Source organism: Rhinolophus sinicus, unplaced genomic scaffold, assembly GCF_057876585.1.
Source record: "Rhinolophus sinicus isolate RSI-liver-muscle unplaced genomic scaffold, RSI-T2T HiC_scaffold_19, whole genome shotgun sequence".
Lineage (NCBI taxonomy): Eukaryota > Metazoa > Chordata > Mammalia > Chiroptera > Rhinolophidae > Rhinolophus > Rhinolophus sinicus.
The window spans coordinates 3,013-70,125 of NW_028290710.1; the positions used below are offsets into that span (position 1 = coordinate 3,013).

Consider the following 67,113-nt stretch of genomic DNA (forward strand, 5'->3'; position numbering starts at 1 on the left):
CCCCGCCCCGGGTTCCTACAGTCCCACCGTTCTCCCTGTCCCCCCCTTACACCCGTCTCCCGGTCCCCTGTCCCCCCGGTCCTCCCGTCCCCCGGTCCCCCTGTCCCCCCGTTCTGTCTGTCGGTCCCTGTCCTGCGGGGACTCTAGTCCCTCTGCCCGCACAAGAACCCAGGATTTGGCGAGGCCAAGAAGGAACACCAACAGAGCCACGGATAGGGGGCTCATAGCACCATGTCTCACGGGCAGCTGGCTTGGAGACACGGCAAGCCGGAGCCGCCCGATCCCCAACCTGCCGGCCGATTCTCTGCCAACCAACAGACCCACCAAGCCGGCCCACTGCAGTCCGCGCCCCTCTGCAATTTGCAGTCCACCATCCGCGCTTCCTAGCTTGGCCACCGCAGCTCTGCCAGTGGCCAATGGCCAACTGGCAACAGCTGATGGCCAAGCGGTAACAGCTGATGTCCGTGCAGCCCCCACGCAGCACCCCTCCACGCGAGGCCCAGAGCCTGGAAAGTGCTCTCTGCAAGTCTGTCCCCACAGTCCCCGTCTGTCTCTCTCCGCCTACCTCTTGCTCCGTCTCTGGCCTTCTCTCATCCTCTCTCTCAACACCCTGGGTCAGGAGAGGTGATGTGTAGCCAGTGAAGTGACCAGTGATCGGGCGGGACGCCGGTCGCTGATGAGGGGCGAGGGCCCAGACAGAAGGCTGTGTGACGAAGGGTGGTGGCAGTCTGGAGGTGCTGCCCCCTGGTCGCGGGTGGCTCTCCCTGGCTTTGGGCCAGTGGGTGGGGCCGGCCAAGGCCAGGGTCTGGGTTGCACGTCCCTAGGGTGGAGGGGACTGAGAGGACCCTGCGACCCCCTCGGTGGCCCTGAGTGGTGGGGACAGCACAGCAGCAAGGGGGGTGTGCGGTTGTGGGGCTGGGGGGGGGGATGAGAGGGGTTGGGGTAGGGGGGCGTGGTAAAAGCCATTCCGGGCGTGGGGAGTCCCAGGATGCCAGGGCGCCCAGACATATGTCACAGTCAGGGAAGTGACAGAGGCCTGTGGAGCCACTGGGGGGCGCGAAGGGGCCTCGCTGCGGGCCAGGAGTAGCCCGTCGCCCACACCAGTGGCGACCGGAGGAGGCGGGGAGCGGGCGGGAGGCACGCGGGCAGACATGCTCGCCACCCGAGCGGCCCAGCAGCATGGCGCGTGCGCTCAGGAGGCAAGTCGGGAGCAGGCTCTTGGAGTGCCGGGAGCCGGGTCCCAGTGCCTAAGGCCATAACACCCTGAACGCAGCAGATCTCGTCTGATCTCGGAAGCGAAGCAGGGTCTGTCCTGGTTAGTACTTGGATGGGAGACCGCCTGGGAATACCTGTTGGCTTTTGCTAGCGTCTCCTTTTGCATCGCCGCTTCGGCGTGGCTCCCTCCGAACCCCTGCCGCCCCTTGCCCCTCTGCAGCCTCCCAGCCAGCCGCAGGTCCCCCTGACCAGCAGAGGGTCAGCCGCCCGGCACTACAAGCTGGCAGCCCCGGCCGCACACCAGGCCCGTGGGCCAGGGCTCCCCCCCCACGCCCTCCTCTCAGTCCTCTTCGGTCCCGCAGGCCGTCATCGCGAATCCTTCGCCGACGCGCGGTCGCCGCCACCGCCGCCTGCGCCAAAGCCACCGCCACCACCGGGCTCCCCACACCCCCCCCCCACCCCCCGCCAGCGCTGCCCTCGCCCCCGCCCCTGTCCCCGCCACCGCCGCCGCCACCGCCAAACTCCCTCAAACTCCCTCCTGTGCTCTCCCCACCTCGGCCGCCAGCACCGCGCTCCCCATCTCCGCCACCAGTGCTGCCCTCTCCCCCACCCCCGCCCCCGCCGCCGCCATATCCGTACTCCCTCAATTCCCTCCTCCGCTCTCCCCGCCTCCAGCACCGCCATCTCCCCCGCCCCCGCCCCAGACCCCCGCAGCCACCATCGCCATACTCCCTCAGTCTCCCGCCTCTGCTCTCCCGGCCTCCGCCGCCAGCACCGCCCTCACGCCCTCCCCCGCCCCCGCTGCCGCCATTGCCGCACTCCCTCAATTCCCTCCTCTGCTCTCCCCGCCTCCAGCACCGCCATCTTCCCCGCCCCCGCCCCAGCCCCCGCCGCCACCAATGCCATACTCGCTCAGTCTCCCGCCTCTGCTCTCCCGGCCTCCGCCGCCAGCACCGCCCTCACGCCCTCCCCAGCCCCCGCCGCCACCGCCGCCGCCATCGGCCCCCGTGTCCCAGCGCCCACCGTCAAAGCCCCCATTGTCGCCGCCGCCATCGCCGCCCTGGCGCCATCCACGCGGTTGCCATCGCCTACCTCGCCACCCTCCCCTGCCTCCGCCGACGGCGCCGCCGCCGCCGCCGCAGCAGCGGCCGCCGCCGCCGCCGCCGCAGCCGCCCCCGCCGCCGCCGCGGGGTCCTCCCACAACTCCCAGGCCCAGGGTTGCCTGCTGGTGCAGGCCTCCACCAGCCTTGGGGCTGCGGTTGGGGGTAAACCTGGTGGCGGTAGGGGGGCGGGTTGTATGCCGGTCTGGGTGCGGGGAGTCCCAGGATGCCAGAGTTCCACGACTTCTGGCACCATCAGGGAAGTGGCAGTGTCCCATGGAGCCCCGGGTGGCGCGAAGGGGCCTCGCTGTCGGCCAGGAGTAGCCCGCCGCCCACGCCAGGGGCATTAGGAAGAGGCGGGGAGCCGGACTGGGGGGGGACGCGGTGCTGGCAGAGCCGGCCCGCGGGTCGATGCTCGCCACCGGAGCGGCTCATCTGCATGGCGGGCGCTCACGAGACAGGCCGGGAGCAGGCTCTTGGGGCGCGGGAGCCGGGTCCCAGCGTCTACGGCCATACCACCCTGAACGCGCCCGATCTCCTCTGATCTCGGGAGCTAAGCAGGGAGGGGCCTGGTTAGTACTTGCATGGGAGACCGCCTGGGAATACCTGTAGGCTTTTGCTCGCCTCTCCTTTTGCGCCGCCGCCCCGGCGTGCCTCCCTCCGAATCCCTGCCGCCCCTTGCCCCTCTGCAACCCCTGCAGCCGCCCAGCCAGCCGAAGGTCCCCCTGGCCAGAGGAGGGACAGCCGCCCAGCACTACAAGCTCGCATCCCCGGCCGCACACCAGGCCTGTCGGCCAGGGCTCCCCCCCTCTCCCTCTTCTTAGTGCTCTTCGCCGAGGCAGGCCGTCAGCCTGCAGCAGTCAGCCGCGTCTAGGTCGCCGCCGCCGCCACCGCCATCGCAGGGCTCCCTCTCGCTCCCCGACCCTGCCGCCGCCGCAACCCCCAACGCCCAAGCCCAGGGCTGCCTGCCGGCGCAGGCTTCCACCAGGCTCTCTCCATCCCAGGACGTGCCGGTCCTTTGCACCTCGGCCCGAGCCCAGGGGACGCCCATCCCTGCGCCTGCCCCTGGGCCCCGAGACACAGGATCGGCGTGTCCTCGGGCAAACGGGACGCCCACCCGCCCCGCCCCACCGGAGTCTTCTGTCTCCGCGGGCAGGCACCTCTCCCCACACCCCCGCGCGTCCCCTCCCGTCTCCCACAAGAGCCAGGAGCCCTCCCTTCCCGCCGGCCACGGTGTCCCCGACACAAAGGGCACAAAGAGCCGGGACAAACCAGGGGACGGCGGGAGCAGCACCCCAACACACCACGCGCCATCGACTCCAGGGGAGACCGCCACAAGGGAAGAGCAGGCACGCAGGCACACAATCCTCACAACCAGGGTGCCTGGGGGCTGCCACTCTCCTCCCGCGGGCGGGTCCCTGGGCGGGGCTCAGAGCCCACTGGCCCTCCGGAGACCCTGGCGGCCCGCCCCGGGGGCTTCAATGGTGACTGCCAACGCCAGGGCAATGCCTCCTTGGCGGAGCCCAGCCCCGGGCACGACCACACTCCGGTGGAGAAGCCACCACTTCAACACAGCCTCAGTGCGTCTGTCCCAGTCCGTGTGCCCGAATGTGCGTCCCTCCCACCCTCCCCCACCCCATGTCTGTCTGGCTCTGTGACGTGCCTGTTGGGTTCTGGCTCTGGCTCAGGAGCTCTCTCCCCGCGTGCCTGCCCCCTCTTTCTCTGTCTCTGTCCATGTCTCTCTGTATGTCTAGACACATACATGTACATATACGTGTATATTTCCATCTCGCTCCCTCTTACTCCTCCTCCCGTTCTGTCTGTCTGTCCCTGTCCTGCGGGGACTCTAGTCCCTCTGCCCGCACAAGAACGCAGGATTTGGCGAGGCCAAGAAGGAACACCCACAGAGCCACGGATAGGGGGCTCATAGCACCATGTCTCACGGGCGGCTGGCTTGGAGACACGGCAAGCCGGAGCCGCCCGATCCCCCACCTGCTGGCCGATTCTCTGCCAACCAACAGACCCACCAAGCCGGCCCACTGCAGTCCGCGCCCCTCTGCAATTTGCAGTCCACCATCCGCGCTTCCTAGCTTGGCCACCGCAGCTCTGCCGGTGTCCAATGGCCAACTGGCAACAGCTGAAGGCCAAGCGGTAACAGCTGATGTCAGTGCAGCCCCACGCAGTACCCCCGTCCCCCGGTACCCCCGTCTCCCCGTCACCCCTGTCTCCGTTCCCCCGGTTCCCCGTCTTCCTGTCCCCCGTCTCCCGGGTCCCCCGTCCCCACGTTCCACCATCCCCCCTATTCCGGTCCCCCCCGTCCCCTGTTCCCCCCGTCCCCTGATCCCCCTGTTCCCCCGTACCCCCATCCACCCTCTCCCAGTCCACCCGTCCCCCGGTGCCCCCGTCCCCCCAGTGCCCCATCCCCCGTCCCCCGCTCCCCCGTCCCCAAAGTCCCCCCACGCCCCTGGTCCACCCGTCCCCCATTCCCTCGTCTCCCGGTCCCCCCCTCCTCGGGTCCCCCGACCCCCGTTCCCCCGTCTCCCGGTCCTCCGTCTCGCGGTCCACCTGTCCCCCGGTCCCCCAGTCCCAACGTCTCCCCGTCCCCCCGTCCCTCCTTCGCCTGGTCCCCCCGTCCCCCCATACCCCCGGTCTCCCGTTCCCCGGTCCCCCGTCTCCTGGTCCCCCGGTCCCCCGGTTCCCCCGGCGCCCAGGCGCCCTTCTACCGGTCCCCCCGTTCCCCGGTCGCCCCGTCTCCCGGTCCCCAGTCTCCCGGTCCCCTGTCTCCCGGTCGCCCGGTCTTCCGGTTCCCCCGGTCCTCCGTCCAGTGTTACCCCCTTTCCCCGGTCCCCCGGTCCCCCCATCTCCCTGTCCCTCTGTCTCCCGGTCCGGCCGCACACCCATCCCCCCGTCTCCCGGTCCCCCGTCTCCCGGTCGCCCGGTCCCCAGGTCCCCCGTCTCCCGGTCCCCTCATCCCCTGGACCCCCAACCCCCGGTCCCTGGTCCCCCGGTCCCCCAGTCCCCCGGTTCCCCCATCGCCCTGGCCCCCGTCTACCGATCCCCCAGTTCTCCGTTCGCCCCGTCTTCCGGTCCTCCCGTCCCACAGTCTCCCGTCTCCCGGTGTCCCATCTCCCGGTCACCCCGTCCCCGGTCCCCCGTCTCGCGGTCCCCCGTCTCCTAGTCGCCCCGTTCCCCGGTACCCGATCTCCCGGTCCCCTCATCCCCCAGTCCCCCAACCCCCGGTCCCCCGGTCCCCCCGTCCCCCGGTCCCCGGTCCCCCGGTCCCCCCATCTCCCGGTCCACTGGTACCCCCGTCCCCCCAGTCCATTCATGCCCCTGGTCACCCCGTCGCCCGGTCCCCTATCCCCCGGTCCCCCCAACCTCCGGTCCCCCGGTCCGCGGGTCCCCTGGTCCCCCCATCCGCCGTTCCCCCGGTCCCCCCCGTCTCCGTTGCCCCGGTCCCCCCGTCCCCCGGTCCCCCCGTCCCCCGGTCCCCCCGACCCTCCAGTCCCCCTGTCCCTCTGTCTCCCGGTCCCCCCGTCACCCCGTCCCCCCGGCCCCAGGTCCCCCATCTCCCGGTCCCCCCGTCTCACGGTCCCCCGTTCCCCCGTTTCCCGGTCCCCCCCTCCCCATGTCCCTCGTCCCCCAGTACCCTCGTACTCCTGTCCCTCCATCCACCGGTCTCCTGGTCCCTCCGTCCCACCGTCCGCCAGTCCCACCGTCCTCTCATTCCCCCAATCCCCCAGTCCCCCAGTCTCCCTGTCCCCCAATTCCCCGGTCTCCCTTTCCCCTGGTACCGTGTCCCCCCATCTCCCGGTCCCCCCGTCCCCTGGTCCCACTGTCTCCCAGTACCCAGTCCCCCTGTCCCCCCGGTCCCCCGGTCCCCTTGTCCCCCCATCCCCCAGTCCCCCCGTCCCCCCGGCCCTCTCGTACTCCGGTCCCCCCATCTTCCGGTCACCCCTTCCCCCCGTCCCACATGCCCCCGTCTCCCAGACCCCCCGTCCCCCGGTTCTCCCAGTTCCAACGGTCTCCCTGTCCCCCTGCCCCCCTTCCCCCATCTCCTGGTACCCCGTCCCCCGGTACCCCCGCCCCGGGTTCCTACAGTCCCACCGTTCTCCCTGTCCCCCCCTTACACCCGTCTCCCGGTCCCCTGTCCCCCGGTCCTCCCGTCCCCCGGTCCCCCTGTCCCCCCGTTCTGTCTGTCGGTCCCTGTCCTGCGGGGACTCTAGTCCCTCTGCCCGCACAAGAACCCAGGATTTGGCGAGGCCAAGAAGGAACACCAACAGAGCCACGGATAGGGGGCTCATAGCACCATGTCTCACGGGCAGCTGGCTTGGAGACACGGCAAGCCGGAGCCGCCCGATCCCCAACCTGCCGGCCGATTCTCTGCCAACCAACAGACCCACCAAGCCGGCCCACTGCAGTCCGCGCCCCTCTGCAATTTGCAGTCCACCATCCGCGCTTCCTAGCTTGGCCACCGCAGCTCTGCCAGTGGCCAATGGCCAACTGGCAACAGCTGATGGCCAAGCGGTAACAGCTGATGTCCGTGCAGCCCCCACGCAGCACCCCTCCACGCGAGGCCCAGAGCCTGGAAAGTGCTCTCTGCAAGTCTGTCCCCACAGTCCCCGTCTGTCTCTCTCCGCCTACCTCTTGCTCCGTCTCTGGCCTTCTCTCATCCTCTCTCTCAACACCCTGGGTCAGGAGAGGTGATGTGTAGCCAGTGAAGTGACCAGTGATCGGGCGGGACGCCGGTCGCTGATGAGGGGCGAGGGCCCAGACAGAAGGCTGTGTGACGAAGGGTGGTGGCAGTCTGGAGGTGCTGCCCCCTGGTCGCGGGTGGCTCTCCCTGGCTTTGGGCCAGTGGGTGGGGCCGGCCAAGGCCAGGGTCTGGGTTGCACGTCCCTAGGGTGGAGGGGACTGAGAGGACCCTGCGACCCCCTCGGTGGCCCTGAGTGGTGGGGACAGCACAGCAGCAAGGGGGGTGTGCGGTTGTGGGGCTGGGGGGGGGGATGAGAGGGGTTGGGGTAGGGGGGCGTGGTAAAAGCCATTCCGGGCGTGGGGAGTCCCAGGATGCCAGGGCGCCCAGACATATGTCACAGTCAGGGAAGTGACAGAGGCCTGTGGAGCCACTGGGGGGCGCGAAGGGGCCTCGCTGCGGGCCAGGAGTAGCCCGTCGCCCACACCAGTGGCGACCGGAGGAGGCGGGGAGCGGGCGGGAGGCACGCGGGCAGACATGCTCGCCACCCGAGCGGCCCAGCAGCATGGCGCGTGCGCTCAGGAGGCAAGTCGGGAGCAGGCTCTTGGAGTGCCGGGAGCCGGGTCCCAGTGCCTAAGGCCATAACACCCTGAACGCAGCAGATCTCGTCTGATCTCGGAAGCGAAGCAGGGTCTGTCCTGGTTAGTACTTGGATGGGAGACCGCCTGGGAATACCTGTTGGCTTTTGCTAGCGTCTCCTTTTGCATCGCCGCTTCGGCGTGGCTCCCTCCGAACCCCTGCCGCCCCTTGCCCCTCTGCAGCCTCCCAGCCAGCCGCAGGTCCCCCTGACCAGCAGAGGGTCAGCCGCCCGGCACTACAAGCTGGCAGCCCCGGCCGCACACCAGGCCCGTGGGCCAGGGCTCCCCCCCCACGCCCTCCTCTCAGTCCTCTTCGGTCCCGCAGGCCGTCATCGCGAATCCTTCGCCGACGCGCGGTCGCCGCCACCGCCGCCTGCGCCAAAGCCACCGCCACCACCGGGCTCCCCACACCCCCCCCCCACCCCCCGCCAGCGCTGCCCTCGCCCCCGCCCCTGTCCCCGCCACCGCCGCCGCCACCGCCAAACTCCCTCAAACTCCCTCCTGTGCTCTCCCCACCTCGGCCGCCAGCACCGCGCTCCCCATCTCCGCCACCAGTGCTGCCCTCTCCCCCACCCCCGCCCCCGCCGCCGCCATATCCGTACTCCCTCAATTCCCTCCTCCGCTCTCCCCGCCTCCAGCACCGCCATCTCCCCCGCCCCCGCCCCAGACCCCCGCAGCCACCATCGCCATACTCCCTCAGTCTCCCGCCTCTGCTCTCCCGGCCTCCACCGCCAGCACCGCCCTCACGCCCTCCCCCGCCCCCGCTGCCGCCATTGCCGCACTCCCTCAATTCCCTCCTCTGCTCTCCCCGCCTCCAGCACCGCCATCTTCCCCGCCCCCGCCCCAGCCCCCGCCGCCACCAATGCCATACTCGCTCAGTCTCCCGCCTCTGCTCTCCCGGCCTCCACCGCCAGCACCGCCCTCACGCCCTCCCCAGCCCCCGCCGCCACCGCCGCCGCCATCGGCCCCCGTGTCCCAGCGCCCACCGTCAAAGCCCCCATTGTCGCCGCCGCCATCGCCGCCCTGGCGCCATCCACGCGGTTGCCATCGCCTACCTCGCCACCCTCCCCTGCCTCCGCCGACGGCGCCGCCGCCGCCGCCGCAGCAGCGGCCGCCGCCGCCGCCGCCGCAGCCGCCCCCGCCGCCGCCGCGGGGTCCTCCCACAACTCCCAGGCCCAGGGTTGCCTGCTGGTGCAGGCCTCCACCAGCCTTGGGGCTGCGGTTGGGGGTAAACCTGGTGGCGGTAGGGGGGCGGGTTGTATGCCGGTCTGGGTGCGGGGAGTCCCAGGATGCCAGAGTTCCACGACTTCTGGCACCATCAGGGAAGTGGCAGTGTCCCATGGAGCCCCGGGTGGCGCGAAGGGGCCTCGCTGTCGGCCAGGAGTAGCCCGCCGCCCACGCCAGGGGCATTAGGAAGAGGCGGGGAGCCGGACTGGGGGGGGACGCGGTGCTGGCAGAGCCGGCCCGCGGGTCGATGCTCGCCACCGGAGCGGCTCATCTGCATGGCGGGCGCTCACGAGACAGGCCGGGAGCAGGCTCTTGGGGCGCGGGAGCTGGGTCCCAGCGTCTACGGCCATACCACCCTGAACGCGCCCGATCTCCTCTGATCTCGGGAGCTAAGCAGGGAGGGGCCTGGTTAGTACTTGCATGGGAGACCGCCTGGGAATACCTGTAGGCTTTTGCTCGCCTCTCCTTTTGCGCCGCCGCCCCGGCGTGCCTCCCTCCGAATCCCTGCCGCCCCTTGCCCCTCTGCAACCCCTGCAGCCGCCCAGCCAGCCGAAGGTCCCCCTGGCCAGAGGAGGGACAGCCGCCCAGCACTACAAGCTCGCATCCCCGGCCGCACACCAGGCCTGTCGGCCAGGGCTCCCCCCCTCTCCCTCTTCTTAGTGCTCTTCGCCGAGGCAGGCCGTCAGCCTGCAGCAGTCAGCCGCGTCTAGGTCGCCGCCGCCGCCACCGCCATCGCAGGGCTCCCTCTCGCTCCCCGACCCTGCCGCCGCCGCAACCCCCAATGCCCAAGCCCAGGGCTGCCTGCCGGCGCAGGCTTCCACCAGGCTCTCTCCATCCCAGGACGTGCCGGTCCTTTGCACCTCGGCCCGAGCCCAGGGGACGCCCATCCCTGCGCCTGCCCCTGGGCCCCGAGACACAGGATCGGCGTGTCCTCGGGCAAACGGGACGCCCACCCGCCCCGCCCCACCGGAGTCTTCTGTCTCCGCGGGCAGGCACCTCTCCCCACACCCCCGCGCGTCCCCTCCCGTCTCCCACAAGAGCCAGGAGCCCTCCCTTCCCGCCGGCCACGGTGTCCCCGACACAAAGGGCACAAAGAGCCGGGACAAACCAGGGGACGGCGGGAGCAGCACCCCAACACACCACGCGCCATCGACTCCAGGGGAGACCGCCACAAGGGAAGAGCAGGCACGCAGGCACACAATCCTCACAACCAGGGTGCCTGGGGGCTGCCACTCTCCTCCCGCGGGCGGGTCCCTGGGCGGGGCTCAGAGCCCACTGGCCCTCCGGAGACCCTGGCGGCCCGCCCCGGGGGCTTCAATGGTGACTGCCAACGCCAGGGCAATGCCTCCTTGGCGGAGCCCAGCCCCGGGCACGACCACACTCCGGTGGAGAAGCCACCACTTCAACACAGCCTCAGTGCGTCTGTCCCAGTCCGTGTGCCCGAATGTGCGTCCCTCCCACCCTCCCCCACCCCATGTCTGTCTGGCTCTGTGACGTGCCTGTTGGGTTCTGGCTCTGGCTCAGGAGCTCTCTCCCCGCGTGCCTGCCCCCTCTTTCTCTGTCTCTGTCCATGTCTCTCTGTATGTCTAGACACATACATGTACATATACGTGTATATTTCCATCTCGCTCCCTCTTACTCCTCCTCCCGTTCTGTCTGTCTGTCCCTGTCCTGCGGGGACTCTAGTCCCTCTGCCCGCACAAGAACGCAGGATTTGGCGAGGCCAAGAAGGAACACCCACAGAGCCACGGATAGGGGGCTCATAGCACCATGTCTCACGGGCGGCTGGCTTGGAGACACGGCAAGCCGGAGCCGCCCGATCCCCCACCTGCTGGCCGATTCTCTGCCAACCAACAGACCCACCAAGCCGGCCCACTGCAGTCCGCGCCCCTCTGCAATTTGCAGTCCACCATCCGCGCTTCCTAGCTTGGCCACCGCAGCTCTGCCGGTGTCCAATGGCCAACTGGCAACAGCTGAAGGCCAAGCGGTAACAGCTGATGTCAGTGCAGCCCCACGCAGTACCCCCGTCCCCCGGTACCCCCGTCTCCCCGTCACCCCTGTCTCCGTTCCCCCGGTTCCCCGTCTTCCTGTCCCCCGTCTCCCGGGTCCCCCGTCCCCACGTTCCACCATCCCCCCTATTCCGGTCCCTCCCGTCCCCTGTTCCCCCCGTCCCCTGATCCCCCTGTTCCCCCGTACCCCCATCCACCCTCTCCCAGTCCACCCGTCCCCCGGTGCCCCCGTCCCCCCAGTGCCCCATCCCCCGTCCCCCGCTCCCCCGTCCCCAAAGTCCCCCCACGCCCCTGGTCCACCCGTCCCCCATTCCCTCGTCTCCCGGTCCCCCCCTCCTCGGGTCCCCCGACCCCCGTTCCCCCGTCTCCCGGTCCTCCGTCTCGCGGTCCACCTGTCCCCCGGTCCCCCAGTCCCAACGTCTCCCCGTCCCCCCGTCCCTCCTTCGCCTGGTCCCCCCGTCCCCCCATACCCCCGGTCTCCCGTTCCCCGGTCCCCCGTCTCCTGGTCCCCCGGTCCCCCGGTTCCCCCGGCGCCCAGGCGCCCTTCTACCGGTCCCCCCGTTCCCCGGTCGCCCCGTCTCCCGGTCCCCAGTCTCCCGGTCCCCTGTCTCCCGGTCGCCCGGTCTTCCGGTTCCCCCGGTCCTCCGTCCAGTGTTACCCCCTTTCCCCGGTCCCCCGGTCCCCCCATCTCCCTGTCCCTCTGTCTCCCGGTCCGGCCGCACACCCATCCCCCCGTCTCCCGGTCCCCCGTCTCCCGGTCGCCCGGTCCCCAGGTCCCCCGTCTCCCGGTCCCCTCATCCCCTGGACCCCCAACCCCCGGTCCCTGGTCCCCCGGTCCCCCAGTCCCCCGGTTCCCCCATCGCCCTGGCCCCCGTCTACCGATCCCCCAGTTCTCCGTTCGCCCCGTCTTCCGGTCCTCCCGTCCCACAGTCTCCCGTCTCCCGGTGTCCCATCTCCCGGTCACCCCGTCCCCGGTCCCCCGTCTCGCGGTCCCCCGTCTCCTAGTCGCCCCGTTCCCCGGTACCCGATCTCCCGGTCCCCTCATCCCCCAGTCCCCCAACCCCCGGTCCCCCGGTCCCCCCGTCCCCCGGTCCCCGGTCCCCCGGTCCCCCCATCTCCCGGTCCACTGGTACCCCCGTCCCCCCAGTCCATTCATGCCCCTGGTCACCCCGTCGCCCGGTCCCCTATCCCCCGGTCCCCCCAACCTCCGGTCCCCCGGTCCGCGGGTCCCCTGGTCCCCCCATCCGCCGTTCCCCCGGTCCCCCCCGTCTCCGTTGCCCCGGTCCCCCCGTCCCCCGGTCCCCCCGTCCCCCGGTCCCCCCGACCCTCCAGTCCCCCTGTCCCTCTGTCTCCCGGTCCCCCCGTCACCCCGTCCCCCCGGCCCCAGGTCCCCCATCTCCCGGTCCCCCCGTCTCACGGTCCCCCGTTCCCCCGTTTCCCGGTCCCCCCCTCCCCATGTCCCTCGTCCCCCAGTACCCTCGTACTCCTGTCCCTCCATCCACCGGTCTCCTGGTCCCTCCGTCCCACCGTCCGCCAGTCCCACCGTCCTCTCATTCCCCCAATCCCCCAGTCCCCCAGTCTCCCTGTCCCCCAATTCCCCGGTCTCCCTTTCCCCTGGTACCGTGTCCCCCCATCTCCCGGTCCCCCCGTCCCCTGGTCCCACTGTCTCCCAGTACCCAGTCCCCCTGTCCCCCCGGTCCCCCGGTCCCCTTGTCCCCCCATCCCCCAGTCCCCCCGTCCCCCCGGCCCTCTCGTACTCCGGTCCCCCCATCTTCCGGTCACCCCTTCCCCCCGTCCCACATGCCCCCGTCTCCCAGACCCCCCGTCCCCCGGTTCTCCCAGTTCCAACGGTCTCCCTGTCCCCCTGCCCCCCTTCCCCCATCTCCTGGTACCCCGTCCCCCGGTACCCCCGCCCCGGGTTCCTACAGTCCCACCGTTCTCCCTGTCCCCCCCTTACACCCGTCTCCCGGTCCCCTGTCCCCCGGTCCTCCCGTCCCCCGGTCCCCCTGTCCCCCCGTTCTGTCTGTCGGTCCCTGTCCTGCGGGGACTCTAGTCCCTCTGCCCGCACAAGAACCCAGGATTTGGCGAGGCCAAGAAGGAACACCAACAGAGCCACGGATAGGGGGCTCATAGCACCATGTCTCACGGGCAGCTGGCTTGGAGACACGGCAAGCCGGAGCCGCCCGATCCCCAACCTGCCGGCCGATTCTCTGCCAACCAACAGACCCACCAAGCCGGCCCACTGCAGTCCGCGCCCCTCTGCAATTTGCAGTCCACCATCCGCGCTTCCTAGCTTGGCCACCGCAGCTCTGCCAGTGGCCAATGGCCAACTGGCAACAGCTGATGGCCAAGCGGTAACAGCTGATGTCCGTGCAGCCCCCACGCAGCACCCCTCCACGCGAGGCCCAGAGCCTGGAAAGTGCTCTCTGCAAGTCTGTCCCCACAGTCCCCGTCTGTCTCTCTCCGCCTACCTCTTGCTCCGTCTCTGGCCTTCTCTCATCCTCTCTCTCAACACCCTGGGTCAGGAGAGGTGATGTGTAGCCAGTGAAGTGACCAGTGATCGGGCGGGACGCCGGTCGCTGATGAGGGGCGAGGGCCCAGACAGAAGGCTGTGTGACGAAGGGTGGTGGCAGTCTGGAGGTGCTGCCCCCTGGTCGCGGGTGGCTCTCCCTGGCTTTGGGCCAGTGGGTGGGGCCGGCCAAGGCCAGGGTCTGGGTTGCACGTCCCTAGGGTGGAGGGGACTGAGAGGACCCTGCGACCCCCTCGGTGGCCCTGAGTGGTGGGGACAGCACAGCAGCAAGGGGGGTGTGCGGTTGTGGGGCTGGGGGGGGGGATGAGAGGGGTTGGGGTAGGGGGGCGTGGTAAAAGCCATTCCGGGCGTGGGGAGTCCCAGGATGCCAGGGCGCCCAGACATATGTCACAGTCAGGGAAGTGACAGAGGCCTGTGGAGCCACTGGGGGGCGCGAAGGGGCCTCGCTGCGGGCCAGGAGTAGCCCGTCGCCCACACCAGTGGCGACCGGAGGAGGCGGGGAGCGGGCGGGAGGCACGCGGGCAGACATGCTCGCCACCCGAGCGGCCCAGCAGCATGGCGCGTGCGCTCAGGAGGCAAGTCGGGAGCAGGCTCTTGGAGTGCCGGGAGCCGGGTCCCAGTGCCTAAGGCCATAACACCCTGAACGCAGCAGATCTCGTCTGATCTCGGAAGCGAAGCAGGGTCTGTCCTGGTTAGTACTTGGATGGGAGACCGCCTGGGAATACCTGTTGGCTTTTGCTAGCGTCTCCTTTTGCATCGCCGCTTCGGCGTGGCTCCCTCCGAACCCCTGCCGCCCCTTGCCCCTCTGCAGCCTCCCAGCCAGCCGCAGGTCCCCCTGACCAGCAGAGGGTCAGCCGCCCGGCACTACAAGCTGGCAGCCCCGGCCGCACACCAGGCCCGTGGGCCAGGGCTCCCCCCCCACGCCCTCCTCTCAGTCCTCTTCGGTCCCGCAGGCCGTCATCGCGAATCCTTCGCCGACGCGCGGTCGCCGCCACCGCCGCCTGCGCCAAAGCCACCGCCACCACCGGGCTCCCCACACCCCCCCCCCACCCCCCGCCAGCGCTGCCCTCGCCCCCGCCCCTGTCCCCGCCACCGCCGCCGCCACCGCCAAACTCCCTCAAACTCCCTCCTGTGCTCTCCCCACCTCGGCCGCCAGCACCGCGCTCCCCATCTCCGCCACCAGTGCTGCCCTCTCCCCCACCCCCGCCCCCGCCGCCGCCATATCCGTACTCCCTCAATTCCCTCCTCCGCTCTCCCCGCCTCCAGCACCGCCATCTCCCCCGCCCCCGCCCCAGACCCCCGCAGCCACCATCGCCATACTCCCTCAGTCTCCCGCCTCTGCTCTCCCGGCCTCCGCCGCCAGCACCGCCCTCACGCCCTCCCCCGCCCCCGCTGCCGCCATTGCCGCACTCCCTCAATTCCCTCCTCTGCTCTCCCCGCCTCCAGCACCGCCATCTTCCCCGCCCCCGCCCCAGCCCCCGCCGCCACCAATGCCATACTCGCTCAGTCTCCCGCCTCTGCTCTCCCGGCCTCCGCCGCCAGCACCGCCCTCACGCCCTCCCCAGCCCCCGCCGCCACCGCCGCCGCCATCGGCCCCCGTGTCCCAGCGCCCACCGTCAAAGCCCCCATTGTCGCCGCCGCCATCGCCGCCCTGGCGCCATCCACGCGGTTGCCATCGCCTACCTCGCCACCCTCCCCTGCCTCCGCCGACGGCGCCGCCGCCGCCGCCGCAGCAGCGGCCGCCGCCGCCGCCGCCGCAGCCGCCCCCGCCGCCGCCGCGGGGTCCTCCCACAACTCCCAGGCCCAGGGTTGCCTGCTGGTGCAGGCCTCCACCAGCCTTGGGGCTGCGGTTGGGGGTAAACCTGGTGGCGGTAGGGGGGCGGGTTGTATGCCGGTCTGGGTGCGGGGAGTCCCAGGATGCCAGAGTTCCACGACTTCTGGCACCATCAGGGAAGTGGCAGTGTCCCATGGAGCCCCGGGTGGCGCGAAGGGGCCTCGCTGTCGGCCAGGAGTAGCCCGCCGCCCACGCCAGGGGCATTAGGAAGAGGCGGGGAGCCGGACTGGGGGGGGACGCGGTGCTGGCAGAGCCGGCCCGCGGGTCGATGCTCGCCACCGGAGCGGCTCATCTGCATGGCGGGCGCTCACGAGACAGGCCGGGAGCAGGCTCTTGGGGCGCGGGAGCTGGGTCCCAGCGTCTACGGCCATACCACCCTGAACGCGCCCGATCTCCTCTGATCTCGGGAGCTAAGCAGGGAGGGGCCTGGTTAGTACTTGCATGGGAGACCGCCTGGGAATACCTGTAGGCTTTTGCTCGCCTCTCCTTTTGCGCCGCCGCCCCGGCGTGCCTCCCTCCGAATCCCTGCCGCCCCTTGCCCCTCTGCAACCCCTGCAGCCGCCCAGCCAGCCGAAGGTCCCCCTGGCCAGAGGAGGGACAGCCGCCCAGCACTACAAGCTCGCATCCCCGGCCGCACACCAGGCCTGTCGGCCAGGGCTCCCCCCCTCTCCCTCTTCTTAGTGCTCTTCGCCGAGGCAGGCCGTCAGCCTGCAGCAGTCAGCCGCGTCTAGGTCGCCGCCGCCGCCACCGCCATCGCAGGGCTCCCTCTCGCTCCCCGACCCTGCCGCCGCCGCAACCCCCAATGCCCAAGCCCAGGGCTGCCTGCCGGCGCAGGCTTCCACCAGGCTCTCTCCATCCCAGGACGTGCCGGTCCTTTGCACCTCGGCCCGAGCCCAGGGGACGCCCATCCCTGCGCCTGCCCCTGGGCCCCGAGACACAGGATCGGCGTGTCCTCGGGCAAACGGGACGCCCACCCGCCCCGCCCCACCGGAGTCTTCTGTCTCCGCGGGCAGGCACCTCTCCCCACACCCCCGCGCGTCCCCTCCCGTCTCCCACAAGAGCCAGGAGCCCTCCCTTCCCGCCGGCCACGGTGTCCCTGACACAAAGGGCACAAAGAGCCGGGACAAACCAGGGGACGGCGGGAGCAGCACCCCAACACACCACGCGCCATCGACTCCAGGGGAGACCGCCACAAGGGAAGAGCAGGCACGCAGGCACACAATCCTCACAACCAGGGTGCCTGGGGGCTGCCACTCTCCTCCCGCGGGCGGGTCCCTGGGCGGGGCTCAGAGCCCACTGGCCCTCCGGAGACCCTGGCGGCCCGCCCCGGGGGCTTCAATGGTGACTGCCAACGCCAGGGCAATGCCTCTTTGGCGGAGCCCAGCCCCGGGCACGACCACACTCCGGTGGAGAAGCCACCACTTCAACACAGCCTCAGTGCGTCTGTCCCAGTCCGTGTGCCCGAATGTGCGTCCCTCCCACCCTCCCCCACCCCATGTCTGTCTGGCTCTGTGACGTGCCTGTTGGGTTCTGGCTCTGGCTCAGGAGCTCTCTCCCCGCGTGCCTGCCCCCTCTTTCTCTGTCTCTGTCCATGTCTCTCTGTATGTCTAGACACATACATGTACATATACGTGTATATTTCCATCTCGCTCCCTCTTACTCCTCCTCCCGTTCTGTCTGTCTGTCCCTGTCCTGCGGGGACTCTAGTCCCTCTGCCCGCACAAGAACGCAGGATTTGGCGAGGCCAAGAAGGAACACCCACAGAGCCACGGATAGGGGGCTCATAGCACCATGTCTCACGGGCGGCTGGCTTGGAGACACGGCAAGCCGGAGCCGCCCGATCCCCCACCTGCTGGCCGATTCTCTGCCAACCAACAGACCCACCAAGCCGGCCCACTGCAGTCCGCGCCCCTCTGCAATTTGCAGTCCACCATCCGCGCTTCCTAGCTTGGCCACCGCAGCTCTGCCGGTGTCCAATGGCCAACTGGCAACAGCTGAAGGCCAAGCGGTAACAGCTGATGTCAGTGCAGCCCCACGCAGTACCCCCGTCCCCCGGTACCCCCGTCTCCCCGTCACCCCTGTCTCCGTTCCCCCGGTTCCCCGTCTTCCTGTCCCCCGTCTCCCGGGTCCCCCGTCCCCACGTTCCACCATCCCCCCTATTCCGGTCCCCCCCGTCCCCTGTTCCCCCCGTCCCCTGATCCCCCTGTTCCCCCGTACCCCCATCCACCCTCTCCCAGTCCACCCGTCCCCCGGTGCCCCCGTCCCCCCAGTGCCCCATCCCCCGTCCCCCGCTCCCCCGTCCCCCCAGTCCCCCCACGCCCCTGGTCCACCCGTCCCCCATTCCCTCGTCTCCCGGTCCCCCCCTCCCCGGGTCCCCCGACCCCCGTTCCCCCGTCTCCCGGTCCTCCGTCTCGCGGTCCACCTGTCCCCCGGTCCCCCAGTCCCAACGTCTCCCCGTCCCCCCGTCCCTCCTTCGCCTGGTCCCCCCGTCCCCCCATACCCCCGGTCTCCCGTTCCCCGGTCCCCCGTCTCCTGGTCCCCCGGTCCCCCGGTTCCCCCGGCGCCCAGGCGCCCTTCTACCGTTCCCCCCGTTCCCCGGTCGCCCCGTCTCCCGGTCCCCAGTCTCCCGGTCCCCTGTCTCCCGGTCGCCCGGTCTTCCGGTCCCCCGGTCCTCCGTCCAGTGTTACCCCCTTCCCCCGGTCCCCCGGTCCCCCCATCTCCCTGTCCCTCTGTCTCCCGGTCCGGCCGCACACCCATCCCCCCGTCTCCCGGTCCCCCGTCTCCCGGTCGCCCGGTCCCCAGGTCCCCCGTCTCCCGGTCCCCTCATCCCCTGGACCCCCAACCCCCGGTCCCTGGTCCCCCGGTCCCCCAGTCCCCCGGTTCCCCCATCGCCCTGGCCCCCGTCTACCGATCCCCCAGTTCTCCGTTCGCCCCGTCTTCCGGTCCTCCCGTCCCACAGTCTCCCGTCTCCCGGTGTCCCATCTCCCGGTCACCCCGTCCCCGGTTCCCCGTCTCGCGGTCCCCCGTCTCCTAGTCGCCCCGTTCCCCGGTACCCGATCTCCCGGTCCCCTCATCCCCCAGTCCCCCAACCCCCGGTCCCCCGGTCCCCCCATCTCCCGGTCCACTGGTACCCCCGTCCCCCCAGTCCATTCATGCCCCTGGTCACCCCGTCGCCCGGTCCCCTATCCCCCGGTCCCCCCAACCTCCGGTCCCCCGGTCCGCGGGTCCCCTGGTCCCCCCATCCGCCGTTCCCCCGGTCCCCCCCGTCTCCGTTGCCCCGGTCCCCCCGTCCCCCGGTCCCCCCGTCCCCCGGTCCCCCCGACCCTCCAGTCCCCCTGTCCCTCTGTCTCCCGGTCCCCCCGTCACCCCGTCCCCCCGGCCCCAGGTCCCCCATCTCCCGGTCCCCCCGTCTCACGGTCCCCCGTTCCCCCGTTTCCCGGTCCCCCCCTCCCCATGTCCCTCGTCCCCCAGTACCCTCGTACTCCTGTCCCTCCATCCACCGGTCTCCTGGTCCCTCCGTCCCACCGTCCGCCAGTCCCACCGTCCTCTCATTCCCCCAATCCCCCAGTCCCCCAGTCCCCCAATTCCCCGGTCTCCCTTTCCCCTGGTACCGTGTCCCCCCATCTCCCGGTCCCCCCGTCCCCTGGTCCCACTGTCTCCCAGTACCCAGTCCCCCTGTCCCCCCGGTCCCCCGGTCCCCTTGTCCCCCCATCCCCCAGTCCCCCCGTCCCCCCGGCCCTCTCGTACTCCCGTCCCCCCATCTTCCGGTCACCCCTTCCCCCCGTCCCACATGCCCCCGTCTCCCAGACCCCCCGTCCCCCGGTTCTCCCAGTTCCAACGGTCTCCCTGTCCCCCTGCCCCCCTTCCCCCATCTCCTGGTACCCCGTCCCCCGGTACCCCCGCCCCGGGTTCCTACAGTCCCACCGTTCTCCCTGTCCCCCCCCTTACACCCGTCTCCCGGTCCCCTGTCCCCCGGTCCTCCCGTCCCCCGGTCCCCCTGTCCCCCCGTTCTGTCTGTCGGTCCCTGTCCTGCGGGGACTCTAGTCCCTCTGCCCGCACAAGAACCCAGGATTTGGCGAGGCCAAGAAGGAACACCAACAGAGCCACGGATAGGGGGCTCATAGCACCATGTCTCACGGGCAGCTGGCTTGGAGACACGGCAAGCCGGAGCCGCCCGATCCCCAACCTGCCGGCCGAATCTCTGCCAACCAACAGACCCACCAAGCCGGCCCACTGCAGTCCGCGCCCCTCTGCAATTTGCAGTCCACCATCCGCGCTTCCTAGCTTGGCCACCGCAGCTCTGCCAGTGGCCAATGGCCAACTGGCAACAGCTGATGGCCAAGCGGTAACAGCTGATGTCCGTGCAGCCCCCACGCAGCACCCCTCCACGCGAGGCCCAGAGCCTGGAAAGTGCTCTCTGCAAGTCTGTCCCCACAGTCCCCGTCTGTCTCTCTCCGCCTACCTCTTGCTCCGTCTCTGGCCTTCTCTCATCCTCTCTCTCAACACCCTGGGTCAGGAGAGGTGATGTGTAGCCAGTGAAGTGACCAGTGATCGGGCGGGACGCCGGTCGCTGATGAGGGGCGAGGGCCCAGACAGAAGGCTGTGTGACGAAGGGTGGCGGCAGTCTGGAGGTGCTGCCCCCTGGTCGCGGGTGGCTCTCCCTGGCTTTGGGCCAGTGGGTGGGGCCGGCCAAGGCCAGGGTCTGGGTTGCACGTCCCTAGGGTGGAGGGGACTGAGAGGACCCTGCGACCCCCTCGGTGGCCCTGAGTGGTGGGGACAGCACAGCAGCAAGGGGGGTGTGCGGTTGTGGGGCTGGGGGGGGGGATGAGAGGGGTTGGGGTAGGGGGGCGTGGTAAAAGCCATTCCGGGCGTGGGGAGTCCCAGGATGCCAGGGCGCCCAGACATATGTCACAGTCAGGGAAGTGACAGAGGCCTGTGGAGCCACTGGGGGGCGCGAAGGGGCCTCGCTGCGGGCCAGGAGTAGCCCGTCGCCCACACCAGCGGCGACCGGAGGAGGCGGGGAGCGGGCGGGAGGCACTCGGGCAGACATGCTCGCCACCCGAGCGGCCCAGCAGCATGGCGCGTGCGCTCAGGAGGCAAGTCGGGAGCAGGCTCTTGGAGTGCCGGGAGCCGGGTCCCAGTGCCTAAGGCCATACCACCCTGAACGCAGCAGATCTCGTCTGATCTCGGAAGCGAAGCAGGGTCTGTCCTGGTTAGTACTTGGATGGGAGACCGCCTGGGAATACCTGTTGGCTTTTGCTAGCGTCTCCTTTTGCATCGCCGCTCCGGCGTGGCTCCCTCCGAACCCCTGCCGCCCCTTGCCCCTCTGCAGCCTCCCAGCCAGCCGCAGGTCCCCCTGACCAGCAGAGGGTCAGCCGCCCGGCACTACAAGCTGGCAGCCCCGGCCGCACACCAGGCCCGTGGGCCAGGGCTCCCCCCACACGCCCTCCTCTCAGTCCTCTTCGGTCTCGCAGGCCGTCATCGCGAATCCTTCGCCGAGGCGCGGTCGCCGCCACCGCCGCCTGCGCCAAAGCCACCGCCACCACCGGGCTCCCCACACCCCCCCCCACCCCCCGCCAGCGCTGCCCTCGCCCCCGCCCCTGTCCCCGCCACCGCCGCCGCCACCGCCAAACTCCCTCAAACTCCCTCCTGTGCTCTCCCCACCTCGGCCGCCAGCACCGCGCTCCCCATCTCCGCCACCAGTGCTGCCCTCTCCCCCACCCCCGCCCCCGCCGCCGCCATATCCGTACTCCCTCAATTCCCTCCTCCGCTCTCCCCGCCTCCAGCACCGCCATCTCCCCCGCCCCCGCCCCAGACCCCGCCGCCACCAATGCCATACTCGCTCAGTCTCCCGCCTCTGCTCTCCCGGCCTCCGCCGCCAGCACCGCCCTCACGCCCTCCCCAGCCCCCGCCGCCACCGCCGCCGCCATCGGCCCCCGTGTCCCAGCGCCCACCGTCAAAGCCCCCATTGTCGCCGCCGCCATCGCCGCCCTGGCGCCATCCACGCGGTTGCCATCGCCTACCTCGCCACCCTCCCCTGCCTCCGCCGCCGGCGCCGCCGCCGCCGCCGCCGCAGCCGCCGCCGCCGCCGCCGCCGCCGCAGCCGCCCCCGCCGCCGCCGCGGGGTCCTCCCACAACTCCCAGGCCCAGGGTTGCCTGCTGGTGCAGGCCTCCACCAGCCTTGGGGCTGCGGTTGGGGGTAAACCTGGTGGCGGTAGGGGGGCGGGTTGTATGCCGGTCTGGGTGCGGGGAGTCCCAGGATGCCAGAGTTCCACGACTTCTGGCACCATCAGGGAAGTGGCAGTGTCCCATGGAGCCCCGGGTGGCGCGAAGGGGCCTCGCTGTCGGCCAGGAGTATCCCGCCGCCCACGCCAGGGGCATTAGGAAGAGGCGGGGAGCCGGACTGGGGGGGGACGCGGTGCTGGCAGAGCCGGCCCGCGGGTCGATGCTCGCCACCGGAGCGGCTCATCTGCATGGCGGGCGCTCACGAGACAGGCCGGGAGCAGGCTCTTGGGGCGCGGGAGCCGGGTCCCAGCGTCTACGGCCATACCACCCTGAACGCGCCCGATCTCCTCTGATCTCGGGAGCTAAGCAGGGAGGGGCCTGGTTAGTACTTGCATGGGAGACCGCCTGGGAATACCTGTAGGCTTTTGCTCGCCTCTCCTTTTGCGCCGCCGCCCCGGCGTGCCTCCCTCCGAATCCCTGCCGCCCCTTGCCCCTCTGCAACCCCTGCAGCCGCCCAGCCAGCCGAAGGTCCCCCTGGCCAGAGGAGGGACAGCCGCCCAGCACTACAAGCTCGCATCCCCGGCCGCACACCAGGCCTGTCGGCCAGGGCTCCCCCCCTCTCCCTCTTCTTAGTGCTCTTCGCCGAGGCAGGCCGTCAGCCTGCAGCAGTCAGCCGCGTCTAGGTCGCCGCCGCCGCCACCGCCATCGCAGGGCTCCCTCTCGCTCCCCGACCCTGCCGCCGCCGCAACCCCCAACGCCCAAGCCCAGGGCTGCCTGCCGGCGCAGGCTTCCACCAGGCTCTCTCCATCCCAGGACGTGCCGGTCCTTTGCACCTCGGCCCGAGCCCAGGGGACGCCCATCCCTGCGCCTGTCCCTGGGCCCCGAGACACAGGATCGGCGTGTCCTCGGGCAAATGGGACGCCCACCCGCCCCGCCCCACCGGAGTCTTCTGTCTCCGCGGGCAGGCACCTCTCCCCACACCCCCGCGCGTCCCCTCCCGTCTCCCACAAGAGCCAGGAGCCCTCCCTTCCCGCCGGCCACGCTGTCCCCGACACAAAGGGCACAAAGAGCCGGGACAAACCAGGGGACGGCGGGAGCAGCACCCCAACACACCACGCGCCATCGACTCCAGGGGAGACCGCCACAAGGGAAGAGCAGGCACGCAGGCACACAATCCTCACAACCAGGGTGCCTGGGGGCTGCCACTCTCCTCCCGCGGGCGGGTCCCTGGGCGGGGCTCAGAGCCCACTGGCCCTCCGGAGACCCTGGCGGCCCGCCCCGGGGGCTTCAATGGTGACTGCCAACGCCAGGGCAATGCCTCCTTGGCGGAGCCCAGCCCCGGGCACGACCACACTCCGGTGGAGAAGCCACCACTTCAACACAGCCTCAGTGCGTCTGTCCCAGTCCGTGTGCCCGAATGTGCGTCCCTCCCACCCTCCCCCACCCCATGTCTGTCTGGCTCTGTGACGTGCCTGTTGGGTTCTGGCTCTGGCTCAGGAGCTCTCTCCCCGCGTGCCTGCCCCCTCTTTCTCTGTCTCTGTCCATGTCTCTCTGTATGTCTAGACACATACATGTACATATACGTGTATATTTCCATCTTGCTCCCTCTTACTCCTCCTCCCGTTCTGTCTGTCTGTCCCTGTCCTGCGGGGACTCTAGTCCCTCTGCCCGCACAAGAACGCAGGATTTGGCGAGGCCAAGAAGGAACACCCACAGAGCCACGGATAGGGGGCTCATAGCACCATGTCTCACGGGCGGCTGGCTTGGAGACACGGCAAGCCGGAGCCGCCCGATCCCCCACCTGCTGGCCGATTCTCTGCCAACCAACAGACCCACCAAGCCGGCCCACTGCAGTCCGCGCCCCTCTGCAATTTGCAGTCCACCATCCGCGCTTCCTAGCTTGGCCACCGCAGCTCTGCCGGTGTCCAATGGCCAACTGGCAACAGCTGAAGGCCAAGCGGTAACAGCTGATGTCAGTGCAGCCCCACGCAGTACCCCCGTCCCCCGGTACCCCCGTCTCCCCGTCACCCCTGTCTCCGTTCCCCCGGTTCCCCGTCTTCCTGTCCCCCGTCTCCCGGGTCCCCCGTCCCCACGTTCCACCATCCCCCCTATTCCGGTCCCCCCCGTCCCCTGTTCCCCCCGTCCCCTGATCCCCCTGTTCCCCCGTACCCCCATCCACCCTCTCCCAGTCCACCCGTCCCCCGGTGCCCCCGTCCCCCCAGTGCCCCATCCCCCGTCCCCCGCTCCCCCGTCCCCCCAGTCCCCCCACGCCCCTGGTCCACCCGTCCCCCATTCCCTCGTCTCCCGGTCCCCCCCTCCTCGGGTCCCCCGACCCCCGTTCCCCCGTCTCCCGGTCCTCCGTCTCGCGGTCCACCTGTCCCCCGGTCCCCCAGTCCCAACGTCTCCCCGTCCCCCCGTCCCTCCTTCGCCTGGTCCCCCCGTCCCCCCATACCCCCGGTCTCCCGTTCCCCGGTCCCCCGTCTCCTGGTCCCCCGGTCCCCCGGTTCCCCCGGCGCCCAGGCGCCCTTCTACCGGTCCCCCCGTTCCCCGGTCGCCCCGTCTCCCGGTCCCCAGTCTCCCGGTCCCCTGTCTCCCGGTCGCCCGGTCTTCCGGTTCCCCCGGTCCTCCGTCCAGTGTTACCCCCTTTCCCCGGTCCCCCGGTCCCCCCATCTCCCTGTCCCTCTGTCTCCCGGTCCGGCCGCACACCCATCCCCCCGTCTCCCGGTCCCCCGTCTCCCGGTCGCCCGGTCCCCAGGTCCCCCGTCTCCCGGTCCCCTCATCCCCTGGACCCCCAACCCCCGGTCCCTGGTCCCCCGGTCCCCCAGTCCCCCGGTTCCCCCATCACCCTGGCCCCCGTCTACCGATCCCCCAGTTCTCCGTTCGCCCCGTCTTCCGGTCCTCCCGTCCCACAGTCTCCCGTCTCCCGGTGTCCCATCTCCCGGTCACCCCGTCCCCGGTCCCCCGTCTCGCGGTCCCCCGTCTCCTAGTCGCCCCGTTCCCCGGTACCCGATCTCCCGGTCCCCTCATCCCCCAGTCCCCCAACCCCCGGTCCCCCGGTCCCCCCGTCCCCCGGTCCCCGGTCCCCCGGTCCCCCCATCTCCCGGTCCACTGGTACCCCCGTCCCCCCAGTCCATTCATGCCCCTGGTCACCCCGTCGCCCGGTCCCCTATCCCCCGGTCCCCCCAACCTCCGGTCCCCCGGTCCGCGGGTCCCCTGGTCCCCCCATCCGCCGTTCCCCCGGTCCCCCCCGTCTCCGTTGCCCCGGTCCCCCCGTCCCCCGGTCCCCCCGTCCCCCGGTCCCCCCGACCCTCCAGTCCCCCTGTCCCTCTGTCTCCCGGTCCCCCCGTCACCCCGTCCCCCCGGCCCCAGGTCCCCCATCTCCCGGTCCCCCCGTCTCACGGTCCCCCGTTCCCCCGTTTCCCGGTCCCCCCCTCCCCATGTCCCTCGTCCCCCAGTACCCTCGTACTCCTGTCCCTCCATCCACCGGTCTCCTGGTCCCTCCGTCCCACCGTCCGCCAGTCCCACCGTCCTCTCATTCCCCCAATCCCCCAGTCCCCCAGTCTCCCTGTCCCCCAATTCCCCGGTCTCCCTTTCCCCTGGTACCGTGTCCCCCCATCTCCCGGTCCCCCCGTCCCCTGGTCCCACTGTCTCCCAGTACCCAGTCCCCCTGTCCCCCCGGTCCCCCGGTCCCCTTGTCCCCCCATCCCCCAGTCCCCCCGTCCCCCCGGCCCTCTCGTACTCCCGTCCCCCCATCTTCCGGTCACCCCTTCCCCCCGTCCCACATGCCCCCGTCTCCCAGACCCCCCGTCCCCCGGTTCTCCCAGTTCCAACGGTCTCCCTGTCCCCCTGCCCCCCTTCCCCCATCTCCTGGTACCCCGTCCCCCGGTACCCCCGCCCCGGGTTCCTACAGTCCCACCGTTCTCCCTGTCCCCCCCTTACACCCGTCTCCCGGTCCCCTGTCCCCCGGTCCTCCCGTCCCCCGGTCCCCCTGTCCCCCCGTTCTGTCTGTCGGTCCCTGTCCTGCGGGGACTCTAGTCCCTCTGCCCGCACAAGAACCCAGGATTTGGCGAGGCCAAGAAGGAACACCAACAGAGCCACGGATAGGGGGCTCATAGCACCATGTCTCACGGGCAGCTGGCTTGGAGACACGGCAAGCCGGAGCCGCCCGATCCCCAACCTGCCGGCCGATTCTCTGCCAACCAACAGACCCACCAAGCCGGCCCACTGCAGTCCGCGCCCCTCTGCAATTTGCAGTCCACCATCCGCGCTTCCTAGCTTGGCCACCGCAGCTCTGCCAGTGGCCAATGGCCAACTGGCAACAGCTGATGGCCAAGCGGTAACAGCTGATGTCCGTGCAGCCCCCACGCAGCACCCCTCCACGCGAGGCCCAGAGCCTGGAAAGTGCTCTCTGCAAGTCTGTCCCCACAGTCCCCGTCTGTCTCTCTCCGCCTACCTCTTGCTCCGTCTCTGGCCTTCTCTCATCCTCTCTCTCAACACCCTGGGTCAGGAGAGGTGATGTGTAGCCAGTGAAGTGACCAGTGATCGGGCGGGACGCCGGTCGCTGATGAGGGGCGAGGGCCCAGACAGAAGGCTGTGTGACGAAGGGTGGCCGCAGTCTGGAGGTGCTGCCCCCTGGTCGCGGGTGGCTCTCCCTGGCTTTGGGCCAGTGGGTGGGGCCGGCCAAGGCCAGGGTCTGGGTTGCACGTCCCTAGGGTGGAGGGGACTGAGAGGACCCTGCGACCCCCTCGGTGGCCCTGAGTGGTGGGGACAGCACAGCAGCAAGGGGGGTGTGCGGTTGTGGGGCTGGGGGGGGGGATGAGAGGGGTTGGGGTAGGGGGGCGTGGTAAAAGCCATTCCGGGCGTGGGGAGTCCCAGGATGCCAGGGCGCCCAGACATATGTCACAGTCAGGGAAGTGACAGAGGCCTGTGGAGCCACTGGGGGGCGCGAAGGGGCCTCGCTGCGGGCCAGGAGTAGCCCGTCGCCCACACCAGCGGCGACCGGAGGAGGCGGGGAGCGGGCGGGAGGCACTCGGGCAGACATGCTCGCCACCCGAGCGGCCCAGCAGCATGGCGCGTGCGCTCAGGAGGCAAGTCGGGAGCAGGCTCTTGGAGTGCCGGGAGCCGGGTCCCAGTGCCTAAGGCCATACCACCCTGAACGCAGCAGATCTCGTCTGATCTCGGAAGCGAAGCAGGGTCTGTCCTGGTTAGTACTTGGATGGGAGACCGCCTGGGAATACCTGTTGGCTTTTGCTAGCGTCTCCTTTTGCATCGCCGCTCCGGCGTGGCTCCCTCCGAACCCCTGCCGCCCCTTGCCCCTCTGCAGCCTCCCAGCCAGCCGCAGGTCCCCCTGACCAGCAGAGGGTCAGCCGCCCGGCACTACAAGCTGGCAGCCCCGGCCGCACACCAGGCCCGTGGGCCAGGGCTCCCCCGCCCCACACCCTCCTCTCAGTACTCTTCGGTCCCGCAGGCCGTCATCGCGAATCCTTCGCCGACGCGCGGTCGCCGCCACCGCCGCCTGCGCCAAAGCCACCGCCACCACCGGGCTCCCCACACCCCCCCCACCACCCCCCACCCTCCCCCGCCAGCGCTGCCCTCGCCCCCGCCCCTGTCCCCGCCCCCGCCGCCGCCACCGCCAAACTCCCTCAAACTCCCTCCTGTGCTCTCCCCACCTCGGCCGCCAGCACCGCGCTCCCCATCTCCGCCACCAGTGCTGCCCTCTCCCCCACCCCGGCCCCCGCCGCCGCCATATCCGTACTCCCTCAATTCCCTCCTCCGCTCTCCCCGCCTCCAGCACCGCCATCTCCCCCGCCCCCGCCCCAGACCCCCGCAGCCACCATCGCCATACTCCCTCAGTCTCCCGCCTCTGCTCTCCCGGCCTCCGCCGCCAGCACCGCCCTCACGCCCTCCCCCGCCCCCGCTGCCGCCATTGCCGCACTCCCTCAATTCCCTCCTCCGCTCTCCCCGCCTCCAGCACCGCCATCTTCCCCGCCCCCGCCCCAGCCCCCGCCGCCACCAATGCCATACTCGCTCAGTCTCCCGCCTCTGCTCTCCCGGCCTCCGCCGCCAGCACCGCCCTCACGCCCTCCCCAGCCCCCGCCGCCGCCATCGGCCCCCGTGTCCCAGCGCCCACCGTCAAAGCCCCCATTGTCGCCGCCGCCATCGCCGCCCTGGCGCCATCCACGCGGTTGCCATCGCCTACCTCGCCACCCTCCCCTGCCTCCGCCGCCGCCGCCGCCGCCGCCGCCGCCGCAGCCGCCCCCGCCGCCGCCGCGGGGTCCTCCCACAACTCCCAGGCCCAGGGTTGCCTGCTGGTGCAGGCCTCCACCAGCCTTGGGGCTGCGGTTGGGGGTAAACCTGGTGGCGGTAGGGGGGCGGGTTGTATGCCGGTCTGGGTGCGGGGAGTCCCAGGATGCCAGAGTTCCACGACTTCTGGCACCATCAGGGAAGTGGCAGTGTCCCATGGAGCCCCGGGTGGCGCGAAGGGGCCTCGCTGTCGGCCAGGAGTATCCCGCCGCCCACGCCAGGGGCATTAGGAAGAGGCGGGGAGCCGGACTGGGGGGGGACGCGGTGCTGGCAGAGCCGGCCCGCGGGTCGATGCTCGCCACCGGAGCGGCTCATCTGCATGGCGGGCGCTCACGAGACAGGCCGGGAGCAGGCTCTTGGGGCGCGGGAGCCGGGTCCCAGCGTCTACGGCCATACCACCCTGAACGCGCCCGATCTCCTCTGATCTCGGGAGCTAAGCAGGGAGGGGCCTGGTTAGTACTTGCATGGGAGACCGCCTGGGAATACCTGTAGGCTTTTGCTCGCCTCTCCTTTTGCGCCGCCGCCCCGGCGTGCCTCCCTCCGAATCCCTGCCGCCCCTTGCCCCTCTGCAAACCCTGCAGCCGCCCAGCCAGCCGAAGGTCCCCCTGGCCAGAGGAGGGACAGCCGCCCAGCACTACAAGCTCGCATCCCCGGCCGCACACCAGGCCTGTCGGCCAGGGCTCCCCCCCTCTCCCTCTTCTTAGTGCTCTTCGCCGAGGCAGGCCGTCAGCCTGCAGCAGTCAGCCGCGTCTAGGTCGCCGCCGCCGCCACCGCCATCGCAGGGCTCCCTCTCGCTCCCCGACCCTGCCACCGCCGCAACCCCCAACGCCCAAGCCCAGGGCTGCCTGCCGGCGCAGGCTTCCACCAGGCTCTCTCCATCCCAGGACGTGCCGGTCCTTTGCACCTCGGCCCGAGCCCAGGGGACGCCCATCCCTGCGCCTGCCCCTGGGCCCCGAGACACAGGATCGGCGTGTCCTCGGGCAAACGGGACGCCCACCCGCCCCGCCCCACCGGAGTCTTCTGTCTCCGCGGGCAGGCACCTCTCCCCACACCCCCGCGCGTCCCCTCCCGTCTCCCACAAGAGCCAGGAGCCCTCCCTTCCCGCCGGCCACGCTGTCCCCGACACAAAGGGCACAAAGAGCCGGGACAAACCAGGGGACGGCGGGAGCAGCACCCCAACACACCACGCGCCATCGACTCCAGGGGAGACCGCCACAAGGGAAGAGCAGGCACGCAGGCACACAATCCTCACAACCAGGGTGCCTGGGGGCTGCCACTCTCCTCCCGCGGGCGGGTCCCTGGGCGGGGCTCAGAGCCCACTGGCCCTCCGGAGACCCTGGCGGCCCGCCCCGGGGGCTTCAATGGTGACTGCCAACGCCAGGGCAATGCCTCCTTGGCGGAGCCCAGCCCGGGGCACGACCACACTCCGGTGGAGAAGCCACCACTTCAACACAGCCTCAGTGCGTCTGTCCCAGTCCGTGTGCCCGAATGTGCGTCCCTCCCACCCTCCCCCACCCCATGTCTGTCTGGCTCTGTGACGTGCCTGTTGGGTTCTGGCTCTGGCTCAGGAGCTCTCTCCCCGCGCGCCTGCCCCCTCTTTCTCTGTCTCTGTCCATGTCTCTCTGTATGTCTAGACACATACATGTACATATACGTGTGTATTTCCATCTCGCTCCCTCTTACTCCTCCTCCCGTTCTGTCTGTCTGTCCCTGTCCTGCGGGGACTCTAGTCCCTCTGCCCGCACAAGAACGCAGGATTTGGCGAGGCCAAGAAGGAACACCCACAGAGCCACGGATAGGGGGCTCATAGCACCATGTCTCACGGGCGGCTGGCTTGGAGACACGGCAAGCCGGAGCCGCCCGATCCCCCACCTGCTGGCCGATTCTCTGCCAACCAACAGACCCACCAAGCCGGCCCACTGCAGTCCGCGCCCCTCTGCAATTTGCAGTCCACCATCCGCGCTTCCTAGCTTGGCCACCGCAGCTCTGCCGGTGTCCAATGGCCAACTGGCAACAGCTGAAGGCCAAGCGGTAACAGCTGATGTCAGTGCAGCCCCACGCAGTACCCCCGTCCCCCGGTACCCCCGTCTCCCCGTCACCCCTGTCTCCGTTCCCCCGGTTCCCCGTCTTCCTGTCCCCCGTCTCCCGGGTCCCCCGTCCCCACGTTCCACCATCCCCCCTATTCCGGTCCCCCCCGTCCCCTGTTCCCCCCGTCCCCTGATCCCCCTGTTCCCCCGTACCCCCATCCACCCTCTCCCAGTCCACCCGTCCCCCGGTGCCCCCGTCCCCCCAGTGCCCCATCCCCCGTCCCCCGCTCCCCCGTCCCCCCAGTCCCCCCACGCCCCTGGTCCACCCGTCCCCCATTCCCTCGTTTCCCGGTCCCCCCCTCCCCGGGTCCCCCGACCCCCGTTCCCCCGTCTCCCGGTCCTCCGTCTCGCGGTCCACCTGTCCCCCGGTCCCCCAGTCCCAACGTCTCCCCGTCCCCCCGTCCCTCCTTCGCCTGGTCCCCCCGTCCCCCCATACCCCCGGTCTCCCGTTCCCCGGTTCCCCGTCTCCTGGTCCCCCGGTCGCCCGGTCCCCCGGTTCCCCCGGTGCCCAGGCGCCCTTCTACCGGTCCCCCCGTTCCCCGGTCGCCCCGTCTCCCGGTCCCCAGTCTCCCGGTCCCCTGTCTCCCGGTCGCCCGGTCTTCCGGTCCCCCGGTCCTCCGTCCAGTGTTACCCCCTTCCCCCGGTCCCACGGTCCCCCCATCTCCCTGTCCCTCTGTCTCCCGGTCCGGCCGCACACCCATCCCCCCGTCTCCCGGTCCCCCGTCTCCCGGTCGCCCGGTCCCCAGGTCCCCCGTCTCCCGGTCCCCTCATCCCCTGGACCCCCAACCCCCGGTCCCTGGTCCCCCGGTCCCCCAGTCCCCCGGTTCCCCCATCGCCCTGGCCCCCGTCTACCGATCCCCCAGTTCTCCGTTCGCCCCGTCTTCCGGTCCTCCCGTCCCACAGTCTCCCGTCTCCCGGTGTCCCATCTCCCGGTCACCCCGTCCCCGGTCCCCCGTCTCGCGGTCCCCCGTCTCCTAGTCGTCCCGTTCCCCGGTACCCGATCTCCCGGTCCCCTCATCCCCCAGTCCCCCAACCCCCGGTCCCCCGGTCCCCCCATCTCCCGGTCCACTGGTACCCCCGTCCCCCCAGTCCATTCATGCCCCTGGTCACCCCGTCGCCCGGTCCCCTATCCCCCGGTCCCCCCAACCTCCGGTCCCCCGGTCCGCGGGTCCCCTGGTCCCCCCATCCGCCGTTCCCCCGGTCCCCCCCGTCTCCTTTGCCCCGGTCCCCCCGTCCCCCGGTCCCCCCGTCCCCCGGTCCCCCCGACCCTCCTGTCCCCCTGTCCCTCTGTCTCCCGGTCCCCCCGTCACCCCGTCCCCCCGGCCCCAGGTCCCCCATCTCCCGGTCCCCCCGTCTCACGGTCCCCCGTTCCCCCGTTTCCCGGTCCCCCCATCCCCATGTCCCTCGTCCCCCAGTACCCTCGTACTCCTGTCCCTCCATCCACCGGTCTCCTGGTCCCTCCATCCCACCGTCCGCCAGTCCCACCGTCCTCTCATTCCCCCAATCCCCCAGTCCCCCAGTCTCCCTGTCCCCCAATTCCCCGGTCTACCTTTCCCCTGGTACCGTGTCCCCCCATCTCCCGGTCCCCCCGTCCCCTGGTCCCACTGTCTCCCAGTACCCAGTCCCCCTGTCCCCCCGGTCCCCCGGTCCCCTTGTCCCCCCATCCCCCTGTCCCCCCGTCCCCCCGTCCCCCCGGCCCTCTCGTACTCCCGTCCCCCCATCTTCCGGTCACCCCTTCCCCCCGTCCCACATGCCCCCGTCTCCCAGACCCCCCGTCCCCCGGTTCTCCCAGTTCCAACGGTCTCCCTGTCCCCCTGCCCCCCTTCCCCCTTCTCCTGGTACCCCGTCACCCGGTACCCCCGCCCCGGGTTCCTACAGTCCCACCGTTCTCCCTGTCCCCCCCCTTACACCCGTCTCCCGGTCCCCTGTCCCCCGGTCCTCCCGTCCCCCGGTCCCCCTGTCCCCCCGTTCTGTCTGTCGGTCCCTGTCCTGCGGGGACTCTAGTCCCTCTGCCCGCACAAGAACCCAGGATTTGGTGAGGCCAAGAAGGAACACCAACAGAGCCACGGATAGGGGGCTCATAGCACCATGTCTCACGGGCAGCTGGCTTGGAGACACGGCAAGCCGGAGCCGCCCGATCCCCAACCTGCCGGCCGATTCTCTGCCAACCAACAGACCCACCAAGCCGGCCCACTGCAGTCCGCGCCCCTCTGCAATTTGCAGTCCACCATCCGCGCTTCCTAGCTTGGCCACCGCAGCTCTGCCAGTGGCCAATGGCCAACTGGCAACAGCTGATGGCCAAGCGGTAACAGCTGATGTCCGTGCAGCCCCCACGCAGCACCCCTCCACGCGAGGCCCAGAGCCTGGAAAGTGCTCTCTGCAAGTCTGTCCCCACAGTCCCCGTCTGTCTCTCTCCGCCTACCTCTTGCTCCGTCTCTGGCCTTCTCTCATCCTCTCTCTCAACACCCTGGGTCAGGAGAGGTGATGTGTAGCCAGTGAAGTGACCAGTGATCGGGCGGGACGCCGGTCGCTGATGAGGGGCGAGGGCCCAGACAGAAGGCTGTGTGACGAAGGGTGGCGGCAGTCTGGAGGTGCTGCCCCCTGGTCGCGGGTGGCTCTCCCTGGCTTTGGGCCAGTGGGTGGGGCCGGCCAGGGCCAGGGTCTGGGTTGCACGTCCCTAGGGTGGAGGGGACTGAGAGGACCCTGCGACCCCCTCGGTGGCCCTGAGTGGTGGGGACAGCACAGCAGCAAGGGGGGTGTGCGGTTGTGGGGCTGGGGGGGGGGATGAGAGGGGTTGGGGTAGGGGGGCGTGGTAAAAGCCATTCCGGGCGTGGGGAGTCCCAGGATGCCAGGGCGCCCAGACATATGTCACAGTCAGGGAAGTGACAGAGGCCTGTGGAGCCACTGGGGGGCGCGAAGGGGCCTCGCTGCGGGCCAGGAGTAGCCCGTCGCCCACACCAGCGGCGACCGGAGGAGGCGGGGAGCGGGCGGGAGGCACTCGGGCAGACATGCTCGCCACCCGAGCGGCCCAGCAGCATGGCGCGTGCGCTCAGGAGGCAAGTCGGGAGCAGGCTCTTGGAGTGCCGGGAGCCGGGTCCCAGTGCCTAAGGCCATACCACCCTGAACGCAGCAGATCTCGTCTGATCTCGGAAGCGAAGCAGGGTCTGTCCTGGTTAGTACTTGGATGGGAGACCGCCTGGGAATACCTGTTGGCTTTTGCTAGCGTCTCCTTTTGCATCGCCGCTCCGGCGTGGCTCCCTCCGAACCCCTGCCGCCCCTTGCCCCTCTGCAGCCTCCCAGCCAGCCGCAGGTCCCCCTGACCAGCAGAGGGTCAGCCGCCCGGCACTACAAGCTGGCAGCCCCGGCCGCACACCAGGCCCGTGGGCCAGGGCTCCCCCCACACGCCCTCCTCTCAGTCCTCTTCGGTCCCGCAGGCCGTCATCGCGAATCCTTCGCCGACGCGCGGTCGCCGCCACCGCCGCCTGCGCCAAAGCCACCGCCACCACCGGGCTCCCCACACCCCCCCCCACCCCCCCGCCAGCGCTGCCCTCGCCCCCGCCCCTGTCCCCGCCCCCGCCGCCGCCACCGCCAAACTCCCTCAAACTCCCTCCTGTGCTCTCCCCACCTCGGCCGCCAACACCGCGCTCCCCATCTCCGCCACCAGTGCTGCCCTCTCCCCCACCCCCGCCCCCGCCGCCGCCATATCCGTACTCCCTCAATTCCCTCCTCCGCTCTCCCCGCCTCCAGCACCGCCATCTCCCCCGCCCCCGCCCCAGACCCCCGCAGCCACCATCGCCATACTCCCTCAGTCTCCCGCCTCTGCTCTCCCGGCCTCCGCCGCCAGCACCGCCCTCACGCCCTCCCCCGCCCCCGCTGCCGCCATTGCCGCACTCCCTCAATTCCCTCCTCTGCTCTCCCCGCCTCCAGCACCGCCATCTTCCCCGCCCCCGCCCCAGCCCCCGCCGCCACCAATGCCATACTCGCTCAGTCTCCCACCTCTGCTCTCCCGGCCTCCGCCGCCAGCACCGCCCTCACGCCCTCCCCAGCCCCCGCCGCCACCGCCGCCGCCATCGGCCCCCGTGTCCCAGCGCCCACCGTCAAAGCCCCCATTGTCGCCGCCGCCATCGCCGCCCTGGCGCCATCCACGCGGTTGCCATCGCCTACCTCGCCACCCTCCCCTGCCTCCGCCGCCGCCGCCGCCGCCGCCGCCGCGGGGTCCTCCCACAACTCCCAGGCCCAGGGTTGCCTGCTGGTGCAGGCCTCCACCAGCCTTGGGGCTGCGGTTGGGGGTAAACCTGGTGGCGGTAGGGGGGCGGGTTGTATGCCGGTCTGGGTGCGGGGAGTCCCAGGATGCCAGAGTTCCACGACTTCTGGCACCATCAGGGAAGTGGCAGTGTCCCATGGAGCCCCGGGTGGCGCGAAGGGGCCTCGCTGTCGGCCAGGAGTATCCCGCCGCCCACGCCAGGGGCATTAGGAAGAGGCGGGGAGACGGACTGGGGGGGGACGCGGTGCTGGCAGAGCCGGCCCGCGGGTCGATGCTCGCCACCGGAGCGGCTCATCTGCATGGCGGGCGCTCACGAGACAGGCCGGGAGCAGGCTCTTGGGGCGCGGGAGCCGGGTCCCAGCGTCTACGGCCATACCACCCTGAACGCGCCCGATCTCCTCTGATCTCGGGAGCTAAGCAGGGAGGGGCCTGGTTAGTACTTGCATGGGAGACCGCCTGGGAATACCTGTAGGCTTTTGCTCGCCTCTCCTTTTGCGCCGCCGCCCCGGCGTGCCTCCCTCCGAATCCCTGCCGCCCCTTGCCCCTCTGCAACCCCTGCAGCCGCCCAGCCAGCCGAAGGTCCCCCTGGCCAGAGGAGGGACAGCCGCCCAGCACTACAAGCTCGCATCCCCGGCCGCACACCAGGCCTGTCGGCCAGGGCTCCCCCCCTCTCCCTCTTCTTAGTGCTCTTCGCCGAGGCAGGCCGTCAGCCTGCAGCAGTCAGCCGCGTCTAGGTCGCCGCCGCCGCCACCGCCATCGCAGGGCTCCCTCTCGCTCCCCGACCCTGCCGCCGCCGCAACCCCCAACGCCCAAGCCCAGGGCTGCCTGCCGGCGCAGGCTTCCACCAGGCTCTCTCCATCCCAGGACGTGCCGGTCCTTTGCACCTCGGCCCGAGCCCAGGGGACGCCCATCCCTGCGCCTGCCCCTGGGCCCCGAGACACAGGATCGGCGTGTCCTCGGGCAAACGGGACGCCCACCCGCCCCGCCCCACCGGAGTCTTCTGTCTCCGCGGGCAGGCACCTCTCCCCACACCCCCGCGCGTCCCCTCCCGTCTCCCACAAGAGCCAGGAGCCCTCCCTTCCCGCCGGCCACGCTGTCCCCGACACAAAGGGCACAAAGAGCCGGGACAAACCAGGGGACGGCGGGAGCAGCACCCCAACACACCACGCGCCATCGACTCCAGGGGAGACCGCCACAAGGGAAGAGCAGGCACGCAGGCACACAATCCTCACAACCAGGGTGCCTGGGGGCTGCCACTCTCCTCCCGCGGGCGGGTCCCTGGGCGGGGCTCAGAGCCCACTGGCCCTCCGGAGACCCTGGCGGCCCGCCCCGGGGGCTTCAATGGTGACTGCCAACGCCAGGGCAATGCCTCCTTGGCGGAGCCCAGCCCCGGGCACGACCACACTCCGGTGGAGAAGCCACCACTTCAACACAGCCTCAGTGCGTCTGTCCCAGTCCGTGTGCCCGAATGTGCGTCCCTCCCACCCTCCCCCACCCCATGTCTGTCTGGCTCTGTGACGTGCCTGTTGGGTTCTGGCTCTGGCTCAGGAGCTCTCTCCCCGCGCGCCTGCCCCCTCTTTCTCTGTCTCTGTCCATGTCTCTCTGTATGTCTAGACACATACATGTACATATACGTGTGTATTTCCATCTCGCTCCCTCTTACTCCTCCTCCCGTTCTGTCTGTCTGTCCCTGTCCTGCGGGGACTCTAGTCCCTCTGCCCGCACAAGAACGCAGGATTTGGCGAGGCCAAGAAGGAACACCCACAGAGCCACGGATAGGGGGCTCATAGCACCATGTCTCACGGGCGGCTGGCTTGGAGACACGGCAAGCCGGAGCCGCCCGATCCCCCACCTGCTGGCCGATTCTCTGCCAACCAACAGACCCACCAAGCCGGCCCACTGCAGTCCGCGCCCCTCTGCAATTTGCAGTCCACCATCCGCGCTTCCTAGCTTGGCCACCGCAGCTCTGCCGGTGTCCAATGGCCAACTGGCAACAGCTGAAGGCCAAGCGGTAACAGCTGATGTCAGTGCAGCCCCACGCAGTACCCCCGTCCCCCGGTACCCCCGTCTCCCCGTCACCCCTGTCTCCGTTCCCCCGGTTCCCCGTCTTCCTGTCCCCCGTCTCCCGGGTCCCCCGTCCCCACGTTCCACCATCCCCCCTATTCCGGTCCCCCCCGTCCCCTGTTCCCCCCGTCCCCTGATCCCCCTGTTCCCCCGTACCCCCATCCACCCTCTCCCAGTCCACCCGTCCCCCGGTGCCCCCGTCCCCCCAGTGCCCCATCCCCCGTCCCCCGCTCCCCCGTCCCCCCAGTCCCCCCACGCCCCTGGTCCACCCGTCCCCCATTCCCTCGTCTCCCGGTCCCCCCCTCCCCGGGTCCCCCGACCCCCGTTCCCCCGTCTCCCGGTCCTCCGTCTCGCGGTCCACCTGTCCCCCGGTCCCCCAGTCCCAACGTCTCCCCGTCCCCCCGTCCCTCCTTCGCCTGGTCCCCCCGTCCCCCCATACCCCCGGTCTCCCGTTCCCCGGTCCCCCGTCTCCTGGTCCCCCGGTCCCCCGGTCCCCCGGTTCCCCCGGTGCCCAGGCGCCCTTCTACCGGTCCCCCCGTTCCCCGGTCGCCCCGTCTCCCGGTCCCCAGTCTCCCGGTCCCCTGTCTCCCGGTCGCCCGGTCTTCCGGTCCCCCGGTCCTCCGTCCAGTGTTACCCCCTTCCCCCGGTCCCCCGGTCCCCCCATCTCCCTGTCCCTCTGTCTCCCGGTCCGGCCGCACACCCATCCCCCCATCTCCCGGTCCCCCGTCTCCCGGTCGCCCGGTCCCCAGGTCCCCCGTCTCCCGGTCCCCTCATCCCCTGGACCCCCAACGCCCGGTCCCTGGTCCCCCGGTCCCCCAGTCCCCCGGTTCCCCCATCGCCCTGGCCCCCGTCTACCGATCCCACAGTTCTCCGTTCGCCCCGTCTTCCGGTCCTCCCGTCCCACAGTCTCCCGTCTCCCGGTGTCCCATCTCCCGGTCACCCCGTCCCCGGTCCCCCGTCTCGCGGTCCCCCGTCTCCTAGTCGTCCCGTTCCCCGGTACCCGATCTCCCGGACCCCTCATCCCCCAGTCCCCCAACCCCCGGTCCCCCGGTCCCCCCATCTCCCGGTCCACTGGTACCCCCGTCCCCCCAGTCCATTCATGCCCCTGGTCACCCCGTCGCCCGGTCCCCTATCCCCCGGTCCCCCCAACCTCCGGTCCCCCGGTCCGCGGGTCCCCTGGTCCCCCCATCCGCCGTTCCCCCGGTCCCCCCCGTCTCCGTTGCCCCGGTCCCCCCGTCCCCCGGTCCCCCCGTCCCCCGGTCCCCCCGACCCTCCAGTCCCCCTGTCCCTCTGTCTCCCGGTCCCCCCGTCACCCCGTCCCCCCGGCCCCAGGTCCCCCATCTCCCGGTCCCCCCGTCTCACGGTCCCCCGTTCCCCCGTTTCCCGGTCCCCCCATCCCCATGTCCCTCGTCCCCCAGTACCCTCGTACTCCTGTCCCTCCATCCACCGGTCTCCTGGTCCCTCCATCCCACCGTCCGCCAGTCCCACCGTCCTCTCATTCCCCCAATCCCCCAGTCCCCCAGTCTCCCTGTCCCCCAATTCCCCGGTCTACCTTTCCCCTGGTACCGTGTCCCCCCATCTCCCGGTCCCCCCGTCCCCTGGTCCCACTGTCTCCCAGTACCCAGTCCCCCTGTCCCCCCGGTCCCCCGGTCCCCTTGTCCCCCCATCCCCCTGTCCCCCCGTCCCCCCGTCCCCCCGGCCCTCTCGTACTCCCGTCCCCCCATCTTCCGGTCACCCCTTCCCCCCGTCCCACATGCCCCCGTCTCCCAGACCCCCCGTCCCCCGGTTCTCCCAGTTCCAACGGTCTCCCTGTCCCCCTGCCCCCCTTCCCCCTTCTCCTGGTACCCCGTCCCCCGGAACCCCCCCCCGGGTTCCTACAGTCCCACCGTTCTCCCTGTCCCCCCCCTTACACCCGTCTCCCGGTCCCCTGTCCCCCGGTCCTCCCGTCCCCCGGTCCCCCTGTCCCCCCGTTCTGTCTGTCGGTCCCTGTCCTGCGGGGACTCTAGTCCCTCTGCCCGCACAAGAACCCAGGATTTGGTGAGGCCAAGAAGGAACACCAACAGAGCCACGGATAGGGGGCTCATAGCACCATGTCTCACGGGCAGCTGGCTTGGAGACACGGCAAGCCGGAGCCGCCCGATCCCCAACCTGCCGGCCGATTCTCTGCCAACCAACAGACCCACCAAGCCGGCCCACTGCAGTCCGCGCCCCTCTGCAATTTGCAGTCCACCATCCGCGCTTCCTAGCTTGGCCACCGCAGCTCTGCCAGTGGCCAATGGCCAACTGGCAACAGCTGATGGCCAAGCGGTAACAGCTGATGTCCGTGCAGCCCCCACGCAGCACCCCTCCACGCGAGGCCCAGAGCCTGGAAAGTGCTCTCTGCAAGTCTGTCCCCACAGTCCCCGTCTGTCTCTCTCCGCCTACCTCTTGCTCCGTCTCTGGCCTTCTCTCATCCTCTCTCTCAACACCCTGGGTCAGGAGAGGTGATGTGTAGCCAGTGAAGTGACCAGTGATCGGGCGGGACGCCGGTCGCTGATGAGGGGCGAGGGCCCAGACAGAAGGCTGTGTGACGAAGGGTGGCGGCAGTCTGGAGGTGCTGCCCCCTGGTCGCGGGTGGCTCTCCCTGGCTTTGGGCCAGTGGGTGGGGCCGGCCAGGGCCAGGGTCTGGGTTGCACGTCCCTAGGGTGGAGGGGACTGAGAGGACCCTGCGACCCCCTCGGTGGCCCTGAGTGGTGGGGACAGCACAGCAGCAAGGGGGGTGTGCGGTTGTGGGGCTGGGGGGGGGGATGAGAGGGGTTGGGGTAGGGGGGCGTGGTAAAAGCCATTCCGGGCGTGGGGAGTCCCAGGATGCCAGGGCGCCCAGACATATGTCACAGTCAGGGAAGTGACAGAGGCCTGTGGAGCCACTGGGGGGCGCGAAGGGGCCTCGCTGCGGGCCAGGAGTAGCCCGTCGCCCACACCAGCGGCGACCGGAGGAGGCGGGGAGCGGGCGGGAGGCACTCGGGCAGACATGCTCGCCACCCGAGCGGCCCAGCAGCATGGCGCGTGCGCTCAGGAGGCAAGTCGGGAGCAGGCTCTTGGAGTGCCGGGAGCCGGGTCCCAGTGCCTAAGGCCATACCACCCTGAACGCAGCAGATCTCGTCTGATCTCGGAAGCGAAGCAGGGTCTGTCCTGGTTAGTACTTGGATGGGAGACCGCCTGGGAATACCTGTTGGCTTTTGCTAGCGTCTCCTTTTGCATCGCCGCTCCGGCGTGGCTCCCTCCGAACCCCTGCCGCCCCTTGCCCCTCTGCAGCCTCCCAGCCAGCCGCAGGTCCCCCTGACCAGCAGAGGGTCAGCCGCCCGGCACTACAAGCTGGCAGCCCCGGCCGCACACCAGGCCCGTGGGCCAGGGCTCCCCCCCCACGCCCTCCTCTCAGTCCTCTTCGGTCCCGCAGGCCGTCATCGCGAATCCTTCGCCGACGCGCGGTCGCCGCCACCGCCGCCTGCGCCAAAGCCACCGCCACCACCGGGCTCCCCCCCCCCCCCCCCCCCGCCAGCGCTGCCCTCGCCCCCGCCCCTGTCCCCGCCCCCGCCGCCGCCACCGCCAAACTCCCTCAAACTCCCTCCTGTGCTCTCCCCACCTCGGCCGCCAGCACCGCGCTCCCCATCTCCGCCACCAGTGCTGCCCTCTCCCCCACCCCCGCCCCCGCCGCCGCCATATCCGTACTCCCTCAATTCCCTCCTCCGCTCTCCCCGCCTCCAGCACCGCCATCTCCCCCGCCCCCGCCCCAGACCCCCGCAGCCACCATCGCCATACTCCCTCAGTCTCCCGCCTCTGCTCTCCCGGCCTCCGCCGCCAGCACCGCCCTCACGCCCTCCCCCGCCCCCGCTGCCGCCATTGCCGCACTCCCTCAATTCCCTCCTCCGCTCTCCCCGCCTCCAGCACCGCCATCTTCCCCGCCCCCGCCCCAGCCCCCGCCGCCACCAATGCCATACTCGCTCAGTCTCCCGCCTCTGCTCTCCCGGCCTCCACCGCCAGCACCGCCCTCACGCCCTCCCCAGCCCCCGCCGCCACCGCCGCCGCCATCGGCCCCCGTGTCCCAGCGCCCACCGTCAAAGCCCCCATTGTCGCCGCCGCCATCGCCGCCCTGGCGCCATCCACGCGGTTGCCATCGCCTACCTCGCCACCCTCCCCTGCCTCCGCCGCCGCCGCCGCCGCCGCCGCCGCCGCAGCCGCCCCCGCCGCCGCCGCGGGGTCCTCCCACAACTCCCAGGCCCAGGGTTGCCTGCTGGTGCAGGCCTCCACCAGCCTTGGGGCTGCGGTTGGGGGTAAACCTGGTGGCGGTAGGGGGGCGGGTTGTATGCCGGTCTGGGTGCGGGGAGTCCCAGGATGCCAGAGTTCCACGACTTCTGGCACCATCAGGGAAGTGGCAGTGTCCCATGGAGCCCCGGGTGGCGCGAAGGGGCCTCGCTGTCGGCCAGGAGTAGCCCGCCGCCCACGCCAGGGGCATTAGGAAGAGGCGGGGAGCCGGACTGGTGGGGGACGCGGTGCTCGCAGAGCCGGCCCGCGGGTCGATGCTCGCCACCGGAGCGGCTCATCTGCATGGCGGGCGCTCACGAGACAGGCCGGGAGCAGGCTCTTGGGGCGCGGGAGCCGGGTCCCAGCGTCTACGGCCATACCACCCTGAACGCGCCCGATCTCCTCTGATCTCGGGAGCTAAGCAGGGAGGGGCCTGGTTAGTACTTGCATGGGAGACCGCCTGGGAATACCTGTAGGCTTTTGCTCGCCTCTCCTTTTGCGCCGCCGCCCCGGCGTGCCTCCCTCCGAATCCCTGCCGCCCCTTGCCCCTCTGCAACCCCTGCAGCCGCCCAGCCAGCCGAAGGTCCCCCTGGCCAGAGGAGGGACAGCCGCCCAGCACTACAAGCTCGCATCCCCGGCCGCACACCAGGCCTGTCGGCCAGGGCTCCCCCCCTCTCCCTCTTCTTAGTGCTCTTCGCCGAGGCAGGCCGTCAGCCTGCAGCAGTCAGCCGCGTCTAGGTCGCCGCCGCCGCCGCCGCCACCGCCATCGCAGGGCTCCCTCTCGCTCCCCGACCCTGCCGCCGCCGCAACCCCCAACGCCCAAGCCCAGGGCTGCCTGCCGGCGCAGGCTTCCACCAGGCTCTCTCCATCCCAGGACGTGCCGGTCCTTTGCACCTCGGCCCGAGCCCAGGGGACGCCCATCCCTGCGCCTGCCCCTGGGCCCCGAGACACAGGATCGGCGTGTCCTCGGGCAAACGGGACGCCCACCCGCCCCGCCCCACCGGAGTCTTCTGTCTCCGCGGGCAGGCACCTCTCCCCACACCCCCGCGCGTCCCCTCCCGTCTCCCACAAGAGCCAGGAGCCCTCCCTTCCCGCCGGCCACGCTGTCCCCGACACAAAGGGCACAAAGAGCCGGGACAAACCAGGGGACGGCGGGAGCAGCACCCCAACACACCACGCGCCATCGACTCCAGGGGAGACCGCCACAAGGGAAGAGCAGGCACGCAGGCACACAATCCTCACAACCAGGGTGCCTGGGGGCTGCCACTCTCCTCCCGCGGGCGGGTCCCTGGGCGGGGCTCAGAGCCCACTGGCCCTCCGGAGACCCTGGCGGCCCGCCCCGGGGGCTTCAATGGTGACTGCCAACGCCAGGGCAATGCCTCCTTGGCGGAGCCCAGCCCCGGGCACGACCACACTCCGGTGGAGAAGCCACCACTTCAACACAGCCTCAGTGCGTCTGTCCCAGTCCGTGTGCCCGAATGTGCGTCCCTCCCACCCTCCCCCACCCCATGTCTGTCTGGCTCTGTGACGTGCCTGTTGGGTTCTGGCTCTGGCTCAGGAGCTCTCTCCCCGCGCGCCTGCCCCCTCTTTCTCTGTCTCTGTCCATGTCTCTCTGTATGTCTAGACACATACATGTACATATACGTGTATATTTCCATCTCGCTCCCTCTTACTCCTCCTCCCGTTCTGTCTGTCTGTCCCTGTCCTGCGGGGACTCTAGTCCCTCTGCCCGCACAAGAACGCAGGATTTGGCGAGGCCAAGAAGGAACACCCACAGAGCCACGGATAGGGGGCTCATAGCACCATGTCTCACGGGCGGCTGGCTTGGAGACACGGCAAGCCGGAGCCGCCCGATCCCCAAACTGCCGGCCGATTCTCTGCCAACCAACAGACCCACCAAGCCGGCCCACTGCAGTCCGCGCCCCTCTGCAATTTACAGTCCAACATCCGCGCTTCCTAGCTTGGCCACCGCAGCTCTGCCGGTGTCCAATGGCCAACTGGCAACAGCTGAAGGCCAAGCGGTAACAGCTGATGTCAGTGCAGCCCCACGCAGTACCCCCGTCCCCCGGTACCCCCGTCTCCCCGTCACCCCTGTCTCCGTTCCCCCGGTTCCCCGTCTTCCTGTCCCCCGTCTCCCGGGTCCCCCGTCCCCACGTTCCACCATCCCCCCTATTCCGGTCCCCCCCGTCCCCTGTTCCCCCCGTCCCCTGATCCCCCTGTTCCCCCGTACCCCCATCCACCCTCTCCCAGTCCACCCGTCCCCCGGTGCCCCCGTCCCCCCAGTGCCCCATCCCCCGTCCCCCGCTCCCCCGTCCCCCCAGTCCCCCCACGCCCCTGGTCCACCCGTCCCCCATTCCCTCGTCTCCCGGTCCCCCCCTCCCCGGGTCCCCCGACCCCCGTTCCCCCGTCTCCCGGTCCTCCGTCTCGCGGTCCACCTGTCCCCCGGTCCCCCAGGCCCAACGTCTCCCCGTCCCCCCGTCCCTCCTTCGCCTGGTCCCCCCGTCCCCCCATACCCCCGGTCTCCCGTTCCCCGGTCCCCCGTCTCCTGGTCCCCCGGTCCCCCGGTTCCCCCGGCGCCCAGGCGCCCTTCTACCGGTCCCCCCGTTCCCCGGTCGCCCCGTCTCCCGGTCCCCAGTCTCCCGGTCGCCTGTCTCCCGGTCGCCCGGTCTTCCGGTCCCCCGGTCCTCCGTCCAGTGTTACCCCCTTCCCCCGGTCCCCCGGTCCCCCCATCTCCCTGTCCCTCTGTCTCCCGGTCCGGCCGCACACCCATCCCCCCGTCTCCCGGTCCCCCGTCTCCCGGTCGCCCGGTCCCCAGGTCCCCCGTCTCCCGGTCCCCGCATCCCCTGGACCCCCAACCCCCGGTCCCTGGTCCCCCGGTCCCCCAGTCCCCCGGTTCCCCCATCGCCCTGGCCCCCGTCTACCGATCCCCCAGTTCTCCGTTCGCCCCGTCTTCCGGTCCTCCCGTCCCACAGTCTCCCGTCTCCCGGTGTCCCATCTCCCGGTCACCCCGTCCCCGGTCCCCCGTCTCGCGGTCCCCCGTCTCCTAGTCGCCCCGTTCCCCGGTACCCGATCTCCCGGTCCCCTCATCCCCCAGTCCCCCAACCCCCGGTCCCCCGGTCCCCCCGTCCCCCGGTCCCCGGTCCCCCGGTCCCCCCATCTCCCGGTCCACTGGTACCCCCGTCCCCCCAGTCCATTCATGCCCCTGGTCACCCCGTCGCCCGGTCCCCTATCCCCCGGTCCCCCCAACCTCCGGTCCCCCGGTCCGCGGGTCCCCTGGTCCCCCCATCCGCCGTTCCCCAGGTCCCCCCCCCCGTCTCCGTTGCCCCGGTCCCCCCGTCCCCCGGTCCCCCCGTCCCCCGGTCCCCCCGACCCTCCAGTCCCCCTGTCCCTCTGTCTCCCGGTCCCCCCGTCACCCCGTCCCCCCGGCCCCAGGTCCCCCATCTCCCGGTCCCCCCGTCTCACGGTCCCCCGTTCCCCCGTTTCCCGGTCCCCCCCTCCCCATGTCCCTCGTCCCCCAGTACCCTCGTACTCCTGTCCCTCCATCCACCGGTCTCCTGGTCCCTCCGTCCCACCGTCCGCCAGTCCCACCGTCCTCTCATTCCCCCAATCCCCCAGTCCCCCAGTCTCCCTGTCCCCCAATTCCCCGGTCTCCCTTTCCCCTGGTACCGTGTCCCCCCATCTCCCGGTCCCCCCGTCCCCTGGTCCCACTGTCTCCCAGTACCCAGTCCCCCTGTCCCCCCGGTCCCCCGGTCCCCTTGTCCCCCCATCCCCCAGTCCCCCCGTCCCCCCGGCCCTCTCGTACTCCCGTCCCCCCATCTTCTGGTCACCTCTTCCCCCCGTCCCACATGCCCCCGTCTCCCAGACCCCCCGTCCCCCGGTTCTCCCAGTTCCAACGGTCTCCCTGTCCCCCTGCCCCCCTTCCCCCATCTCCTGGTAACCCGTCCCCCGGTACCCCCGCCCCGGGTTCCTACAGTCCCACCGTTCTCCCTGTCCCCCCCCTTACACCCGTCTCCCGGTCCCCTGTCCCCCGGTCCTCCCGTCCCCCGGTCCGCCTGTCCCCCCGTTCTGTCTGTCGGTCCCTGTCCTGCGGGGACTCTAGTCCCTCTGTCCGCACAAGAACCCAGGATTTGGCGAGGCCAAGAAGGAACACCAACAGAGCCACGGATAGGGGGCTCATAGCACCATGTCTCACGGGCGGCTGGCTTGGAGACACGGCAAGCCGGAGCCGCCCGATCCCCAACCTGCCGGCCGATTCTCTGCCAACCAACAGACCCACCAAGCCGGCCCACTGCAGTCCGCGCCCCTCTGCAATTTGCAGTCCACCATCCGCGCTTCCTAGCTTGGCCACCGCAGCTCTGCCAGTGGCCAATGGCCAACTGGCAACAGCTGATGGCCAAGCGGTAACAGCTGATGTCCGTGCAGCCCCCACGCAGCACCCCTCCACGCGAGGCCCAGAGCCTGGAAAGTGCTCTCTGCAAGTCTGTCCCCACAGTCCCCGTCTGTCTCTCTCCGCCTACCTCTTGCTCCGTCTCTGGCCTTCTCTCATCCTCTCTCTCAACACCCTGGGTCAGGAGAGGTGATGTGTAGCCAGTGAAGTGACCAGTGATCGGGCGGGACGCCGGTCGCTGATGAGGGGCGAGGGCCCAGACAGAAGGCTGTGTGACGAAGGGTGGCGGCAGTCTGGAGGTGCTGCCCCCTGGTCGCGGGTGGCTCTCCCTGGCTTTGGGCCAGTGGGTGGGGCCGGCCAGGGCCAGGGCCTGGGTTGCACGTCCCTAGGGTGGAGGGGACTGAGAGGACCCTGCGACCCCCTCGGTGGCCCTGAGTGGTGGGGACAGCACAGCAGCAAGGGGGGTGTGTGTGGGGAGCCATGGTTGCAGTTAACTTTAAAGCCTTAATGGCTCGGTTTATACTTAACCTATTTCCTCCCACTGAGGCAATTGTCTCTGCCTGCGTCTGAAGAGAGCTTGCATGCTGCTCAGGAATGTGGTGGGAGTGGCCAGTTCCCAGAACAGAAGGCTGATGCCTATCAGGGCTATTGATAGGATAATTACATTTGGGAGTTTCAGTAAATTTTGTGTCTCCTGTGTTAAAGTTAAAGATTCACTGTTAACTAGATAATGCATTTTTGTACTTGCTAAACTGCACGTCCACAGAAGGTATAAATTCTGGGGACAAAATAAACTCAGCGTCTCCAGGAACACTGGGGTCCGCGATCGCCATCATCAAAGTGTGAGTGCCTTCTTTCATTCCCACTCCCCTTGTCAGGAACCGTTCGACTCGTGGCGGCTGGCCCGCTGCAAGTGGCGCCCGAACAGGTACTGGATATAGGGGTAATAGTGAGGAACACCGTGTGGCAAGGGCCCAGCTCATTGGAGCTAATCAGTGGATGCACGGTGAGCAAGGCACTGTCCCCTCGGTCGAATGAGTGTGTGAGTGAGTGATAGCTCCACGACTTCGTGTTACGGAGCTTGATTGGGTCCTAACCTGCGGTTCCGGTTCTGTCATATGGCATAACGGCGACTGGGCTTTACAACCCACCAGGCCGGGGATTTATACCGGCGCGCCTCTAGCTAAGACGGATTTGGCCCCGCAAGGGACACGGCCAGACGGACACCTGAGTGTTTTTCTTTGTTTGAAAGAAGGGCCGAGTTAGGGAAAAAGGATGGGTCACGCCAGCAGCAAGGACCTGTATGTTAGAGGACTTAAGAAGTTGCTTACCGCCCGTGGCAGTCGGGTGAGCAGAGAACAGTTAGACAAGTTTTATAAAAATTGCAAAAGAATGGTGGAAAAACAGTTACAAGATTATTATGCTGCCCATGGACTTAAACAAAAGGGCTGCAAGCTAGAGAAAGTGAAACAAGCTGAGAATGAGAAAATCCTCCCAGCTGCCGCTTCTCCGGCAGAGAGAGAGAAGGAGGGAGGGGGCGCAAAGTTGTTAGAGGGAGTTCTTAAGGTTAACAAAGAGCCTGTTTGTCAGGAAGCTCCGGTCGAGCACCGGGAAGATTTAAACCCTCAGGACCAGGAAGAATTAGAGGATGAAGTAGTTAAATATGATAGGGACAAAAACTCTCCTTTAGTGGCTATGGCTCAAGGAGACGAGCAGCCTGCAGGCTCTGCACTCTCTTTTGCAGATCAGCTAAAAAAGATTCAGGGACAGCTGATTGAGCTTAAAGTTGCTGTGGACGGAGGAAATTGTCCTCGGAGTCCCCAGATTCCTTTTAGAGATCAATGGAATCCTCGGGGTAAAGATCCCCCCATAGTTAATCCCTCTGCACCTCCTCCTGAGGAGCCCCGTAGGTGGGGACCTCCGCTGCAGTCTTTGGTTTGGGAAATGCCTGCTGAGCCTTCGCCAGGTTATGTTAAGCCAGGATTGGACTCTGTTGTACGATCCCCTCTTCAAATGGCTTGTGAAGAAGCTCACAAGCAAGGGGAGTCCACAGAGCATTTTGGAATATATCCTATCTTTAAAAGGCTCGGCAGACTGGGTCTTTATTAAAATCTCAATCAAAATAAAAGCCTAGATTACAACTAAATTCTCCTCCAAGTGTAGTTGCAGGGCTGGATCCACAGCCTGAGGCTCCTGTTTTAGCACCTGTGACAATCAGGCAATTATCAGGCGTAAAAGATCAAAGGTCCCCCCTACAAAAGATTTTACAAGCTGCTAGTACAGGAGCAACTTTAAAAGGGACACATTGCTTCCTCTAATTCCACTGAAATTCTCCCATTTTTGTTATTAAGAAAAAATCTGGTAAGTAGAGATTATTATAAGATTTACAAAAAGTTACTAAAACCATAAAATTAATGGGAGCTTTGCAGCCAGGCTTGCCCTGTCCTACAGCCATACCAAAAAACACATATAAAATTGTTTTGGACTTGAAAGATTGTTTTTATACTATACCTTTAAATCCTGATGACTGCCCTAGATTTGCTTTCAGTGTTCCTTCTGTTAATTTACAAAAACCTTTTAAGAGATATCATTGGCTAGTGCTACCTCAGGGTATGGCTAGTAGCCCTACATGATGTCAAAAATTTGTATCAGCTGCAATAAAACCTACCTAAAGGGCATTTTCAGATATTTACATCATCCACTACATGGATGACATACTTCATGCCCACTCTTGTGAACCAAAGTTGCTTGCTGCTTTTGCTCATTTACAAAAAAAGCTCCACAATTATGGGCTAGTTATAGCCTCAGAAAAAATTCAGCAAGTGCCTCCTTACTCTTATCTGGGATATTGTTTAATGCCTCAAGCCATTGTGCCTCAAAAAATACAAATCCGGCGAGATTGTTTAAAAACATTAAATTATTTCCAAAAGCTACTGGAAGACATTAACTAGATTAGACCTCAGTTGCAGTTGACAACTGGTAAATTACAACCTTTGTTTAAAATATTACGTAAAAAAGCTGATCCTACTTCTCTCTGCGAGATAACACGGGAAAGAGGCTTTGCTTGTATTTCTCCAGGTCTGGAAAAAAAACCTTTGCAAATTCCTGGTCGGTGTTAAACCATACCATGAGCGACAGCCCACAAAAGAGAAGACATCTATAGATACCCATCCACGCCCCTAGGGTGTGAAAAAGCTCTCACTTTCCACAGCTGCAGAAGAACTTTCCACTTCAGACCCTGTTAAATGGATAAAAACTTTGGGTAGAGGGTTTGCTGGGGATATTGCTATTCTGTTTATTGTTCTGTTTGTTTTACATAGTCCTCAGATGTGGACAAATAGCCCTCCGACAGGCTGTAAATAAAATAACTACATGTTCTGTGTTTCTCATGCTTCAAAAAAAAAAACAAAAAAGGGGAGATGTAGTCACACAACAGCCTAGCCGACTGTCCCCCCCATGTCTTTCCTTAAGGAAAGAAGAGCCTGTAAGACTGTGCCTTTTTAGAAACTTTGCTTATCTTTATGTTTTACACCTCATGTCTCTCTGTCTGGTCCCCAAAAGATGGTTTGCAGCCAAAGACGGGTAAGATATCTCAAGGGAGATACAACCTAAGCCAGGCAAAACCGAGTGGGGACCCCCAATGAGCTGCCTTAAAAAAATATGGGAAGAGGCCTTGCCTCCCCTTCCCCCTGCCTGGGAAAAGCCACTGCTGTCTCTGGCTTTCCTCAAAGGAGATCGGTAGCCAATGACGGGTAATGATCAGTAAGCGTTTTTACAACCTAAGACAGGAGTCGATCGCTTTGATGATTGATATCCAATGACGGGTAAGTAAAAATGTCTGTACTGACCACCTAAGCCAGACACGATCTCAAAAATATAAAATAAAAAAGGGGGAGATGTGGGGAGCCATGGTTGCAGTTAACTTTAAAGCCTTAATGGCTCGGTTTATACTTAACCTATTTCCTCCCACTGAGGCAATTGTCTCTGCCTGCATCTGAAGAGAGCTTGCATGCTGCTCAGGAATGTGGTGGGAGTGGCCAGTTCCCAGAACAGAAGGCTGATGCCTATCAGGGCTATTGATAGGATAATTACATTTGGGAGTTTCAGTAAATTTTGTGTCTCCTGTGTTAAAGTTAAAGATTCACTGTTAACTAGATAATGCATTTTTGTACTTGCTAAACTGCACGTCCACAGAAGGTATAAATTCTGGGGACAAAATAAACTCAGCGTCTCCAGGAACACTGGGGTCCGCGATCGCCATCATCAAAGTGTGAGTGCCTTCTTTCATTCCCACTCCCCTTGTCAGGAACCGTTCGACTCGTGGCGGCTGGCCCGCTGCAAGTGGCGCCCGAACAGGTACTGGATATAGGGGTAATAGTGAGGAACACCGTGTGGCAAGGGCCCAGCTCATTGGAGCTAATCAGTGGATGCACGGTGAGCAAGGCACTGTCCCCTCGGTCGAATGAGTGTGTGAGTGAGTGATAGCTCCACGACTTCGTGTTACGGAGCTTGATTGGGTCCTAACCTGCGGTTCCGGTTCTGTCATATGGCATAACGGCGACTGGGCTTTACAACCCACCAGGCCGGGGATTTATACCGGCGCGCCTCTAGCTAAGACGGATTTGGCCCCGCAAGGGACACGGCCAGACGGACACCTGAGTGTTTTTCTTTGTTTGAAAGAAGGGCCGAGTTAGGGAAAAAGGATGGGTCACGCCAGCAGCAAGGACCTGTATGTTAGAGGACTTAAGAAGTTGCTTACCGCCCGTGGCAGTCGGGTGAGCAGAGAACAGTTAGACAAGTTTTATAAAAATTGCAAAAGAATGGTGGAAAAACAGTTACAAGATTATTATGCTGCCCATGGACTTAAACAAAAGGGCTGCAAGCTAGAGAAAGTGAAACAAGCTGAGAATGAGAAAATCCTCCCAGCTGCCGCTTCTCCGGCAGAGAGAGAGAAGGAGGGAGGGGGCGCAAAGTTGTTAGAGGGAGTTCTTAAGGTTAACAAAGAGCCTGTTTGTCAGGAAGCTCCGGTCGAGCACCGGGAAGATTTAAACCCTCAGGACCAGGAAGAATTAGAGGATGAAGTAGTTAAATATGATAGGGACAAAAACTCTCCTTTAGTGGCTATGGCTCAAGGAGACGAGCAGCCTGCAGGCTCTGCACTCTCTTTTGCAGATCAGCTAAAAAAGATTCAGGGACAGCTGATTGAGCTTAAAGTTGCTGTGGACGGAGGAAATTGTCCTCGGAGTCCCCAGATTCCTTTTAGAGATCAATGGAATCCTCGGGGTAAAGATCCCCCCATAGTTAATCCCTCTGCACCTCCTCCTGAGGAGCCCCGTAGGTGGGGACCTCCGCTGCAGTCTTTGGTTTGGGAAATGCCTGCTGAGCCTTCGCCAGGTTATGTTAAGCCAGGATTGGACTCTGTTGTACGATCCCCTCTTCAAATGGCTTGTGAAGAAGCTCACAAGCAAGGGGAGTCCACAGAGCATTTTGGAATATATCCTATCTTTAAAAGGCTCGGCAGACTGGGTCTTTATTAAAATCTCAATCAAAATAAAAGCCTAGATTACAACTAAATTCTCCTCCAAGTGTAGTTGCAGGGCTGGATCCACAGCCTGAGGCTCCTGTTTTAGCACCTGTGACAATCAGGCAATTATCAGGCGTAAAAGATCAAAGGTCCCCCCTACAAAAGATTTTACAAGCTGCTAGTACAGGAGCAACTTTAAAAGGGACACATTGCTTCCTCTAATTCCACTGAAATTCTCCCATTTTTGTTATTAAGAAAAAATCTGGTAAGTAGAGATTATTATAAGATTTACAAAAAGTTACTAAAACCATAAAATTAATGGGAGCTTTGCAGCCAGGCTTGCCCTGTCCTACAGCCATACCAAAAAACACATATAAAATTGTTTTGGACTTGAAAGATTGTTTTTATACTATACCTTTAAATCCTGATGACTGCCCTAGATTTGCTTTCAGTGTTCCTTCTGTTAATTTACAAAAACCTTTTAAGAGATATCATTGGCTAGTGCTACCTCAGGGTATGGCTAGTAGCCCTACATGATGTCAAAAATTTGTATCAGCTGCAATAAAACCTACCTAAAGGGCATTTTCAGATATTTACATCATCCACTACATGGATGACATACTTCATGCCCACTCTTGTGAACCAAAGTTGCTTGCTGCTTTTGCTCATTTACAAAAAAAGCTCCACAATTATGGGCTAGTTATAGCCTCAGAAAAAATTCAGCAAGTGCCTCCTTACTCTTATCTGGGATATTGTTTAATGCCTCAAGCCATTGTGCCTCAAAAAATACAAATCCGGCGAGATTGTTTAAAAACATTAAATTATTTCCAAAAGCTACTGGAAGACATTAACTAGATTAGACCTCAGTTGCAGTTGACAACTGGTAAATTACAACCTTTGTTTAAAATATTACGTAAAAAAGCTGATCCTACTTCTCTCTGCGAGATAACACGGGAAAGAGGCTTTGCTTGTATTTCTCCAGGTCTGGAAAAAAAACCTTTGCAAATTCCTGGTCGGTGTTAAACCATACCATGAGCGACAGCCCACAAAAGAGAAGACATCTATAGATACCCATCCACGCCCCTAGGGTGTGAAAAAGCTCTCACTTTCCACAGCTGCAGAAGAACTTTCCACTTCAGACCCTGTTAAATGGATAAAAACTTTGGGTAGAGGGTTTGCTGGGGATATTGCTATTCTGTTTATTGTTCTGTTTGTTTTACATAGTCCTCAGATGTGGACAAATAGCCCTCCGACAGGCTGTAAATAAAATAACTACATGTTCTGTGTTTCTCATGCTTCAAAAAAAAAAACAAAAAAGGGGAGATGTAGTCACACAACAGCCTAGCCGACTGTCCCCCCCATGTCTTTCCTTAAGGAAAGAAGAGCCTGTAAGACTGTGCCTTTTTAGAAACTTTGCTTATCTTTATGTTTTACACCTCATGTCTCTCTGTCTGGTCCCCAAAAGATGGTTTGCAGCCAAAGACGGGTAAGATATCTCAAGGGAGATACAACCTAAGCCAGGCAAAACCGAGTGGGGACCCCCAATGAGCTGCCTTAAAAAAATATGGGAAGAGGCCTTGCCTCCCCTTCCCCCTGCCTGGGAAAAGCCACTGCTGTCTCTGGCTTTCCTCAAAGGAGATCGGTAGCCAATGACGGGTAATGATCAGTAAGCGTTTTTACAACCTAAGACAGGAGTCGATCGCTTTGATGATTGATATCCAATGACGGGTAAGTAAAAATGTCTGTACTGACCACCTAAGCCAGACACGATCTCAAAAATATAAAATAAAAAAGGGGGAGATGTGGGGAGCCATGGTTGCAGTTAACTTTAAAGCCTTAATGGCTCGGTTTATACTTAACCTATTTCCTCCCACTGAGGCAATTGTCTCTGCCTGCATCTGAAGAGAGCTTGCATGCTGCTCAGGAATGTGGTGGGAGTGGCCAGTTCCCAGAACAGAAGGCTGATGCCTATCAGGGCTATTGATAGGATAATTACATTTGGGAGTTTCAGTAAATTTTGTGTCTCCTGTGTTAAAGTTAAAGATTCACTGTTAACTAGATAATGCATTTTTGTACTTGCTAAACTGCACGTCCACAGAAGGTATAAATTCTGGGGACAAAATAAACTCAGCGTCTCCAGGAACACTGGGGTCCGCGATCGCCATCATCAAAGTGTGAGTGCCTTCTTTCATTCCCACTCCCCTTGTCAGGAACCGTTCGACTCGTGGCCGCTGGCCCGCTGCAGGTGTGCGGTTGTGGGGCTGGGGGGGGGGATGAGAGGGGTTGGGGTAGGGGGGCGTGGTAAAAGCCATTCCGGGCATGGGGAGTCCCAGGATGCCAGGGCGCCCAGACATATGTCACAGTCAGGGAAGTGACAGAGGCCTGTGGAGCCACTGGGGGGCGCGAAGGGGCCTCGCTGCGGGCCAGGAGTAGCCCGTCGCCCACACCAGCGGCGACCGGAGGAGGCGGGGAGCGGGCGGGAGGCACTCGGGCAGACATGCTCGCCACCCGAGCGGCCCAGCAGCATGGCGCGTGCGCTCAGGAGGCAAGTCGGGAGCAGGCTCTTGGAGTGCCGGTAGCCGGGTCCCAGTGCCTAAGGCCATACCACCCTGAACGCAGCAGATCTCGTCTGATCTCGGAAGCGAAGCAGGGTCTGTCCTGGTTAGTACTTGGATGGGAGACCGCCTGGGAATACCTGTTAGCTTTTGCTAGCGTCTCCTTTTGCATCGCCGCTCCGGCGTGGCTCCCTCCGAACCCCTGCCGCCCCTTGCCCCTCTGCAGCCTCCCAGCCAGCCGCAGGTCCCCCTGACCAGCAGAGGGTCAGCCGCCCGGCACTACAAGCTGGCAGCCCCGGCCGCACACCAGGCCCGTGGGCCAGGGCTCCCCCCCCACACCCTCCTCTCAGTCCTCTTCGGTCCCGCAGGCCGTCATCGCGAATCCTTCGCCGACGCGCGGTCGCCGCCACCGCCGCCTGCGCCAAAGCCACCGCCACCACCGGGCTCCCCACACCCCCCCACACCCCCCCCCCCGCCAGCGCTGTCCTCGCCCCCGCCCCTGTCCCCGCCCCCGCCGCCGCCACCGCCAAACTCCCTCAAACTCCCTCCTGTGCTCTCCCCACCTCGGCCGCCAGCACCGCGCTCCCCATCTCCGCCACCAGTGCTGCCCTCTCCCCCACCCCCGCCCCCGCCGCCGCCATATCCGTACTCCCTCAATTCCCTCCTCCGCTCTCCCCGCCTCCAGCACCGCCATCTCCCCCGCCCCCGCCCCAGACCCCCGCAGCCACCATCGCCATACTCCCTCAGTCTCCCGCCTCTGCTCTCCCGGCCTCCGCCGCCAGCACCGCCCTCACGCCCTCCCCCGCCCCCGCTGCCGCCATTGCCGCACTCCCTCAATTCCCTCCTCTGCTCTCCCCGCCTCCAGCACCGCCATCTTCCCCGCCCCCGCCCCAGCCCCCGCCGCCACCAATGCCATACTCGCTCAGTCTCCCGCCTCTGCTCTCCCGGCCTCCGCCGCCAGCACCGCCCTCACGCCCTCCCCAGCCCCCGCCGCCACCGCCGCCGCCATCGGCCCCCGTGTCCCAGCGCCCACCGTCAAAGCCCCCATTGTCGCCGCCGCCATCGCCGCCCTGGCGCCATCCACGCGGTTGCCATCGCCTACCTCGCCACCCTCCCCTGCCTCCGCCGCCGCCGCCGCCGCAGCCGCCGCCGCCGCCGCAGCCGCCCCCGCCGCCGCCGCGGGGTCCTCCCACAACTCCCAGGCCCAGGGTTGCCTGCTGGTGCAGGCCTCCACCAGCCTTGGGGCTGCGGTTGGGGGTAAACCTGGTGGCGGTAGGGGGGCGGGTTGTATGCCGGTCTGGGTGCGGGGAGTCCCAGGATGCCAGAGTTCCACGACTTCTGGCACCATCAGGGAAGTGGCAGTGTCCCATGGAGCCCCTGGTGGCGCGAAGGGGCCTCGCTGTCGGCCAGGAGTAGCCCGCCGCCCACGCCAGGGGCATTAGGAAGAGGCGGGGAGCCGGACTGTGGGGGGACGCGGTGCTGGCAGAGCCGGCCCGCGGGTCGATGCTCGCCACCGGAGCGGCTCATCTGCATGGCGGGCGCTCACGAGACAGGCCGGGAGCAGGCTCTTGGGGCGCGGGAGCCGGGTCCCAGCGTCTACGGCCATACCACCCTGAACGCGCCCGATCTCCTCTGATCTCGGGAGCTAAGCAGGGAGGGGCCTGGTTAGTACTTGCATGGGAGACCGCCTGGGAATACCTGTAGGCTTTTGCTCGCCTCTCCTTTTGCGCCGCCGCCCCGGCGTGCCTCCCTCCGAATCCCTGCCGCCCCTTGCCCCTCTGCAACCCCTGCAGCCGCCCAGCCAGCCGAAGGTCCCCCTGGCCAGAGGAGGGACAGCCGCCCAGCACTACAAGCTCGCATCCCCGGCCGCACACCAGGCCTGTCGGCCAGGGCTCCCCCCCTCTCCCTCTTCTTAGTGCTCTTCGCCGAGGCAGGCCGTCAGCCTGCAGCAGTCAGCCGCGTCTAGGTCGCCGCCGCCGCCACCGCCATCGCAGGGCTCCCTCTCGCTCCCCGACCCTGCCGCCGCCGCAACCCCCAACGCCCAAGCCCAGGGCTGCCTGCCGGCGCAGGCTTCCACCAGGCTCTCTCCATCCCAGGACGTGCCGGTCCTTTGCACCTCGGCCCGAGCCCAGGGGACGCCCATCCCTGCGCCTGCCCCTGGGCCCCGAGACACAGGATAGGCGTGTCCTCGGGCAAACGGGACGCCCACCCGCCCCGCCCCACCGGAGTCTTCTGTCTCCGCGGGCAGGCGCCTCTCCCCACAGCCCCGCGCGTCCCCTCCCGTCTCCCACAAGAGCCAGGAGCCCTCCCTTCCCGCCGGCCACGGTGTCCCCGACACAAAGGGCACAAAGAGCCGGGACAAACCAGGGGACGGCGGGAGCAGCACCCCAACACACCACGCGCCATCGACTCCAGGGGAGACCGCCACAAGGGAAGAGCAGGCACGCAGGCACACAATCCTCACAACCAGGGTGCCTGGGGGCTGCCACTCTCCTCCCGCGGGCGGGTCCCTGGGCGGGGCTCAGAGCCCACTGGCCCTCCGGAGACCCTGGCGGCCCGCCCCGGGGGCTTCAATGGTGACTGCCAACGCCAGGGCAATGCCTCCTTGGCGGAGCCCAGCCCCGGGCACGACCACACTCCGGTGGAGAAGCCACCACTTCAACACAGCCTCAGTGCGTCTGTCCCAGTCCGTGTGCCCGAATGTGCGTCCCTCCCACCCTCCCCCACCCCATGTCTGTCTGGCTCTGTGACGTGCCTGTTGGGTTCTGGCTCTGGCTCAGGAGCTCTCTCCCCGCGTGCCTGCCCCCTCTTTCTCTGTCTCTGTCCATGTCTCTCTGTATGTCTAGACACATACATGTACATATACGTGTATATTTCCATCTCGCTCCCTCTTACTCCTCCTCCCGTTCTGTCTGTCTGTCCCTGTCCTGCGGGGACTCTAGTCCCTCTGCCCGCACAAGAACGCAGGATTTGGCGAGGCCAAGAAGGAACACCCACAGAGCCACGGATAGGGGGCTCATAGCACCATGTCTCACGGGCGGCTGGCTTGGAGACACGGCAAGCCGGAGCCGCCCGATCCCCCACCTGCTGGCCGATTCTCTGCCAACCAACAGACCCACCAAGCCGGCCCACTGCAGTCCGCGCCCCTCTGCAATTTGCAGTCCACCATCCGCGCTTCCTAGCTTGGCCACCGCAGCTCTGCCGGTGTCCAATGGCCAACTGGCAACAGCTGAAGGCCAAGCGGTAACAGCTGATGTCAGTGCAGCCCCACGCAGTACCCCCGTCCCCCGGTACCCCCGTCTCCCCGTCACCCCTGTCTCCGTTCCCCCGGTTCCCCGTCTTCCTGTCCCCCGTCTCCCGGGTCCCCCGTCCCCACGTTCCACCATCCCCCCTATTCCGGTCTCCCCCGTCCCCTGTTCCCCCCATCCCCTGATCCCCCTGTTCCCCCGTACCCCCATCCACCCTCTCCCAGTCCACCCGTCCCCCGGTGCCCCCGTCCCCCCAGTGCCCCATCCCCCGTCCCCCGCTCCCCCGTCCCCCCAGTCCCCCCACGCCCCTGGTCCACCCGTCCCCCATTCCCTCGTCTCCCGGTCCCCCCCTCCCCGGGTCCCCCGACCCCCGTTCCCCTGTCTCCCGGTCCTCCGTCTCGCGGTCCACCTGTCCCCCGGTCCCCCAGTCCCAACGTCTCCCCGTCCCCCCGTCCCTCCTTCGCCTGGTCCCCCCGTCCCCCCATACCCCCGGTCTCCCGTTCCCCGGTCCCCCGTCTCCTGGTCCCCCGGTCCCCCGGTTCCCCCGGCGCCCAGGCGCCCTTCTACCGGTCCCCCCGTTCCCCGGTCGCCCCGTCTCCCGTTCCCCAGTCTCCCGGTCCCCTGTCTCCCGGTCGCCCGGTCTTCCGGTCCCCGGTCCTCCGTCCAGTGTTACCCCCTTCCCCCGGTCCCCCGGTCCCCCCATCTCCCTGTCCCTCTGTCTCCCGGTCCGGCCGCACACCCATCCCTCCGTCTCCCGGTCCCCCGTCTCCCGGTCGCCCGGTCCCCAGGTCCCCCGTCTCCCGGTCCCCTCATCCCCTGGACCCCCAACCCCCGGTCCCTGGTCCCCCGGTCCCCCAGTCCCCCGGTTCCCCCATCGCCCTGGCCCCCGTCCACCGATCCCCCAGTTCTCCGTTCGCCCCGTCTTCCGGTCCTCCCGTCCCACAGTCTCCCGTCTCCCGGTGTCCCATCTCCCGGTCACCCCGTCCCCGGTCCCCCGTCTCGCGGTCCCCCGTCTCCTAGTCGCCCCGTTCCCCGGTACCCGATCTCCCGGTCCCCTCATCCCCCAGTCCCCCAACCCCCGGTCCCCCGGTCCCCCCGTCCCCCGGTCCCCGGTCCCCCGGTCCCCCCATCTCCCGGTCCACTGGTACCCCCGTCCCCCCAGTCCATTCATGCCCCTGGTCACCCCGTCGCCCGGTCCCCTATCCCCCGGTCCCCCCAACCTCCGGTCCCCCGGTCCGCGGGTCCCCTGGTCCCCCCATCCGCCGTTCCCCCGGTCCCCCCCGTCTCCGTTGCCCCGGTCCCCCCGTCCCCCGGTCCCCCGGTCCCCCGGTCCCCCCGACCCTCCAGTCCCCCTGTCCCTCTGTCTCCCGGTCCCCCCGTCACCCCGTCCCCCCGGCCCCAGGTCCCCCATCTCCCGGTCCCCCCGTCTCACGGTCCCCCGTTCCCCCGTTTCCCGGTCCCCCCCTCCCCATGTCCCTCGTCCCCCAGTACCCTCGTACTCCTGTCCCTCCATCCACCGGTCTCCTGGTCCCTCCGTCCCACCGTCCGCCAGTCCCACCGTCCTCTCATTCCCCCAATCCCCCAGTCTCCCTGTCCCCCAATTCCCCGGTCTCCCTTTCCCCTGGTACCGTGTCCCCCCATCTTCCGGTCCCCCCGTCCCCTGGTCCCACTGTCTCCCAGTACCCAGTCCCCCTGTCCCCCCGGTCCCCCGGTCCCCTTGTCCCCCCATCCCCCAGTCCCCCCGTCCCCCCGGCCCTCTCGTACTCCCGTCCCCCCATCTTCCGGTCACCCCTTCCCCCCGTCCCACATGCCCCCATCTCCCAGACCCCCCGTCCCCCGGTTCTCCCAGTTCCAACGGTCTCCCTGTCCCCCTGCCCCCCTTCCCCCATCTCCTGGTACCCCGTCCCCCGGTACCCCCGCCCCGGGTTCCTACAGTCCCACCGTTCTCCCTGTCCCCCCCCTTACACCCGTCTCCCGGTCCCCTGTCCCCCGGTCCTCCCGTCCCCCGGTCCCCCTGTCCCCCCGTTCTGTCTGTCGGTCCCTGTCCTGCGGGGACTCTAGTCCCTCTGCCCGCACAAGAACCCAGGATTTGGCGAGGCCAAGAAGGAACACCAACAGAGCCACGGATAGGGGGCTCATAGCACCATGTCTCACGGGCAGCTGGCTTGGAGACACGGCAAGCCGGAGCCGCCCGATCCCCAACCTGCCGGCCGATTCTCTGCCAACCAACAGACCCACCAAGCCGGCCCACTGCAGTCCGCGCCCCTCTGCAATTTGCAGTCCACCATCCGCGCTTCCTAGCTTGGCCACCGCAGCTCTGCCAGTGGCCAATGGCCAACTGGCAACAGCTGATGGCCAAGCGGTAACAGCTGATGTCCGTGCAGCCCCCACGCAGCACCCCTCCACGCGAGGCCCAGAGCCTGGAAAGTGCTCTCTGCAAGTCTGTCCCCACAGTCCCCGTCTGTCTCTCTCCGCCTACCTCTTGCTCCGTCTCTGGCCTTCTCTCATCCTCTCTCTCAACACCCTGGGTCAGGAGAGGTGATGTGTAGCCAGTGCAGTGACCAGTGATCGGGCGGGACGCCGGTCGCTGATGAGGGGCGAGGGCCCAGACAGAAGGCTGTGTGACGAAGGGTGGCGGTAGTCTGGAGGTGCTGCCCCCTGGTCGCGGGTGGCTCTCCCTGGCTTTGGGCCAGTGGGTGGGGCCGGCCAGGGCCAGGGCCTGGGTTGCACGTCCCTAGGGTGGAGGGGACTGAGAGGACCCTGCGACCCCCTCGGTGGCCCTGAGTGGTGGGGACAGCACAGCAGCAAGGGGGGTGTGCGGTTGTGGGGCTGGGGGGGGGATGAGAGGGGTTGGGGTAGGGGGGCGTGGTAAAAGCCATTCCGGGCGTGGGGAGTCCCAGGATGCCAGGGCGCCCAGACATATGTCACAGTCAGGGAAGTGACAGAGGCCTGTGGAGCCACTGGGGGGCGCGAAGGGGCCTCGCTGCGGGCCAGGAGTAGCCCGTCGCCCACACCAGCGGCGACCGGAGGAGGCGGGGAGCGGGCGGGAGGCACTCGGGCAGACATGCTCGCCACCCGAGCGGCCCAGCAGCATGGCGCGTGCGCTCAGGAGGCAAGTCGGGAGCAGGCTCTTGGAGTGCCGGTAGCCGGGTCCCAGTGCCTAAGGCCATACCACCCTGAACGCAGCAGATCTCGTCTGATCTCGGAAGCGAAGCAGGGTCTGTCCTGGTTAGTACTTGGATGGTAGACCGCCTGGGAATACCTGTTAGCTTTTGCTAGCGTCTCCTTTTGCATCGCCGCTCCGGCGTGGCTCCCTCCGAACCCCTGCCGCCCCTTGCCCCTCTGCAGCCTCCCAGCCAGCCGCAGGTCCCCCTGACCAGCAGAGGGTCAGCCGCCCGGCACTACAAGCTGGCAGCCCCGGCCGCACACCAGGCCCGTGGGCCAGGGCTCCCCCCCCACACCCTCCTCTCAGTCCTCTTCGGTCCCGCAGGCCGTCATCGCGAATCCTTCGCCGACGCGCGGTCGCCGCCACCGCCGCCTGCGCCAAAGCCACCGCCACCACCGGGCTCCCCACCCCACCCCACACACCCCCCTCCCCCCCGCCAGCGCTGCCCTCGCCCCCGCCCCTGTCCCCGCCCCCGCCGCCGCCACCGCCAAACTCCCTCAAACTCCCTCCTGTGCTCTCCCCACCTCGGCCGCCAGCACCGCGCTCCCCATCTCCGCCACCAGTGCTGCCCTCTCCCCCACCCCCGCCCCCGCTGCCGCCAAATCCATACTCTCTCAATTCCCTCCTCCGCTCTCCCCGCCTCCAGCACCGCCATCTCCCCCGCCCCCGCCCCAGACCCCCGCAGCCACCATCGCCATACTCCCTCTGTCTCCCGCCTCTGCTCTCCCGGCCTCCGCCGCCAGCACCGCCCTCACGCCCTCCCCCGCCCCCGCTGCCGCCATTGCCGCACTCCCTCAATTCCCTCCTCTGCTCTCCCCGCCTCCAGCACCGCCATCTTCCCAGCCCCCGCCCCAGCCCCCGCCGCCACCAATGCCATACTCGCTCAGTCTCCCGCCTCTGCTCTCCCGGCCTCCGCCGCCAGCACCGCCCTCACGCCCTCCCCAGCCCCCGCCGCCACCGCCGCCGCCATCGGCCCCCGTGTCCCAGCGCCCACCGTCAAAGCCCCCATTGTCGCCGCCGCCATCGCCGCCCTGGCGCCATCCACGCGGTTGCCATCGCCTACCTCGCCACCCTCCCCTGCCTCCGCCGATGCCGCCGCCGCCGCCGCCGCCGCAGCCGCCCCCGCCGCCGCCGCGGGGTCCTCCCACAACTCCCAGGCCCAGGGTTGCCTGCTGGTGCAGGCCTCCACCAGCCTTGGGGCTGCGGTTGGGGGTAAACCTGGTGGCGGTATGGGGGCGGGTTGTATGCCGGTCTGGGTGCGGGGAGTCCCAGGATGCCAGAGTTCCACGACTTCTGGCACCATCAGGGAAGTGGCAGTGTCCCATGGAGCCCCGGGTGGCGCGAAGGGGCCTCGCTGTCGGCCAGGAGTAGCCCGCCGCCCACGCCAGGGGCATTAGGAAGAGGCGGGGAGCCGGACTGGGGGGGGACGCGGTGCTGGCAGAGCCGGCCCGCGGGTCGATGCTCGCCACCGGAGCGGCTCATCTGCATGGCGGGCGCTCACGAGACAGGCCGGGAGCAGGCTCTTGGGGCGCGGGAGCCGGGTCCCAGCGTCTACGGCCATACCACCCTGAACGCGCCCGATCTCCTCTGATCTCGGGAGCTAAGCAGGGAGGGGCCTGGTTAGTACTTGCATGGGAGACCGCCTGGGAATACCTGTAGGCTTTTGCTCGCCTCTCCTTTTGCGCCGCCGCCCCGGCGTGCCTCCCTCCGAATCCCTGCCGCCCCTTGCCCCTCTGCAACCCCTGCAGCCGCCCAGCCAGCCGAAGGTCCCCCTGGCCAGAGGAGGGACAGCCGCCCAGCACTACAAGCTCGCATCCCCGGCCGCACACCAGGCCTGTCGGCCAGGGCTCCCCCCCTCTCCCTCTTCTTAGTGCTCTTCGCCGAGGCAGGCCGTCAGCCTGCAGCAGTCAGCCGCGTCTAGGTCGCCGCCGCCGCCACCGCCATCGCAGGGCTCCCTCTCGCTCCCCGACCCTGCCGCCGCCGCAACCCCCAACGCCCAAGCCCAGGGCTGCCTGCCGGCGCAGGCTTCCACCAGGCTCTCTCCATCCCAGGACGTGCCGGTCCTTTGCACCTCGGCCCGAGCCCAGGGGACGCCCATCCCTGCGCCTGCCCCTGGGCCCCGAGACACAGGATCGGCGTGTCCTCGGGCAAACGGGACGCCCACCCGCCCCGCCCCACCGGAGTCTTCTGTCTCCGCGGGCAGGCGCCTCTCCCCACACCCCCGCGCGTCCCCTCCCGTCTCCCACAAGAGCCAGGAGCCCTCCCTTCCCGCCGGCCACGGTGTCCCCGACACAAAGGGCACAAAGAGCCGGGACAAACCAGGGGACGGCGGGAGCAGCACCCCAACACACCACGCGCCATCGACTCCAGGGGAGACCGCCACAAGGGAAGAGCAGGCACGCAGGCACACAATCCTCACAACCAGGGTGCCTGGGGGCTGCCACTCTCCTCCCGCGGGCTGGTCCCTGGGCGGGGCTCAGAGCCCACTGGCCCTCCGGAGACCCTGGCGGCCCGCCCCGGGGGCTTCAATGGTGACTGCCAACGCCAGGGCAATGCCTCCTTGGCGGAGCCCAGCCCCGGGCACGACCACACTCCGGTGGAGAAGCCACCACTTCAACACAGCCTCAGTGCGTCTGTCCCAGTCCGTGTGCCCGAATGTGCGTCCCTCCCACCCTCCCCCACCCCATGTCTGTCTGGCTCTGTGACGTGCCTGTTGGGTTCTGGCTCTGGCTCAGGAGCTCTCTCCCCGCGTGCCTGCCCCCTCTTTCTCTGTCTCTGTCCATGTCTCTCTGTATGTCTAGACACATACATGTACATATACGTGTATATTTCCATCTCGCTCCCTCTTACTCCTCCTCCCGTTCTGTCTGTCTGTCCCTGTCCTGCGGGGACTCTAGTCCCTCTGCCCGCACAAGAACGCAGGATTTGGCGAGGCCAAGAAGGAACACCCACAGAGCCACGGATAGGGGGCTCATAGCACCATGTCTCACGGGCGGCTGGCTTGGAGACACGGCAAGCCGGAGCCGCCCGATCCCCCACCTGCTGGCCGATTCTCTGCCAACCAACAGACCCACCAAGCCGGCCCACTGCAGTCCGCGCCCCTCTGCAATTTGCAGTCCACCATCCGCGCTTCCTAGCTTGGCCACCGCAGCTCTGCCGGTGTCCAATGGCCAACTGGCAACAGCTGAAGGCCAAGCGGTAACAGCTGATGTCAGTGCAGCCCCACGCAGTACCCCCGTCCCCCGGTACCCCCGTCTCCCCGTCACCCCTGTCTCCGTTCCCCCGGTTCCCCGTCTTCCTGTCCCCCGTCTCCCGGGTCCCCCGTCCCCACGTTCCACCATCCCCCCTATTCCGGTCCCTCCCGTCCCCTGTTCCCCCCGTCCCCTGATCCCCCTGTTCCCCCGTACCCCCATCCACCCTCTCCCAGTCCACCCGTCCCCCGGTGCCCCCGTCCCCCCAGTGCCCCATCCCCCGTCCCCCGCTCCCCCGTCCCCCCAGTCCCCCCACGCCCCTGGTCCACCCGTCCCCCATTCCCTCGTCTCCCGGTCCCCCCCTCCCCGGGTCCCCCGACCCCCGTTCCCCCGTCTCCCGGTCCTCCGTCTCGCGGTCCACCTGTCCCCCGGTCCCCCAGTGCCAACGTCTCCCCGTCCCCCCGTCCCTCCTTCGCCTGGTCCCCCCGTCCCCCCATACCCCCGGTCTCCCGTTCCCCGGTCCCCCGTCTCCTGGTCCCCCGGTCCCCCGGTTCCCCCGGCGCCCAGGCGCCCTTCTACCGGTCCCCCCGTTCCCCGGTCGCCCCGTCTCCCGGTCCCCAGTCTCCCGGTCCCCTGTCTCCCGGTCGCCCGGTCTTCCGGTCCCCCGGTCCTCCGTCCTGTGTTACCCCCTTCCCCCGGTCCCCCGGTACCCCCATCTCCCTGTCCCTCTGTCTCCCGGTCCGGCCGCACACCCATCCCCCCGTCTCCCGGTCCCCCGTCTCCCGGTCGCCCGGTCCCCAGGTCCCCCGTCTCCCGGTCCCCTCATCCCCTGGACCCCCAACCCCCGGTCCCTGGTCCCCCGGTCCCCCAGTCCCCCGGTTCCCCCATCGCCCTGGCCCCCGTCTACCGATCCCCCAGTTCTCCGTTCGCCCCGTCTTCCGGTCCTCCCGTCCCACAGTCTCCCGTCTCCCGGTGTCCCATCTCCCGGTCACCCCGTCCCCGGTCCCCCGTCTCGCGGTCCCCCGTCTCCTAGTCGCCCCGTTCCCCGGTACCCGATCTCCCGGTCCCCTCATCCCCCAGTCCCCCAACCCCCGGTCCCCTGGTCCCGCCGTCCCCCGGTCCCCGGTCCCCCGGTCCCCCCATCTCCCGGTCCACTGATACCCCCGTCCCCCCAGTCCATTCATGCCCCTGGTCACCCCGTCGCCCGGTCCCCTATCCCCCGGTCCCCCCAACCTCCGGTCCCCCGGTCCGCGGGTCCCCTGGTACCCCCATCCGCCGTTCCCCCGGTCCCCCCCGTCTCCGTTGCCCCGGTCCCCCCGTCCCCCGGTCCCCCGGTCCCCCGGTCCCCCCGACCCTCCAGTCCCCCTGTCCCTCTGTCTCCCGGTCCCCCCGTCACCCCGTCCCCCCGGCCCCAGGTCCCCCATCTCCCGGTCCCCCCGTCTCACGGTCCCCCGTTCCCCCGTTTCCCGGTCCCCCCCTCCCCATGTCCCTCGTCCCCCAGTACCCTCGTACTCCTGTCCCTCCATCCACCGGTCTCCTGGTCCCTCCGTCCCACCGTCCGCCAGTCCCACCGTCCTCTCATTCCCCCAATCCCCCAGTCTCCCTGTCCCCCAATTCCCCGGTCTCCCTTTCCCCTGGTACCGTGTCCCCCCATCTCCCGGTCCCCCCGTCCCCTGGTCCCACTGTCTCCCAGTACCCAGTCCCCCTGTCCCCCCGGTCCCCCGGTCCCCTTGTCCCCCCATCCCCCAGTCCCCCCGTCCCCCCGGCCCTCTCGTACTCCCGTCCCCCCATCTTCCGGTCACCCCTTCCCCCCGTCCCACATGCCCCCGTCTCCCAGACCCCCCGTCCCCCGGTTCTCCCAGTTCCAACGGTCTCCCTGTCCCCCTGCCCCCCTTCCCCCATCTCCTGGTACCCCGTCCCCCGGTACCCCCGCCCCGGGTTCCTACAGTCCCACCGTTCTCCCTGTCCCCCCCCCTTACACCCGTCTCCCGGTCCCCTGTCCCCCGGTCCTCCCGTCCCCCGGTCCACCTGTCCCCCCGTTCTGTCTGTCGGTCCCTGTCCTGCGGGGACTCTAGTCCCTCTGCCCGCACAAGAACCCAGGATTTGGCGAGGCCAAGAAGGAACACCAACAGAGCCACGGATAGGGGGCTCATAGCACCATGTCTCACGGGCAGCTGGCTTGGAGACACGGCAAGCCGGAGCCGCCCGATCCCCAACCTGCCGGCCGATTCTCTGCCAACCAACAGACCCACCAAGCCGGCCCACTGCAGTCCGCGCCCCTCTGCAATTTGCAGTCCACCATCCGCGCTTCCTAGCTTGGCCACCGCAGCTCTGCCAGTGGCCAATGGCCAACTGGCAACAGCTGATGGCCAAGCGGTAACAGCTGATGTCCGTGCAGCCCCCACGCAGCACCCCTCCACGTGAGGCCCAGAGCCTGGAAAGTGCTCTCTGCAAGTCTGTCCCCACAGTCCCCGTCTGTCTCTCTCCGCCTACCTCTTGCTCCGTCTCTGGCCTTCTCTCATCCTCTCTCTCAACACCCTGGGTCAGGAGAGGTGATGTGTAGCCAGTGAAGTGACCAGTGATCGGGCGGGACGCCGGTCGCTGATGAGGGGCGAGGGCCCAGACAGAAGGCTGTGTGACGAAGGGTGGCGGTAGTCTGGAGGTGCTGCCCCCTGGTCGCGGGTGGCTCTCCCTGGCTTTGGGCCAGTGGGTGGGGCCGGCCAGGGCCAGGGCCTGGGTTGCACGTCCCTAGGGTGGAGGGGACTGAGAGGACCCTGCGACCCCCTCGGTGGCCCTGAGTGGTGGGGACAGCACAGCAGCAAGGGGGGTGTGCGGTTGTGGGGCTGGGGGGGGGATGAGAGGGGTTGGGGTAGGGGGGCGTGGTAAAAGCCATTCCGGGCGTGGGGAGTCCCAGGATGCCAGGGCGCCCAGACATATGTCACAGTCAGGGAAGTGACAGAGGCCTGTGGAGCCACTGGGGGGCGCGAAGGGGCCTCGCTGCGGGCCAGGAGTAGCCCGTCGCCCACACCAGCGGCGACCGGAGGAGGCGGGGAGCGGGCGGGAGGCACTCGGGCAGACATGCTCGCCACCCGAGCGGCCCAGCAGCATGGCGCGTGCGCTCAGGAGGCAAGTCGGGAGCAGGCTCTTGGAGTGCCGGTAGCCGGGTCCCAGTGCCTAAGGCCATACCACCCTGAACGCAGCAGATCTCGTCTGATCTCGGAAGCGAAGCAGGGTCTGTCCTGGTTAGTACTTGGATGGGAGACCGCCTGGGAATACCTGTTAGCTTTTGCTAGCGTCTCCTTTTGCATCGCCGCTCCGGCGTGGCTCCCTCCGAACCCCTGCCGCCCCTTGCCCCTCTGCAGCCTCCCAGCCAGCCGCAGGTCCCCCTGACCAGCAGAGGGTCAGCCGCCCGGGACTACAAGCTGGCAGCCCCGGCCGCACACCAGGCCCGTGGGCCAGGGCTCCCCCCCCACACCCTCCTCTCAGTCCTCTTCGGTCCCGCAGGCCGTCATCGCGAATCCTTCGCCGACGCGCGGTCGCCGCCACCGCCGCCTGCGCCAAAGCCACCGCCACCACCGGGCTCCCCACCCCCCCCACACACACCCCCCCCCCCCCCCCCCCGCCAGCGCTGCCCTCGCCCCCGCCCCTGTCCCCGCCCCCGCCGCCGCCACCGCCAAACTCCCTCAAACTCCCTCCTGTGCTCTCCCCACCTCGGCCGCCAGCAACGCGCTCCCCATCTCCGCCACCAGTGCTGCCCTCTCCCCCACCCCCGCCCCCGCCGCCGCCATATCCGTACTCTCTCAATTCCCTCCTCCGCTCTCCCAGCCTCCAGCACCGCCATCTCCCCCGCCCCCGCCCCAGACCCCCGCAGCCACCATCGCCATACTCCCTCTGTCTCCCGCCTCTGCTCTCCCGGCCTCCGCCGCCAGCACCGCCCTCACGCCCTCCCCCGCCCCCGCTGCCGCCATTGCCGCACTCCCTCAATTCCCTCCTCTGCTCTCCCCGCCTCCAGCACCGCCATCTTCCCCGCCCCCGCCCCAGCCCCCGCCGCCACCAATGCCATACTCGCTCAGTCTCCCGCCTCTGCTCTCCCGGCCTCCGCCGCCAGCACCGCCCTCACGCCCTCCCCAGCCCCCGCCGCCACCGCCGCCGCCATCGGCCCCCGTGTCCCAGCGCCCACCGTCAAAGCCCCCATTGTCGCCGCCGCCATCGCCGCCCTGGCGCCATCCACGCGGTTGCCATCGCCTACCTCGCCACCCTCCCCTGCCTCCGCCGATGCCGCCGCCGCCGCCGCCGCCGCAGCCGCCCCCGCCGCCGCCGCGGGGTCCTCCCACAACTCCCAGGCCCAGGGTTGCCTGCTGGTGCAGGCCTCCACCAGCCTTGGGGCTGCGGTTGGGGGTAAACCTGGTGGCGGTATGGGGGCGGGTTGTATGCCGGTCTGGGTGCGGGGAGTCCCAGGATGCCAGAGTTCCACGACTTCTGGCACCATCAGGGAAGTGGCAGTGTCCCATGGAGCCCCGGGTGGCGCGAAGGGGCCTCGCTGTCGGCCAGGAGTAGCCCGCCGCCCACGCC

General features: G+C 68.0%; 16 pseudogenes; all 16 read left to right on the top strand.

Moving 5' to 3' along the window:
- The first annotated feature begins 2,817 nt into the window (after positions 1–2,817).
- LOC148754353 (5S ribosomal RNA) lies at positions 2,818–2,937 on the top strand (annotated as a pseudogene).
- A 6,274-nt stretch (positions 2,938–9,211) lies between these two features.
- Positions 9,212–9,331, top strand: LOC148754354 (5S ribosomal RNA; annotated as a pseudogene).
- Positions 9,332–15,605: 6,274 nt separating this feature from the next.
- On the top strand, positions 15,606–15,725 carry LOC148754355 (5S ribosomal RNA; annotated as a pseudogene).
- Positions 15,726–20,388: 4,663 nt separating this feature from the next.
- On the top strand, positions 20,389–20,508 carry LOC148754356 (5S ribosomal RNA; annotated as a pseudogene).
- Positions 20,509–21,782: 1,274 nt separating this feature from the next.
- Positions 21,783–21,902, top strand: LOC148754357 (5S ribosomal RNA; annotated as a pseudogene).
- A 4,702-nt stretch (positions 21,903–26,604) lies between these two features.
- LOC148754358 (5S ribosomal RNA) lies at positions 26,605–26,724 on the top strand (annotated as a pseudogene).
- A 1,432-nt stretch (positions 26,725–28,156) lies between these two features.
- Positions 28,157–28,276, top strand: LOC148754359 (5S ribosomal RNA; annotated as a pseudogene).
- A 4,687-nt stretch (positions 28,277–32,963) lies between these two features.
- On the top strand, positions 32,964–33,083 carry LOC148754360 (5S ribosomal RNA; annotated as a pseudogene).
- A 1,404-nt stretch (positions 33,084–34,487) lies between these two features.
- Positions 34,488–34,607, top strand: LOC148754361 (5S ribosomal RNA; annotated as a pseudogene).
- A 4,686-nt stretch (positions 34,608–39,293) lies between these two features.
- On the top strand, positions 39,294–39,413 carry LOC148754362 (5S ribosomal RNA; annotated as a pseudogene).
- A 1,423-nt stretch (positions 39,414–40,836) lies between these two features.
- LOC148754363 (5S ribosomal RNA) lies at positions 40,837–40,956 on the top strand (annotated as a pseudogene).
- Positions 40,957–52,972: 12,016 nt separating this feature from the next.
- Positions 52,973–53,092, top strand: LOC148754364 (5S ribosomal RNA; annotated as a pseudogene).
- Positions 53,093–54,530: 1,438 nt separating this feature from the next.
- LOC148754365 (5S ribosomal RNA) lies at positions 54,531–54,650 on the top strand (annotated as a pseudogene).
- A 4,692-nt stretch (positions 54,651–59,342) lies between these two features.
- On the top strand, positions 59,343–59,462 carry LOC148754366 (5S ribosomal RNA; annotated as a pseudogene).
- A 1,437-nt stretch (positions 59,463–60,899) lies between these two features.
- Positions 60,900–61,019, top strand: LOC148754367 (5S ribosomal RNA; annotated as a pseudogene).
- Positions 61,020–65,713: 4,694 nt separating this feature from the next.
- Positions 65,714–65,833, top strand: LOC148754368 (5S ribosomal RNA; annotated as a pseudogene).
- Positions 65,834–67,113: the final 1,280 nt, after the last annotated feature.